Source organism: Aegilops tauschii, chromosome 1 (assembly GCF_002575655.3).
Source record: "Aegilops tauschii subsp. strangulata cultivar AL8/78 chromosome 1, Aet v6.0, whole genome shotgun sequence".
NCBI lineage: Eukaryota > Viridiplantae > Streptophyta > Magnoliopsida > Poales > Poaceae > Aegilops > Aegilops tauschii.
In genome coordinates this window covers 328,707,984-328,780,072 of record NC_053035.3, presented here as the reverse complement: position 1 = coordinate 328,780,072, position 72,089 = coordinate 328,707,984, and the positions used below count along the sequence as shown (strand labels likewise).

Below are 72,089 nucleotides of genomic sequence, written 5' to 3'. Positions count from 1 at the left end.
GACAATGAAAGTATGCCGCTCAAAATATTATTCATCTCTATTTCAAAATCGAGCTCTGGCACCTCTACAAATCCCTGCTTCCCTCTGCGAAGGGCCTATCGGTTTACTTTTATGTTGAGTCATCACCCTCTTATTAAAAAGCACCAGCTGGAGAGCACCGCTGTCATTTGCATCCATTACTATTAATTTATATTGGGTATGACTATGACTGGATCTCTTTTACCATGAATTACAATGTTTAGTCAGTCCTTGATCTTCAGAGGTGCTCTGCATTTATGTTTTGCGGTCTCAGAAAGGGCTAGCGAGATACCATCTTGTTATATCATATTATGATTGTTTTGAGAAAGTGTTGTCATCCAAGATTTATTATTATTGCTCGCTAGTTGATTATGCCATTGATATGAGTAAACATGAGACCTAAATGTTATTGTGAATATGGTTAGTTCATAGTCTCTGCTGAAAACTTGAATGCTGGCTTTACATATTTACAACAACAAGAGCAAACAGAGTTTGTAAAAGTTTTTCTTTATCACTTTCAGTTTGTCAACTGAATTGCTTGAGGACAATCAAAGGTTTAAGCGTGGGGGAGTTGATACATCTCCATCGTATCTACTTTTCCAAATACTTTTGCCCTTGTTTTGGACTCTAACTTGCATGATTTGAATGGAACTAACCCGGACTAACGCTGTTTTCAGCAGAATTGCCATGGTGTTATTTTTTGTGCAGAAATAAAAGTTCTCATAATGACCTGAAACTTCACGGAGAATATTTTTGGAATTAATAAAAAATACTGGCGAAAGAAATCGCAACAAACTAAATGATCATAGTGCTAAGCTAACGGATGGGTCTTGTCCATCACATCATTCTCCAATGATGTGATCCCGTTCATCAAATGACAACACATGTCTATGGCTAGGAAACATAACCATCTTTGATAAACAAGCTAGTAAAGTAGAGGCATACTAGGGACACTATGTTTTTCTATGTATTCACACATGTACTAAGTTTCCGGTTAATACAATTCTAGCATGAATAATAAACTATCATGATATAAGGAAATGTAAATAACAACTTTATTATTGCCCTGGTCCTCTCGGCGCGTGATACGTCTCCATCGTATCTACTTTTCCAAACACCTTTGCCCTTCTTTTGGACTCTAACTTGCATGATTTGAATGGAACTAACCCGGACTGACGATGTTTTCAGCAGAATTGCCATGGTGTTATTTTTTGTGCAGAAATAAAAGTTTTCAGAATGACCTGAAACTTCATGGAGAATATTTTTGGAATTAATAAGAAATACTGGCGAAAGAATCAAGGCCAGGGGGCCCACACCCTGTCCACGAGGGTGGGGGCACGACTACCCCCAGGGCGCACCCCCTGCCTCGTGGGCCCCCTAGTGCTCCACCGACCTCAACTCCAACTCTATATATTCATGTTCGGGGAGAAAAAATCAGAGAGAAGGATTCATCGCGTTTTACGATACAGAGCCGCCGCCAAGCCCTAGTCTCTCTCGGGAGGGCTGATCTGGAGTCCGTTCGGGGCTCCGGAGAGGGGAATCCGTCACCATCGTCATCATCAACCTTCCTCCATCACCAATTTCATGATGCTCACCATCGTGCGTGAGTAATTCCATCGAAGGCTTGCTGGAAGGTGATGGGTTGGATGAGATTTACCATGTAATCGAGTTAGTTTTGTTAGGGTTTGATCCCTAGTATCCATTATGTTCTCAGATTGATGTTGCTATGACTTTGCTATGCTTAATGCTTGTCACTAGGGCCCGAGTGCCATGATTTCAGAGCTGGACCTATTATGTTTTCATGAATATATGTGAGTTCTTGATCCTATCTTGCAAGTCTATAGTCACCTATTATGTGTTATGATCCGTTAACCCCGAAGTGACAATAATCCACTACCGATGATTACCGTAGTTTGAGGAGTTCATGTATTCACTAAGTGTTAATGCTTTGGTCCGGTACTCTATTAAAAGGAGGCCTTAATATCCCTTAGTTTCCAATAGGACCCCGCTGCCACGGGATGGTAGGACAAAAGATGTCATGCAAGTTCTTTTCCATAAGCACGGATGACTATATTCGGAATACATGCCTACATTACATTGATGAACTGGAGCTAGTTCTGTGTCACCCTATGTTATAACTATTGCATGAGGAATCGCATCTGACATAATTCTCCATCACCGATCCAATGCCTACGAGCTTTTCACATATTGCTCTTTGCTTAGTTACTTTTCCGTTGCCACTGTTACAATTACTACAAAACTATCACTGTTACTTTTGCCACCGTTACCGTTACTTCCATACTACTTTGCTACTAAATACTTTGTTGCAGATATTAAGTTATCCAGGTGTGGTTGAATTGACAACTCAACTTCTAATACTTGAGAATATACTTTGGCTCCCCTTGTGTCGAATCAATAAATTTGGGTTGAATACTCTACCCTCGAAAACTGTTGCGATCCCCTATACTTGTGGGTTATCAGCACGGCGTAGTCAACACGGTCAACGAACGACATCCATCGGAAGTGGACTGTACGTGGAGAGGCTGACAGCTGGGTCCATGGCCGCACGCAAGGAAATGCCTCCTTATTACACGCAAAATAATGATTCCTCCACCTGACAGCTGGGACCCACTGGAAGGGCCTCTTTATTGCGCGAAAAAAAAAGTTCCCCCCGCTGACAGGTCGGACCCACCAGCTACATCTTCGCACGCAAGGAAGTGCCTCCTTATTTCCCCCTGCTAGCTGGGACCCAGCATTGTGGGAGGCTGACTTGTGGGCCTACTAAGTTGACGGGGACGGAGGGCTTTGTCAACTTAGTCAATATGAACGATTCTAGCTCAAGTGACCGTACGATGTCCATCCAACGGCCGTCGTGCTTCTTCAACCTCTGGTCTTCTTGCTCCAGCCGCCCAAAGCAGCGCCGGTCGTGTCGCGTGCTCCTGCCTCCCGTGGCCGATTGTGATGCCGCGGAGACCTCACCGCCGAATACTACTCCCACCGCTGGCCAGGCTCTGCGGCGACGGCAGCCTCACACCGCAACTGAACAAGTGAATCCTCATACTCCTCTCCACATGGGCATCCACTGCCGCGTCTTCCCCGGCTCCGTGTCGTCCCCTTCCTAGGCCTCGCCGTCGTCCACCGCCCTGGTGCTCTCGGCGCGGCGTGGTCAACATGGTCAAGGAACGACTTCCATCGAAAGAGTACTGTACGTGGAGAGGCTGACAGCTGGGTCCACGGCCGTAGCAAGGAAGTGCCTCCTTATTACGCGGAAAATAATGATTCCTCCACCTGACAGCAGGGACCCACCGGACGGGCCACCATATTTCACGAAAAAATGTTTCCCCCCTGGCTGTTGGGACCCACCAGCTACATCTTCGCATGCAAGGAAGTGCGTCCATATTACAGGCAAAAAAATGATTCGCCCCCCTGACTGCTGGGACCCACCAGCTACATCTTCGCACGCAAGGAAGTGCGTGACAGTGGGGACCCACCTGGTCGAAGCGTACGTAGCGTTGTCATTCTGGTCGCGAATGTGTACGTACATACGATCGGTCTGTCTGCAGGTTGCAGCGATGAACCGTGGCCATGTAAGGAAGGGCACGTGTCGTAGTAGAGGCGTGCATGTGTCGTAGTAGAGGCGCGCACGTAGCATGTACACGTACGTACAACGGCGAGGGTGCAAGAAAGTAAATACGGCCACGTACGTACATACGGGCGGGGTCTCGAACGCCTACTCGCGCATACGTATGGCCAGGGCTCGTGTGCATGGCTGGGTCGGAATGGAGAAACTGCGTCGTCGTCGTGTTCATGGGGAGGCAACGGAATGCGTCGTGTTCATCGGGAGGCAACGGAATGCGTGCTGTTCATCGGGAGCCAACCGGCTTGGACGGAACAGCCAATGGAAACGAGGCCTGGCGTACCGCGGAACGGAGGAAACGACCTTGTGTTCGACCGGCCACGATCGAAACAGGATCCTGTTCATCGGGAGGGGTCTGGCATACCGCAAAACAAAGGAAACGAACTTCTCTTGGACCTCCTATGGTCGAAACGGGGTCCTGTGGATCGGGAGGGGTGTGGCGTACTGCAAAACGGAGGAAACGGACTTGTGTTGGAGCGCTACGGTCGAAACGGGGGTCCTGTTCATCGGGAGGGGTGTGGCGTACTGCAAAACGGGACTCCACGGGATACTGTTCATCTCCACCATCGACCTCCTCCAGCCTCCACGGGATACTGTTCATCCACCGTCGACCTCCTCCAACCTCCACCTGCGATTGTTCATCCACGGGCTCCTGTTCATCCAACCTCCACCGCGCGCTCCTCCACCGGCTACTGTTCAACCAGCCCTCTCCGCGGGGTCATGTTCAACCACCCCTCCCACGGGCTACTGTTCATCCAGCCCTCCACCGGCTATTGTTCAACCGGCCCTCCACGGGGTCGTCCTGTTCATCCATCCCTCCACGGGATCCTGTTCATCCAGCCCTCCACCGGCTCGATCGATTGGGGTCCTGCTCATCCAGCGGCAACGGCCTCTACTACCACGTGTTCCTGTTTATCCAACCCCCCACCGGGAACTGTTCATCCAAACCCCCTACAACGCTCGCTGTTCATCAAGAGGTAGTCGGTTCGATCGGCTTCAGTTAGCAGCAATAGCGAAGGAATCGCTTGATCGGGTTCAGTTAACAGCCATCGATCGATCGCTTGGGTTCAGTAATGCGTAGCCTGCAGTGCAATCGCTCGGGTTCAGTTAGAGCCCAACGCCTCGCTCGAATTCATTTAGAGCGCAACGCCTCGCACACGTGCGTACGTGTATGAGAGAAACGCACATCGCTCGGCCCCGACCACCCACCGTAACCGGGAACTCCCCGATATTTTCCTCGCCCTTGCTTCTACCATGGTTTTTTCCGTCATGGACGGCACAAAGAATGTCATGCAGCTGCGTCTCCGGCCCGCCCAGGATGAAAAGCCCATTTTTTGTCATGATTTTTTGTCATAGAAGTAGGAGCCCACCACATCTATGATGATACCGGGTTTTGTCACAATTATCGTCATCGAAGTGTCATAAGCATGACAGGAAAAAAATTCGTTCGGCCCAAAATGTCACGGATGTGTCTTTTTTTGTAGTGCGTGCTACCGAAAGATTGCGCAGAAACACCATCCCAAACCTGTTAATGACAGACGGCCGTCTAATTGAAAATCATGAGGAGAAGGCAGTTGCATTCTATGATTGCTTCAAAAGGAGGATGGGAGTCTCCAATCAGCTGGAGTATGATTTTGAGCTCTTTGATCTAAGTCAAAAATGTTAGGTTTTGGAAGAACTTTCGGTTCCTTTCACTAAGGAGGAGATAGATCATGTTATTAAAATTATTCATGCTAATCGTGCACCAGGGCCAGACGGTTTTAATGGACATTTTCTGAAAGTGTGTTGGGAGATCATCAAGGAAGATTTCTATCAGGTATGTCAAGACTTCTGGGAGGGCAACATTAATCTGAACTATTTGAACACTTCTCTTTACCTTGATACCAAAGAATTGACACCAGAAATGGTTAATGATTATAGGCTGATATCTTTGTTAAACTTTGTACTCAAGGTCAATACAAAGATTCTAGCAGAAAGGCTTCAAATATGGATACTTAAAGTGGTACATTGCAATCCATATGGCTTTATTAAAACTCGGTCTATACAAGATTGTCTAGGATGGGATTTCGAATACTTGCATCAATGCAAGCACTCTAGCAGGTAAATAGTCATTGTAAAACTTGACATCGGAAAGGCTTTCGACACTATGGAACACTCGTTCATTTTAAACATGCTCAAGTGCAAGGGGTTTGATGACAGATGGTCCATGTGGATTAAAATGTTGCTTGACTCGGGATCTTCTTCAATACTTCTCAATGGAATACCTGGCACGGAATTTAAATGCAAGCGGGGGTGAGATAAGCGGACCCGATATCACCTTTATTGTTCGTGTTGGCAGCGGATCTTCTACAATCGTTAATTAACAAGGCATGGTCGGAAGGGCTCATTACACTTCCAATCAACCAACCCGCATCGGAAAAGTTACCCAATATGCCAATGATACGTTAATTATCCTTCCAGCCAATCATGGTGGGCTCGAAACAATTAAGGCGATACTGGACTCCTATGCCCTAGCTACTGGTCTGAAAATTAATTACGCCAAATCTCAGCTAATGCCAATTAATGTGGCAGCTCAAAAAGTTGCGGACCTGGCCAGCGTATTAGGCTATCAAGTTGGAGAAATGTCGTTCACGTATCTAGGGCTACCACTCGGGACTACAAGATCCACAATGAAAGATTTGATGCCGCTAGTGGGCATAATCAAACGGAGGTTGACGGGAATTGCTATCTTGTTATCATATGAGGAACGGGTGCAGTTAATCAATTCTGCTCTCTCCTCATTATTCTCCTTTGCCATGTGTGTACTAAAACTCCCTGAAGTTAATAGAGATCTTTGACAGAGCGAGAAGACACTGCTTATGGAGGAAAGAAATTGATGGAGATGCTAAAACTCATTGTCTTGCTGCGTGGAATATGGTTTTCCACCCTAAGAAAAGAGGAGGGCTTGGTGTCCTAAATTTACAAATTCAAAATAAGGCCCTATTGCTCAAATACATACATAAGTTCATGCACAAACATGATACACCATGGGTGATGATAGTCTGGGATGCCTATTATGACGACACTCCTCCCCATGCAAAACCTAGTTGTGGTTCATTCTGGTGGCGAGATGTGTTCTCATTGATGGTTATATATCGTGGGATTACTTCTTGTATTCCAGCAGCGGGTGATACTATACTTCTGTGGAAAGATGTTTGGATTGAAGACCGACCACTGATGAACACGCACGAACATTTGTTCTCCTACACAAACAATGAGGATATTTCATTGGCCCAATTCTACAACAACAGCATGCCTGCGGAGAACTTTATGTTGCCATTATCAATGGAAGCCTGGACCGAACTGGATGATTTGCAGGCTATGATGGCAGGAATCAACTTGGAAACTATGGCCACTGATGAATGGATCTTGTGTTGGGGGGGACACAAAATACAAACCAAAAAAGTTCTATAACTTCATGTTCCAAAATGTGTTAGCACCATAGTTCCTCACCTTGATCTGGAAGACAAAATGCATCATGAGACATAAGGTTTTTGCCTGGCTGATGCTACTTGACAGAATCAATACCAGGGATATGCTTCTGAGAAGACACTTTAACATTGGTGATGATCATGATTGCCCTCTTTGCAACATGGGAGTCCTAGAAACTAATGAGCATCTTTTCTACGATTGTCCCTTTGCCATTAGATGTTGGGAGATAATTGGTATCAACTGGAACAATCAGCTGGAAATGCAACAAAAATATGATCAAGCTAGGGCTAGCTGGCAGAGGCCACTATTCAAAGAAGTGACCATCTTGGCATCCTGGAATATCTGGAAGCAGAGAAATAAAGTGGTGTTTGATGGTGAGATGGCCACCCATTTTGACTGGCTTAGGAAGCTCAAGGAAGACTTTGTGATTTTGGGCTATAGAATCAATTCTCAAAACCTGACCTTTTTAGAAGGATTCGGGAACTCTCTTACAACGTAAACACACACCTCTCTCTAGTAGGCTTTGTAGTTGTTCTGAGAGGGGCTGCCCAAAGGGGCTTGTCTCATTTCCTGTAATATCCATGTAAAACCTCATGTTGATTTGTTAACCTTCGGTTAACATATTTATAAAAGCAACAGTAGGAGTCTCTCCTTCTATTTTCATTGATAAAAAAAGAGAAACAGACACCCGCTAGCCACCTTATGCAAAACAAGTTGCATGTTAGTCGGTGGAACCGGTCTCATGTACGTGGACATGTAAGGTTGGTCCGGGCAGCTTCATCCAACAATACCACCAAATCAAAATAAGACGTTGGTGGTAAGAAGTATGAACATCACCACCCACAACTCCTTTGTGTTCTACTCGTGCATATCATCTACGCATAGACCTGGCTCATGATGCCACGGATGGGAAACGTTGCATAGAAAACAAAAAATTTCTACGCACACGCAAGATCTATCCATGGAGATGCATAGCTACGAGAGGGGAGAATGTGTCTACATACCCTCGTAGACCGTTAAGCGGAAGCATTTATCAACGCGGTTGATGTAGTCGTATACCTTCACGATCCTTCCGATCAAGTACCGAACGCACGGCACCTCTGCGTTCAGCACACGTTCAGCTCAATGACGTCCTCGCCTTCTCGATCCATGTAGAGAGGCGAAGTAGTAGATGAGTTCCGACAGCACAACAACGTGATGACGGTGGTGGTGGAACTATCCGCAGGGCTTCGCCAAGCACAACGGATGTGGACGGAGGAGGAACTAGAACTAGAGGGAGACGGGGCACCGCACACGGCTTGGGGATCGTGGTGTGTGTTGCCCATCTCCCTCCTCTCGTATCTATAGGTGGGGGAGGAGGGGAGGCAGCCTAGGGCGCTCCCAAGGGGGCCGGCAGCCGCCCTGGGCTCCTGCCCTGGCTGCCCTCCTTCCTTATTTGCTCTCCGGGGGAGGAAAGGGGAGGAGAGGGAAGGCAAGGAGAGGCCGACTCCCCTCCTTCCTTTTCTCCTCAAGGCCTGTGGCCAGAGGTGGGGCGCGCCAGCCCCTTGTGGGCTGGTGTGCTCCCCTCGTTTGGCTCATATGGCCCAATAACCTCCCGGGGCCTCCCGGAACCCCTTCCGGTGATCCGATGAATACCCGGTACATTCCAAATCCTTTTCGGTGACCAAATAGCATCGTCCTATATATCAATCTTTACATTCGGACCATTCCGGAGCTCCTCGTCATGTCTGTGATCTCATCCGGGACTCCGAACAACATTCAGTCACTATTTCACATAACTCATATAATACTATATCGTCAACGAACGTTAAGTGTGCGGACCCTACGGGTTCGGGAATGATGTAGACCACACCGAGACACTTCTCTGGTCAATAACCAATAGCGGAACCTGGATGCCCATATTGGTTCCTACATATTCTACGAAGATCTTTATCGGTCGAACCTTTATGACAACATACATATTTCCCTTTGTCCGTCAGTATGTTACTTGTTCGAGATTCGGTCGTAGGTATCTTCATACCTAGTTCAATCTCGTCACCGGCAAGTCTCTTTACTGGTTCCATAATAAATCATCTTACAACTAACTCCTTAGTCACTTTGCGTGCAAGCTTCTTGTGATGTGTATTACCGAGAGGGCCCAGAGATACCTCTCCGTCATACGGAGTGACAAATCCCAATCTCGATTCACGCCAACTCAACAGACACCTTTGGAGATACTGGTAGAGCATCTTTATGATCACCCAGTTACTTTGTGACATTTGATAACACACAAAGTATTCCTCCGGTATCCGGGAGTTGCATGATCTCATGGTCGAAGGAATATGTATTTGACATTAAGAAAGCAGTAGCAATAAACTGAACGATCATATGCTAAGCTAACGGGTGGGTCTGGTCCATCACATCATTCTCCTAATGATGTGATCCCGTCATCAAGTGACAACTCATGTCTATGGTTAGGAAACCTTAGCCATCTTTGATCAATGAGCTAGTCTAGAGGCTCACTACGGACATGGTATTTGTTTATGTATCCACACATGTATATAAGTTTTTGGTTAATACAATTCTAGCATAATAATAAACATTTATCATGAATAAGGAAATATAATAATAAAAACTTTATTATTGCCTCTAGGGCATATTTCCATCACGGGGCGGTGACCTAAGTGCTCGCCGCGAAGCGCCTTGAGCTCCTGACAGTCGTCGGGGTTGTGGGTGCGCACGTTGTGGTAGACGTAGAACAGGCGGCTATTCTTGATAGGCTCATCGCGATCGCGGCTGCGCTTCTGCTCGGGCTCTGCTTCCAGCACACCAGGGCCCTTGTGCTTCACTTCCTTGGTCTTGGCCTTCTTGTCATTTGCCTCAGAGTTAGGGTTGTTGAGGAGGAAGAGGCGTCCCTCCTCCGCCCTGGCACACTTGTCTGCCAAGTTGAACAACTCCAGCGCTAAGCTCAGTTCATCATTGATGGCGAGCTTTTCGCACATCCTGACATCTGTGACGCCATTGATGAACGTCGAGTTGATGGCATCGTCCGAGGCCTTCGGGATCTTGTGGCGCACTTGGGTGAAGCGGTGAATGTACTTGCGGAGGGTCTCGCCCGGGCATTGCTTCACACACCGCAGGTCGTTGATGGTGAGGGCACAGTCGCGATTGCCTAGAAGTTGGCGATGAACTGCTCGCAGAGCTCATCCCACGAAGAGCTATATCCCTTGGGCAGGTTCACGAGCCAAGAGAGCGTGCCATCCTTGAGGGCCATGGGAAACCAGTTTGCCATGACCTTGCAGTCGCTGTTCGCCGCCTCGATGCTCAGCGCGTAGAGCTGGAGGGACTCCCTGGGGTCGGGGATGCCGACATAGCGCGGGGGCAGCTCCAGCTTGAACTTGACCGGTCAAACCACCCGGCGCAGCTCGCGAGTGAAGGCCCGGCAACCGGCGGTGTTCGGGGGCGCGCCTCGCGCTTGGGCGGCGCAGTCTTGGCGTCCTGCTGCGGCGACCTTTTGGGCGACCCGGTCCAGGCGCTGGCGCTGCCGCTCGAGGGACGCACGCGCATAAGGCGGCGCCCGGTGCATGATGTGGTAGCTGGCCTCATCTCGAGCCGGCGCCTGCGCTCCGCGCGATGGGTCACGCGACCGCGCGTCGTGTCGGGGCTCTGCATCGTCACTGCACAGGGGAGGAGGCGGAGGTGCACCATGCGCCACATCGCCAGCGTGAGGCGGCGAAGGACGAAGCGAGTGGGAAGGCGATGGGGCCTCGCCCACGGCATTGACGAGCTCGGTGATGCGGCCAAGCCAGGCGTCATAGCCTTCGTTGGCCTGGCGGTAGCGTAGAAGCTCGCACGCCATGACTAGCACAGCCTGCGCATTCGCCAGAGCGGCGGGCTAGGAGGACGGAATTGTAGCTAGGGTGAGGGAAGGCGTGCCTGTGCGGCCATCGGGTTGCACGGAAGGGTGCATGGAGGAATCCTGCTGCTCATGAGCAACGGGTCAGTAGGAGCGTTGGCCACGAACGAGGTGGAGCATCAGCGGTCGCCACGGCCTGCAGGCTCCGTCTGGGCGACGCGAGCTGCCCGACGCTTGGCACGCACACGGCAAGCATCGGCCATGGGGACAGTGGAGCAAGGACTGGAGCGAAACGGCACAACTCTGGCGCACTCCTACCTAGCGCGCCAAATGTCGGAATCGGGGCTCCGCGGACCTAAGAAAGGTTCAAACACTGGGGTGTGCTCAAAGAACTCCACTAAGCCCCGGCTCATTGCCCACTGCCTCACGGCAATGCTCCAGCATGCTCGAGCTAAAGGAAAGAAGAACGCGGAGACGGTAGTTTACCCAGGTTCGGGCCACCTTGCCATGTAAAACCCTACTCCTACTTTGTGGATGGATTGCCTTGCGAGGGTGGATGAGTATGAGTGTGTACAAGGATGAACTGCCTCGGGAGGCTCGGATGGCTCTAGGGATCCCGGGCTTGGGGGTCGATCTCCCTCTATGGTGGAACCTAACCTATACTTATACTGGCCTTGGTCCTCTTACCCCAAAAACTCTAGGCGGGAAGGGTTGCCACAACGGCCAATTTTGAAGCGGGACAGGAGTACAACTTATTCTGGCTAAAGGTGGTCTTCGCCTACTAAAGCTTCCTGCCATGACGCGTCGGTGGGCTCGGTGACGAGCTCCATCCCGACGAGCCCATCGTCCTGGTCTTCTTCCACCAAAGTGGCAAACTTTGGGGATTGCTTTGGGAACCGACGCGCTGTACTTGCTCCCTTAGCACGAAAGAGGAAAACCTCCTTATCCGTGCCCGCTGGCACCCTTCTGGCTCCGCTCGTTGTGGCTTGCGTCACCCACATGTGGCGTGAGGTGGGGCTTACATATCCGCCCCGTGAGGGGCCTCAGGAGGCAGCTTTAGGAGGTTGCCCTGCGTGAGGCCCTCGGGGAGCTCTTGACGACGCTCGCTGACGCACACCTCGCCAGGCGGGGCCCTCATGAGGATCCTGCTCGTGAAGCCTTGAAGATGGGCCTGCTGGGCCCACGGCACGCGCTACGCACTGGCTGCAGGAAGACGGGCCTGGGTAGGCCCAGACCCTGAGGCCCAACACAACCTTCATGTATCCCTTCTAACATGGTATCAGCCTAACCAATCCAACCCTAGACGCCGCCCGCCGCTTACACTCTGCGCCGCCCACGGGGCTGTCGGCCTCCATGATCGCTGACGGGGCCGCACCGCCCGTACCTAGGGTTCGTCTGCCGGTCGTGTAGACCGGCTGCCCTAGGGATTCTTTTTCCCGGTCTCTTGATCCGGGTTTTTCTCTCTCTCGCTGGTCGCTTTGATCGGTGTTTATTTTTTTGTTTTCCGATCTAAGATCGGTTTGCGTCGCTTGCCGCCGTCGTCAACCCTCGTGCGCCTCTACTCCAACACCGACGCGACCGACCGGCTCCTTCACCGACCCGGCGGCCTCGCACGACAAACGGCCCCTCACGGCCGCCGTCCGCACGTCTGCCAGAAATCCTAAAATCTAAGTTTTGCGTAGAATCCCCGGCAACGGTGCCAGAAATCCTTCTTGCTACCTCTTGAGCATGCGTTGGTTTTCCCTTGAAGAGGAAAGGGTGATGCAGCAAAGTAGCGTAAGTATTTCCCTCAGTTTTGAGAACCAAGGTATCGATCCAGTAGGAAACAATGCACAAGTCACCTAGTACCTGCACAAACAATCAAGAACCTTCCAACCAACGCGATAAAGGGGTTGTCAATCCCTTCACGGTCACTCGCAAAAGTGAGATCTAATAAAGATAGTAAAGTAAATATTTTTGGTATTTTTGTTGTATAGATTGGAAAGTAAAGATTGCAAAATAGTAAACGAGATGCGATGTAAATAAAAGAGATGCAATATAATAAGAAAGAGACCCGGGGGGCATAGGTTTCACTACTGGCTTCTCTCAAGATAGCATGTATTACGGTGGGTGAACAAATTACTACCGAGCAATTGATAGAAAAGCGCATAGTTATGAAGATATCTAAGGCAATGATCATGAATATAGGCATCACGTCCCTGTCAGGTAGATCGAAACGATTCTGCATCTACTACTATTACTCCACACATCGACCGATATCCAGCATGCATCTAGAGTATTAAGTTCATAAGATAGAGTAACGCATTAAGCAAGATGACATGATGATAGGGATAAACTCAAGCAATATGATATAAACCCCATCTTTTTATCCTCGATGGCAACAATACAATACGTGCCTTGCTGCCCCTACTAAACCGATAATTCAAAGAGACTTGCAAAGATATGAAATCATGCATATAAGAATTCAGAGAAGAACCAAATAATATTCATAGATAATCTTGTTCATAAATCCACAATTCATCGGATCTCGGCAAACACACCGCAAAAGAGTATTACATCGAATAGATCTCCAAGAACATCGAGGAGAACTTTGTATTGAGAATCAAAGAGAGAGAAGAAGCCATCTAGCTAATAACTATGGACCCGAAGGTCTGTGGTAAACTACTCACGCTTCATCGGAGAGGCCATGGTGTAGATGTAGAAGCCCTCCGTGATCGATTCCCCCTCCTGCAGATCGCCGGAAAAGGCCCCAAGATGGGATCTCACAGGTACAGAAGGTTGCAGCAGTGGAAAAGTGGTTTCGTGGCTCTCTCTGATCGATCTAGGGTATAAGAGTATATATAGGCAAAAGAAGTACGTCAGTGGAGCTATGAGGGGCCCACGAGGGTGGGGGCGCGCCCTCCTGCCTCGTGGCCGCCTCGTGGAGTTCCAGACTTCGACTCCAAGTCTTCTGGATTGCTTTCGGTCCAAAAAGATCATTGCGAAGGTTTCATTCCGTTTGGACTCCGTTTTGTATTCCTTTTCTGTGAAACTCTAAAATAGGCAAAAAAACAGAAACTGGCACTGGGCCTCCAGTTAATAGGTTAGTCCCAAAAATAATATAAAAGAGCGTATTAAAGCCCATTAAACATCCAAAACAGATAATATAATAGCATGGAACAATAAAAAATTATAGATACGTTGGAGACGTATCAGGGACCTCTCCATCGCCACCCGCCTCCGCCGCATCTGCATTGCGGCCCTGCGGTCTGCCTCGCTGGCCTCGTCCCCGGCTGCGTGATGTCGCTTGAAGCTACGTCGGTATTTCCCCAAAGAGGAAGGGATGATGCAGCACAGCGGCGGTAGGTATTTCCCTCAGATATGAAACCAAGGTTATTGAATCAGTAGGAGAACCAAGCAACACAACATAAACATCCCCTGGACAAAAATAACAACACCTCGCAACCCGACGTGTTAAAGGGGTTGTCAATCCCTTTCGGGTAACGGCGCCAGAAATTGCGCGTTGATGGGAGAAAGTTGTAATAGATTGAATAAATAGATCACAAATAAAATAAAGTGCAGCAAAGTATTTTTGTATTTTTTGTTTAATAGATCTGAATAAAGAGAGCAAATAAAATAGATCGCAAAGGCAAATATATGAGAAAGAAGACCCGGGGCCGTAGGTTTCACTAGTGGATTCTCTCGAGAAAAATAGGAAACAGTGGTTAAACAAATTACTGTTGGGCAATTGATAGAACTTCAAATAATCATGTCGATATCCAGGCAATGATCATTATATAGGCATCATGGTCAAGATTAGTAAACCGACTCCTGCCTGCATCTACTACTATTACTTCACACATCGACCGCTATCCAGCATGCATCTAGTGTATTAAGTTCATGGAAAAATGGAGTAATACAATAAGAACGGTGACGTGATGTAGACAAGATCTATCTATGTAGCGATAGACCCCATCATTTTATCCTTAGTAGCAATGATACATACGTGTCGTTTCCCTTTCTATCACTGGGATCAAGCACCGTAAGATCGAACCCACTACAAAGCACCTCTTCCCATTGCAAGATAAATAGATCAAGTTGGCCAAACAAAACCCAAATATCGGAGAAGAAATACGAGGCTATAAGCAATCATGCATATAAGAGATCAAAGAAACTCAAATAACTTTCATGGATATAAAAAGATATAACTGATCATAAACTCAAAGTTCATCAGATCCCAACAAACACACTGCAAAAAGAGTTACATCATATGGATCTCCAAGAGACCATTGTATTGAGAATTCAGCGAGAGAGAGAAAGCCAATTAGCTACTAACTACGGACCCGTAGGTCTACAAAGAACTACTCACGCATCATCGGAGAGGCACCAATGGAGGTGGTGAACCCCATCCGAGATGGTGTCTAGATTGGATCTGGTGGCTATGGACTCTGCGGCGGCTGGATGAATATTTCGTCGACTCCCCTAGGGTTTCTGGAATATTGGGGTATTTATAGAGCAAAGTAGCGGTTCGGGGGCAACCAAGGTGGGAATAACCCACCAGGGCGCGCTTGGGCCTCCTGGCGCGCCCTGGTGGGTTGTCCCCTCCTCGGGACTCCCCCCTGGCACACCCAGGGCCCAACATGTTCCTTCTGGTCCATAAAAAATCTCCGTAAAGTTTCGTGGCATTTGGACTCCGTCTGATATTGATTTCCTACGATGTAAAAAACATGCAAAAAAACAACAACTGGCACTTGGCACTATGTCAATAAGTTAGTACCAAAAAATTGATATAAAATGATTATAAAACATCCAAGATTGATAGCAAAACAGCATGGAACAACAAAAAATTATAGATACGTTGTAGACATATCAGCATCCCCAAGCTTAACTCCCGCTCGTCCTCGAGTAGGTAAGTGACAAAAACAGAATTTTTGATGTGGCGTGTTGTCTATCATGTCATATCATATTCTTTTCTTTGTAGCATGGACATTTGGACTTTTATGTGATTCAAAAAAATAGTCTAGTATTGACATAATAATTTAGATACTCAAGCATATCAACAAGCAACCATGTCTTTCAAAATATCAACGCTAAAATAAGTTATCCCTAGCCCATCATGCTCAAACATTGATCCATTCATGAAACACACTCGCATATTAGCTACACCCAATACTTAAGTACGATCATATTGCCTCTTAGTTGGTGCTTTTATAAGAGAAGATGGAGACTCAAATTCAAAAATAAAAATTGCATAAAGTAAAAGAAAGGGCCTTCGCAGAGGGAAGTAGGGATTTGTAGAGGTGCCAGAGCTCAAAGCGAAAAAATTAGAGATAAAAACATTTTGGGAGGTGTATCTATCCCACCAACGAAAACGACTTAGAGTTCCCAACACTTTCATGCTAGATATATCATAGGCGGTTCCCAAACAGAAAATAAAGTTTATTCCTTTTTCCACCATACTTTCACTTTCCATGGCTAGCCGTATCCACGGTTGCCCTCCATACCAACACTTTCCAAGGAATTTATTATTTGACAACATAAAGTAAATTCATTTTTGCATTTCGGGACTGGGCATCCCTAAAACCTTTGCCTTACTCTCGTGCAATGACAAGTGAATAAACACTCATCGTAAGAATAACACATCCAGCATGGAAAATATTAGCCACCCCTCACCGCTCCACGAGCGAAACAAACACATAAAAGATAAGTTTATTTTGAAAATTAGAGGCGGCACATACAAATTTGCTTAGAACGGAAAAAGAATACCGCATATAGGTAGATATAGTGGACTCATGTGACAAAACTGGTTTAAAGGATTTTGGATGCACAAGTAGAGATCATACTTGGTGTAAAATGAAGGCTAGCAAAAGATTGAGAAGCGACCAACCAAGAAACGAATAATCTCATAAGCAAGCATTAAGCATAATTAACACCGAATAATGCACCACAAGTAGGATATAATTTCATTGCATGACTATTGACTTTCGTGCATGCATAGGGAATCACAAACCTTAACACCAATATTCTTACTAAAGCATAATTACTCATCAACATAACTCACATATCACATCATCATATCTCACAACTATTACTAAGAATCATGTTTATATTGTCCAATGATCTTCATGATTTTTTTACTTTATCCTTCTTGGATATCTATCACTTTGGGACTAATTTTCATGTGTTGCTTTTCATAAGCTCAAACAAATATAAGTGAAGATCATGAGCATATTTTTTTTTCTTTCTCTCAAAATAACTTAAGTGAAGCAAGAGAGATTTTCTTCAAAATTTTAATAATTCTCAGATAAATCTAAGTGAAGCAAGAGATAATTTATTCAAAAATACTAAAGCACACCATGCTCAAAAAGATATAAGTGAAGCACTAGAGCAAGTCCATAGCTCATAAAAGATTTAAGTGAAGCATAGAGAGCAATTCTAACAAGTCATGATATAATTTTGGCTCTCTCAAATAGGTGTGTCCAGCAAGGATTGATGACTTAAAACATAAAATAAAGCAAGCAAAGACTCATATCATACAAGACGCTCCAAGCAAAACACATATCATGTGACGAATAAAAATATAGCTTCGAGTAAAATACCGATAATCATTGGAAGAAAGCGGGGATGCCACTCGGGGGCATCCCCAAGCTTAGTTGGTTGCTCATTTTTGGATAATAGCTTGGGATGACGGGGCATCCCCAAGCTTAGGCTCTTCTATCCTTCCTTCATTCATCGTAAGATAACCCAAAACTTGAAAACTTCAATCACACAAAACTCAACAAAACCTTTGTGAGATCCGTTAGTATAAGAAAGCAAACCGCTACTATAAGTGTTGTATCAAACCAATTCATATTTTGTTTTTGTATTATATCTACTGCATTCCAACTTTTCTATGGCAGAAACTCATCTAAGAAAACCATAGAGCCATCAAAATAAGCACACAACACAAAGAAAACAGAATCTGTCAAAACAGAACAGTCTGTAGCAATCTGATACTTTCGAATACTTTTGTAACTCCAAAAAATCTGAAAAAATAGGACGACTAAGGTAATTTGTATATTAATCTTCTTCAAAAAGAATTGCCATTTTATCACGTTCTGGTGATTTTTAACAATTGTTTTCATGAGCACCAAACTTTCTGTTTTTCAGCAAGATCAAACAACTATCACCCAAGAAGATCCTAAAGGCTTTACTTGGCACAAACACTAATTAAAACACAAAAAACACAATCATACCGGTAGCATAATTGTGCAAACACACAAGAACAGAAAGCAAAAAGCAAAAATAAATTTTATTCATTGGGTTGCCTCCCAACAAGCGTTATAGTTTTACGCCCTTAGCTAGGCATAATGCAAGGATCTAAGTATTGTCATCGTTGGTTCGCGATCCATAAGATGCCCTCATGATTGATTCATAAGGTGGCCTGATTTTGGTTCTAGGAAAGTGTTCCATACCCTTCCTCAAAGGAAATTGGAACTTAATATTGCCTTCTTTCATATCAATCACGACACCAATAGTGCATAAAAACGGTCTACCGAGAATAATTGGACAAGATGGATTGCAATCAATATCAAGGACAATAAAATCTATGGGCACATAATTCCTATTTGCAAGAATAAGAACATCATTAATTGTTTCCATAGGCTTTTTAATAGTAGAATCCGCCAAGTGCAAATTCAAAGAACATTCTTCAAGATTGGTAAGACCAAGCACATCACATAAAGATTTCGGAATTGTAGAAACACTAGCACCCAAGTCACACAAAGCAAAACACTCATAAAATTTTTAATATTGAGTTTGATAGTAGGTTCCCATTCATCATGCAACTTTCTAGGAATTGATACTTCTAATTCCAATTTTTCTTCCAAAGCTTTCATCATAGCATCAATAATATGTTTAGTAAAAGCTTTGCTTTGTTCATAAGCATGGGGTGAATTTAGCATGGATTGCAACAAAAATACAATCAATCAAAGAGCAACTATCATAATTAAATTCTTTGTAATCCAAAAGAGTGGGTGCATCACTAGCTAAAGTTTTGACCTCTTCAAACCCACTTTTATCAATATTCTCAACAAGATTTTCACCCTCCGAATCATTGGGACACCTTCTACCTAAAGTTGACTCTTCTACAGTCCCTTTTTCATCAATCTTAACTTTACTAAACAAGGAATCAATAGAAGACACACCAATCATTTTAAGATCTTCATCACTTTTATGAGAGTAATCACTAGAAAATGATCTTTCAAGAAATTCTCTTTTAGCTCTAAGCATAGCAGTTCTTTCCTTACTTTCATCCATAGAAACATAAAGAGCTTTTATTGATTCATCAACCTTAGGAACAAAAAATTTCAACTTGAGATTTTCCACATCATGAGCAATTCTATCAACACTTCTAGACAAATCATCAATCTTATTCAACTTTTCTTCTATGGAAGTGTTGAAACTTTTTGCGTATTGATAAATTCTTTAATATTTTTCTCAAGATCAGAGGTGTTCCTATTATTATTATCAGATTGATTTCCATAGGAATTATCATAATTATTATAGGAATTACTAGGAAAAGGCCTAAGATTAAAATTACCTCTATAAGCATTGTTATTGAAATTATTGCGAGAGATAAAATTCACATCTATGGCATCACTATTTTGCTCAATAAAAGTAGACAAAGGCATATAATTAAAATCAATAGGAGCACTTTTACTAACAACCAATTTCATAAGAGCATCAACTTTATCACTCAAAGAAGAAATTTCTTCAACCGAATTAACTTTTTTATTAGTTGGAGCTCTTTCAGTATGCCATTGCGAATAATTTGCCATGATATTATCAAGAAATTTGGTGGATTCACCCAAAGTAATTTCCATAATAGTTCCACCTGCTACGGAACCTAAAAGATTACGAGAAACAAAATTCAACCCCGCATAAAAATTTTGTATGATCATCCAATGATTTAACCCATGAGTTGGGCAATTCCTTAGCATCATTTACATCCTTTCCCAACATTATGCAACATGCTCATGTTCAAGTTGCTTGAAATTCATGATATGGGTTCTAAGGGAAATAATTTTTGCGGGCGGAAAATACTTAGTGATAAGAGCATCTTTGCACTTATTCCAAGAATCGATACTATTGCGAGGCAAAGAAGAGAACCAAATTTTTGCAGAATCACGCAAAGAAAACGGAAATAATTTCATCTTCACCACATCATTGTCCACATCTTTTTTCTTTTGCATATCACATAATTCCACGAAGGTATTAAGATGGGATGTGGCATCCTCATTAGGAGTACCGGAAAATTGATCTTTCGTAACAAGATTCAGCAAAGCAGTATTAATATCACAAGACTCTGCACTAGTGGCGGCAGGAGCAATTGGAGTGCCAATAAAATCATTGTTGTTGGTATTTAAGAAATCACATAACTTGGTGTTCTCTTGAGTCATGATGACCACAGAACAAGATTGCACTCAAAAACAGATCTGGCAAGAAAACGGCGAACGGAAAAAGAGAGGCGACTAAAACGGCAAATTTTTGTGAAGTGGGGGAGAGGGAAACGAGAGGCAAATGGAAAATAATGTAAATTGAGAGAGATAAGGTTTGTGATTAGGAACCTGGTATATGTTGAAGATCCTCCCCGCCAACGGCGCCAGAATTTCCTTTTGATTTCGCTTGAAGCTACGTCGGTATTTCCCCAAAGAGGAAGGGATGATGTAGCACAGCAGCGGTAGGTATTTCCCTCAGATATGAAACCAAGGTTATCAAACTAGTAGGAGAACCAAGCAACACAATGTAAATAGACCCTGCACACAAATAACAACACCTCGCAACCCGACGTGTTAAAGGGGTTGTCAATCCCTTTCGGGTAACGGCGCCAGAAATTGCGTGTTGACGGGAGAAAGTTGTAATAGATTGAATAAATAGATCGAAAATAAAATAAAGTGCAGCAAAGTATTTTTGTATTTTTGGTTTAATAGATCTGAATAAAGAGAGCAAATAAAATAGATCGCAAAGGCAAATATATGAGAAAGAAGACCCGGGGCCGTAGGTTTCACTAGTGGCTTCTCTCGAGAAAAATAGCAAACGGTGGGTAAACAAATTACTGTTGGGAAATTGATAGAACTTCAAATAATCATGACGATATCCAGGCAATGATCATTACATAGGCATCACATCCAAGATTAGTTGACCGACTCCCGCCTGCATCTACTACTATTACTCCACACATCGACCGCTATCCAGCATGCATCTAGTGTATTAAGTTCATGGAAAAACGGAGTAATAAAATAAGAACGATGACATGATGTAGACAAGACCTATCTATGTAGTGATACACCCCATCGTTTTATCCTTAGTAGCAATGATACATACGTGTCGTTTCCCTTTCTGTCACTGGGATCAAGAACCGTAAGATCGAACCCACTACAAAGCACCTCTTCCCACTGCAAGATAAATAGATCAAGTTGGCCAAACAAAACCCAAATATCGGAGAAGAAATACGAGGCTATAAGCAATCATGCATATAAGAGATCAAAGAAACTCAAATACCTTTCATGGATATAAAAAGATATAACTTATCATAAACTCAAAGTTCATCAGATCCCAACAAACACACCGCAAAAAGAGTTACATCATATGGATCTCCAAGAGACCATTGTATTGAGAATTCAGCGAGAGAGAGAAAGCCATCTAGCTACTAACTACGGACCCGTAGGTCTACAAAGAACTACTCACGCATCATCGAAGAGGCACCAATGGAGGTGGTGAACCCCATCCGAGATGGTGTCCAGATTGGAACTGGTGGTTCTGGACTCTGCGGAGGCTGGATGAATATTTCGTCGACTCCCCGAGGGTTTGTGGAATATTGGGGTATTTATAGAGCAAAGAGGCGGTCCGGGGGCACCCGAGGTGGGCACAACCCACCAGGGCGTGCCTGGGCCTCCTGGCGCGCCCTGGTGGGTTGTCCCCTCCTCGGGACTTCCCCTAGGCACAACCAGGGCCCAACATGTTCCTTCTGGTCGATAAAAAATCTCCGTAAAGTTTCGTGGCATTTAGACTCTGTCTGATATTGATTTTCTGCGATGTAAAAAACATGCAAAAACAGCAACTGGCACTTGGCACTTGGCACTATGTCAATAAGTTAGTACCAAAATGATTAAAAATGGCTATAAAATGATTATAAAACATCCAAGATTTATAACAAAACAGCATGGAACAATCAAATATTATAGATATGTTGGTGACGTATCGCTGCATCGGACTCGTCGGCTGCCTTGGTCGCTCGGGCCTCGCTGCTCGGGCGCCAACGCTGGTTTGGCAGCCCGGGTGCCGGTGCTGATGCGCTCATCCACACACCGTCCCATGTCGTCTGTCGTCGCCTACTTCATCTCGGACTCCGCCGCCACCCCGCCACCACCGAGCGGCGTCCCGGACCTTGCGCGCGATTGACTTGATCACCCGCTCGCCGCCGCGATTCGCCCCATCTATGCCACGTGACCGACCTGGCCCGTCGGTTGCCCGCGCCTCCGCAGATCTCGTGAAGATCGTCCCCGAGTTCAGCGCGCCCCTCCAACGGTCGAGCAACGAGTTGCCGCTACGTCGCCCCATGGTTCTCCTCACGGCTGCATCGACTCACGCGTCATCGTTGCGTCGCCCCTTCGAGCCGTAGTGCCGCGATATGCGGTCCCCGTTGCCGCCTCGAGGCTGTACCCGCGGTTGCACCGACCCGCGCTTCGCCGACCCTTCGAGTTGTAGCGCCACGGCCCGCGGTCCCTGCTGCCGCCCCGAGGTCTTCCCGCTATCGCCCTGACCCGCTTGCTGCTGCCACGTCGCCCCTTCAGGCCGTGGCACCGCGGTCTGCGGTCCACCGCCATCCCCGCGCATCGACTTGCGTGGTATGCACCGCGCCGCCTCCCTTGGCGCGGGAACACCACCGTCCGCGACGGTCTTCTTCATGTTGTCGGTTTGCTCGCCTACTTCGAGCACCACCGCCGCACTCCAAACCTAGTTGCCGCTACCCCCGTAACCGTCGTCGTCGCCGCATATCCACCCCCTTCGTCTTCGTCCATCACTAGTCCATCACCAGCGTTGCCGTCATCTTCCCCGACCACTTCGTCTACTTCGACCACCGTTGGTGACATCGGCCCCACGTCGATTGGCGCCGCAACCGTCGTCGAGTCCTTCTCTGTTGGCCTCTCCGACTTTTCCTACATGGGTATAACTCGTGCAGGTCCCAGTCTACGCATGCCCGATGCTGGCAACACCGATGCCTGCCTTCATCCACGACGTGTCCCCGGGCCTGGCAATCCTGGTCAGCGCTTCGTCAACTTCGTCTTCGTCTGTCTATGCATGCCCGATGCTGGCAACACTGACACGTGCCTTCGTCTACGACGCGTCCCCAGGTTTGGCAAACCCGACGTGACGCCTTGTCAACACCGTCCTCTACCCGGCGCACACTACTTCGACACCACTACGCCCATGACTAACTCGGCGCCTCCTTGCGCCCGCGGCTCCAAGGCGACATCCACGACACCGGCTACCCCAACTCGACATTGACCAGGGCGTTCTTCGCACGACTACCTTGACCACGGCTACACAACCTATGCTCTCGACTACTTCGACAAATGGCACAAAGGGCTACCACCTTGGTTGAACAACCTTGTCAGTTTCCACTCCAACCACGACTTTCGTGATGCATCGACCGTTACGACTGTGGAGGGGTGTCCGTCGGCTTGCCTTTGGATTCTTCTCCAGTCTCACTGTCTGCGTCACTATCGTTGTGACTGCGGGGGGATGTTGAGTATATGATTATTAGGAAGTACATGATAGACTAGGATTTGGTCCTGCCTTGTCTTGTACTCCAAGTTGGTCATTGTACTCCTATATATATATATATATATATATATATATATATATATATATATATATATATATATATATATATATATATATATATATATATATATATATATGCCCACGAGGCTCAAGCAGTACATAATCGATTCCACCAATCTTCATGTATCCCTTCTAACAGGAAGTAACTAAAAACAAGAGCATTATTTTGAATTAGAGTCACATTTCTGCATTTGTTATGTGTGAGTATATTTCTTTAATTGTTGATCTCAAATAAAAGCAGTACTTTGGAGGTTGTCAGTCTCATATATTTATTTGTGTCAGGTCCCGCATGTGAGTAGAAGTACATTTATTTATCATTTGGAGGTTGCCAGTCTCACATATGGGTAGGGGTGCATTTGTTTATTGGTGAAGGTTGGTGGTCCCACATGTGAATTCACCACCTACTCCTTTATAACTCAGAAAGATAAATGACTCTTATTTTATGTTGTTGTGCTTTGATCTTGTTACTCGGTTGTACATTACGAGACTAGCCAGGACTAGCCCTTGGCGGCATATTTTTATAGAGGTAAATCTCTAAGCACCCCCTCGGCTGAGTCAGGACTCGAACCATGGTGGGCAGCCTGCGCTCCCGTAGGGTTGTATAGTAACAAAGTAAGAACATGCCTTGTATTGTAATGAGTAGTACCTCCATCTGGTTTATTAGTCCCATCGTACTTTTGGTCAAAATTTGACCACATATTTGACTAGCAAAGTATTAATGCATGTTACTAAAAATTATATTGTTGGATTCGTATTTGAATGTAGTTTTCAATGGTATGTTTTTTGCTACATATAACTTATAATTTATTAGTAAAAATCATGGTCAAAATATGATCCAAAATACAAGGGGGACTATTAACCAGGATGAAGGTAGTATATTGGTGTTGGCCAACAAAGGTTTGGAGATCTTGTGTCCCAACTACTCTATTAGGGTTAGTACATTATATAGCTCTTCAAAATCATTAAGATTGGTCAAGTTTATGTAGATTTAATATTGTGATGTTTATGCATTGAGGTTTGGAGAAAAGTGGCATGAAATATATGAATAAATGGAGCTATAGAAGACAACTTAGAATCACAAAAGTCATCTTCTGCTCCTGATGTCTACTACACAACCTTCTTCTTGTAGACTCGTGTTGGGCCTCCAAGCGCAGAGTTTTGTAGGACAGTAGAAAATTTCTCTCAAGTGGATGACCTAAGGTCTATCAATCCGTGGGAGGCGTAGGATGAAGATGGTATCTCTCAAACAACCCTGCAACCAAATAACAAAGAGTCTCTTGTGTCCCCAACACACCCAATACAATTGTAAATTGTATAGGTGCACTAGTTCGGCGAAGAGATGGTGATACAAGCGTAATATGGATAGTAGATATAGGTTTTTGTAATCTGAAAATATAAAACAGAAAGGTAACTAGTAACAAAAGTGAGCAAAAACGGTGTTTCAATGCTTGAAAACAAGGCCTAGGGTTCATACTTTCACTAGTGCAAGTTCTCTCAACAATGATAACAAAATTAGATCATATAACAATCCCTCAACATGCAACAAATAGTCACTCCAAGGTCACTAATAGCGGAGAACAAACGAAGAGATTATTGTAGGGTATGAAACCACCTCAAAGTTATTCTTTCTGATCGATCTATTGGGCTATTCCTATAAGTGTCACAAACAGCCCAAGAGTTCGTACTAAAATAACACCTTAAGACACACATCAACCAAAACCCTAATGTCACCTAGATACTCCAATGTCACCACAAGTATCCGCGGGTTTGATTATATGATATGCATCACACAATCTCAGATTCATCTATTCAAACCAACACAAAGAACTTCAAAGAGTGACCCAAAGTTTCTACCGGAGAGTCAAGACGAAAATGTGTGCCAACCCCCATGCATAAGTTCACAAGGTCATAAAACCCGCAAGTTGATCACCACAACATACATCAAGTGGATCACGTGGATATCCCATTGTCACCACAGATAAGCACATGCAAGACATACATCAAGTGTTCTCAAATCCTTAAAGACTCAATCCGATAAGATAACTTCAAAGGGAAAACTCAATCCATTACAAGAGGGTAGAGGGGGAGAAACATCATAAGATCCAACTATAATAGTAAAGCTCGCGGTACATCAAGATCGTGCCAAATCATGAACACGAGAGAGAGAGAGAGATCAAACACATAGCTACTGGTACATACCCTCAGCCCCGAGGTGAACTACTCCCTCCTCGTCATGGAGAGCGCCGGGATGATGAAGATGGCCACCGGTGATGATTTCCCCCTCCGGCAGGGTGCCAGAACGGGCTCCCGACTGGTTTTTCGTGGCTACAGAGGCTTGCGGCAGCGGAACTCCCGATCTAGGTTCTGTTCTGGAGGTTTGGGGATATATAAGAGGTGTTGGCGTCGAGAACAAGTCAGGGGCGTCCACGAGGGGCCCACAAGGTCGGGGGCGCGCCCTAGGGGGTGGGCGCGCCCCCCACCCTTGTGGTGGCCTCGGGGCTCCTCTCGTGCATCTTCGGTACTTCGTGGGCTTCTTTTGGTCCAAAAATAATCTCCGTAAATTTTCAGGTCAATTGAACTCCGTTTGATATTCCTGTTCTGCGAAACTCAAAAACAAGGGAAAAATAGAAACTGACACTGGACTCTAGGTTAATAGGTTAGTCCCAAAAATCATATAAAATAGCATATAAATGCATATAAAACATACAAGGTAGATAATATAATAGCATGTAACAATCAAAAATTATAGATACGTTGGAGACGTATCAAGCATCCCCAAGCTTAATTCATGCTCGTCCTCGAGTAGGTTACCTTACATATTTTTGATGTGGAATGCTACCTAACATATTTATCCATGTAAAATCTTTATTGTGGCATGAATGTTCAGATCCGTAAGATTCAAAACAAAAGTTTAATATTGACATAAAAACGATAATACTTGAAGCATACTAACAAGGCAATTATGTCTTCTCAAAATAACATGGCCAAAGAAAGGTTATCCCTAAAAAAGTATATAGTCTGGCTATGCTCCATCTTCATCACACAAAATATTCAAATCATGCACAACCCCGATGACAAGCTAAGCAATTGTTTCATACTTTTGATGTTCTCAAACCTTTTCAACTTTCAGGCAATACATGAGCGTGAGCCATGGACATAGCACTATAGGTGGAATAGAATATGGTGGTTGTGGAGAAGACAAAAAGAAGGAGATAGTCTCACATCAACTAGGCGTATCAACGGGCTATGGAGATGCCCATCAATAGATATCAATGCGAGTGAGTAGGGATTGCCATGCAACGGATGCACTAGAGCTATAAGTTTATGAGAGCTCAAAAAGATACTAAGTGGGTGTGCATCCTACTCGCTTGCTCACAAAGACCTAGGGCAATTTGAGGAAGCCCGTCATTGTAATATACAAGCCAAGTTCTATAATGAAAAATTCCCAATAGTATATAAAGGTGACAACATAGGAGACTCTCTATCACGAAGATCATGGTGCTACTTTCAAGCACAAGTGTGGTAAAAGGATAGTAGCATTGCCCCTTCTCTCATTTTCTCTCATTTTTTTGGCCCTCTCTTTTTTTGGCCTCTTTTTTATATATTTTTTATTTTTATTTCCTCACATGGGACAATGCTCTAATAATGGAGATCATCACACTTTTATTTACTTACAACTCAAAAATTACAACTCGATACTAGAACAAAATATGACTCTATATGGATGCCTCCGGCGGTGTACCGGGATGTGCAATGAATCAAGAGTGACATGTATGAAAGAATTATGAACGGTGGCTTTGCCACAAATACAATGTCAACTACATGATCATGCAGAGCAATATGACAATGATGATGCGTGTCATAATAAACGGAATGATGGAAAGTTGCGTGGCAATATATCTCAGAATGGCTATGGAAATGCCATAATAGGTAGGTATGGTGGCTGTTTTGAGGAAGGTATATGGTGGGTGTATGGTACTGGCAAAAGTTGCGCGGTACTAGAGAGGCTAGCAATGGTGGAAGGGTGAGAGTGCGTATAATCCATGGACTCAATATGAGTCATAAAGAACTCACATAATTATTGCAAAAATCTATTAGTCATCAAAAAAAAGTACCACGCGCATGCTCCTAGGGGGATAGATTGGTAGGAAAAGACCATCGCTCGTCCCCGACCGCCACTCATAAGGAAGGCAATCAAAAAATATCTCGTGCTCCAACTTCGTTACATAACGGTTCACCATACGTGCATGCTACGGCACTCACAAACCTTAACACAAGTATTTCTCAAATTCAAAAGTACTCACTAGCATGACTCTAATATCACCATCTTCATATCTCAAAACAATCATAAGGAATCAAACTTCTCATAGTATTCAATGCACTTTATATGAAAGTTTTTATTATATCCCTCTTGGATGCCCATCATATTAGGACTAATTTTATAACCAAAGCAAATTACCATGCTGTTTTAAGGACTCTCAATATAATATAAGTGAAGTGCGAGAGTTCATCAATTTCTATAAAATAAAACCACCACCGTGCTCTAAAAAGATAAAAGTGAAGCACTAGAGCAAATTTGCCAAGCTCAAAAGATATAAGTGAAGCACATAGAGTATTCTAATAAATCACGATTCATGTGTGTCTCTCCCGAAAGGTGTGTACAGCAAGGATGATTATGGCAAACTAAAAAGCAAAGACTCAAATCATACAAGACGCTCCAAGCAAAACACATATCATGTGGTGAATGAAAATATAGCCTCAAGTAAAGTTATCGATAGACGAAGACGAAAGAGGGGATGCCTTCCCGGGGCATCCCCAAGCTTAGGCTCTTGGTATCCTTGAATATTACCTTGGGGTGCCTTGGGCATCCCCAAGCTTAGGTTCTTGCCACTCCTTATTCCATAGTCCATCGAAACTTCACCCAAAACTTGAAAACTTCACCACACAAAACTAACAGAAAACTCATGAGCTCCGTTAGTATAATAAAACAAATCATTCACTTTGGTACTGTCAAGACAAGATTCATAATTTTTCTCACATGATGCCTACTGTACCCTATCATTTCTACAATTTATATTAAGCAATATAAGCCATATAAACTAGAAAACAAGCAAACTATGCATCGGAAACAGAATCTGTCAAAAATGGAACAGTCTATAAAGATCTGAACAACAACCATACTTCTGTTACTCCAACAATTCTGAAAAAATTAGGATGACCTAAGAAATTTGTTTATTAATCTTATGCAAAAATAATCAATATTTTATCACGCTCCTGCGATTATTAACAATTCTGGGACTGAGCGCAAAAGTTTCTGATTTTCAGCAAGATCAAATCAACTATTACCGTAAGCTATCCCAAAGGTCTTACTTGGCACTTTATTGAAACAAAAGCTATAAAACATGATTACTACAGTAGCTTAATCATGTGAACACTCAAAAACAGTAGGTATAAGTATTGGGTTGTCTCCCAACAAACGCTTTTCTTTAATGCCTTTTAGCTAGGCATGATGATTTCAATGATGCTCACATAAAAGATAAGAATTGAAACACAAAGAGAGCATCATGAAGCATATGACTAGCACATTTAAGTCTAACCCACTTCCTATGCATAGAGATTTTATGAGCAAACAATTTACGGGAGCAAGAATCAACTAGCATAGGAAGGTAAAACAAGCAAAACTTCAAGATTTTCAACACATAGAGAGGAAACTTGATATTATTGCAATTCCTACAAGCATATACTCCTCCCTCATAATAGTTTCAGTAGCATCATGAATGAATTCAAAAATATAACCATCACATAAAGCATTATTCTCATGATGCACAAGTATATAAATTTTACTACTCTCAACATAAGCAAAATTCTTCTCACTCATAGTAATGGGAGGAGCAAACTCAACAAAATAACTATCATGTGAGGCATAATCCAATTGAAAATTAAAATCATGATGACAAGTTTCATGGTTATCATTATTCTTATGCCATACATGTCATCACAATAATCATCATAGATAGCAACTTTATTCTCATAATCAATTGGAACCTCTTCCGAAATAGTGCATTCATCACTAAATAAAGTCATGACCTATCCAAATCCACTTCCATAAATATTATAAGATTCAATACCCTCCAAAATAGTGGGATCGTTACTTCCTGAAGTTGACACTCTTCCAAACCCACTTTCATCAACATAATCATCATAAATAGGAGGCATGCTATCATCATAATAAATTTGCTCATCAAAACTTGGGGCACAAATAATATCATATTCATCAAACATAGCATCCCCAAGCTTGTGGCTTTGCATATCATTAGCATCATGGATATTCAAGGAATCCATACTAACAACATTGCAATCATGCTCATCATACAAAGATTTAGTGCCAAACATTTTATAGACTTCTTCTTCTAGCACTTTGGCACAGTTTTCCTTTCCATCATTTTCACGAAAGATATTAAAAAGATGAAGCATATGAGGCAACCTCAATTCCATTCTTTCTAGTTTTCTTTTATGAACTAAACTAGTGATAAAACAAGAAACTAAAAGATTCGATTGCAAGATCTAAAGATATACCTTCAAGCACTAACCTCCCCGGCTACGGCGCCAGAAAAGAGCTTGATGTCTACTACGCAACCTTCTTCTTGTATACTCGTGTCGGGCCTCCAAGCGCAGAGTTTTGTAGGACAGTAACAAATTTCCCTCAAGTGGGTGACCTAAGGTTTATCAATCTGTGGGAGGCGTAGGATGAAGATGGTCTCTCTCAAACAACCCTGCAACCAAATAACAAAGAGTCTCTTCTGTCCCCAACACACCCAAAACAATGGTAAATTGTATAGGTGCACTAGTTCAGCAAAGAGATGGTGATACAAGCGTAATATAGATAGTAGATATAGGTTTTTGTAATTTGAAAATATAAAAACAGCAAGGTAACTAGTAACAAAAGTGAGCAAGAACGGTGTTTCAATGCTTGAAAACAAGGCCTAGGGTTCATACTTTCACTAGTGCAAGTTCTCTCAACAATGATAACAAAATTAGATCATATAACAATCCCTCAACGTGCAACAAAGAGTCACTCCAAAGTCACTAATAGCTGAGAACAAACGAAGAGATTATTGTAGGGTACGAAACCACCTGAAAGTTATTCTTTCGGATCGATCTATTGGGCTATTCCTATAAGTGTCACAAACAGCCATAGGGTTCGTACTAAAATAACACCTTAAGACACACATCAACCAAAACCCTAATGTCATCTAGATACTCCAATGTCACCACTAGTATCTACGGGTTTGATTATACGATATGGATCACACAATCTCAGATTCATCTATTCAAACCAACACAAAGAACTTCAAAGAGTGCCCCAAAGTTTCTACCGGAGAGTCAAGACGAAAACGTGTGCCAACCCCTATGCATAAGTTCACAAGGTCATAGAACCCGCAAGTTGATCACCAAAACATACATCAAATGGATCACGTGAATATCCCATTGTCACCACAGATAAGCACATGCAAGACATACATCAAGTGTTCTCAAATCCTTAAAGACTCAATCCGATAAGATAACTTCAAAGTGAAAACTCAATCCATTACAAGAAGGTAGAGCGGGAGAAACATCATAAGATCCAACTATAATAGCAAAGCTCGCGGTACATCAATATCGTGCCAAATCAAGAACACGAGAGAGAGAGAGAGATCAAACACATAGCTACTGGTACATACCCTCAGCCCCGAGGGTGAACTACTCCATCCTCATCATGGAGAGCGCCGAGATGATGAAGATGGCCACCGGTGATGATTTCCCCCTCCGGCAGGGTGCCAGAACGGGCTCCCGATTGGTTTACCGTGGCTACAGAGGCTTGCGGTGGTGGAACTCCCGATCTAGGTTCTGTTCTGGAGGTTTGGGGGTATATAAGAGGTGTTGGCGTCGAGAACAAGCCAGGGGAGTCCACGAGGGGCCCACAAGGTCGGGGGCACGCCCTAGGGGGTGGGCGCGCCCCCACCCTTATGGTGGCCTCGGGGCTCCTCTCGTGCATCTTCGGTACTCCGTGGGCTTCTTTTGGTCCAAAAATAATCTCCGTAAATTTTCAGGTCAATTGGACTCCGTTTGATATTCCTTTTCTGTGAAACTCAAAAACAAGAAAAAACATAAACTGACACTGGGCTCTAGGTTAATAGGTTAGTCCCAAAAATCATATAAAATAGCATATAAATACATATAAAACATTCAAGATAGATAATATAATAGCATGGAACAATCAAAAATTATAGATATGTTGGAGACATATCAGTTCCCGAGCTCATTTGAGCTCGGGGTGAACAGTAAAATCAGACAAAAATGATAAAACATTAAAAATCTGATTTCTTTTTGGTGCAAACATTGACAAAAGTTTTACGTGCACACAAAATTTAATCTTGAAAAGATATTCGTGGAAACTGTGGCAAAAAACATAATCAACACTCCGAGATGCTTTCAAAAATGACACTTTTGGAGCATCATTTTTTCTGCCAGGACTTCCAAGAATGTGATTTTAAGATGAAATTTTGTGAGCACACAAAAGTTTTGTCAATGTTTTCAACAACAACAAAATCAGAATATTTTGAAATTGTTTTCAATTTTTTTGATTTTACTGATCACCAAGCTCATTTGAGCTCGAGCTCAAAAACTCCACTTCCTTAGAATGACCCATTCTTAAGTGCAAAGTAACATTTATTATCTCGAAATAGTTACATCATGTATCGACCTTGATGTAACTATAGGTTTTGTCACAAATCTCTGTTATTCGTGCGTGTTTGATTTTCCTCTTTTATTCGCTGAGGTGGCTGGGCGCCAGTGTCGGTGTCAAACCCGGCGGATCTCGGGTAGGGGGTCCCGAACTGTGCGTCTAAGGCGGATGGTAACAGGAGGCGGGGGACACAATGTTTACCCAGGTTCGGGCCCTCTCGATGGAGGTAATACCCTACTTCCTGCTTGATTGATCTTGATGATATGAGTATTACAAGAGTTGATCTACCACGAGATCGTAGAGGCTAAACCCTAGAAGCTAGCCTATGGTATGATTGCTCTTGTCCTACGGACTAAACCCTCCGGTTTATATAGACACCGGAGGGGGCTAGGGTTACACAGAGTCGGTTAGAAGGGAGGAGATCTACATATCTGTATCGCCAAGCTTGCCTTCCACGCCAAGGAGAGTCCCATCCGGACACGGGACGAAGTCCTCAATCTTGTATCTTCATAGTCCAACAGTCCGGCCGAAGGATATAGTCCGGCTGTCCGAGGACCCCCTAATCCAGGACTCCCTCAGTAGCCCCTGAACCAGGCTTCAATGACGATGAGTCCGGCGCGCAGATTGTCTTCGGCATTGCAAGGCGGGTTCCTCCTCCGAAAACTCCGTAGAAGATTTTGAACACAAGGATAGTGTCCGGCTCTGCAAAACAAATTCCACATACCACCGTAGAGAGAATAATATTCCCACAAATCTAATCCGCTGACACATTTTGCAGCATGACATCACACCATGGCCCGGTCATTATTCGAACCATTTTTCACAACCAGCCACTGCACATATCGTGAGGCGGTTTCCTTGGCACGTCTTGTCGAAGCAGAGATCGTGTCCCCTTATCACGGGATTCTCATCAATACGGGTGTGGGTAACCCCACCGCGCCATCAATTACCGCGCTTGGGGAATAAGCGATTTTACCAGGTGAGTGGGGAGGCGCATCGCCTCTTCCGCCCTTATAAAGGGACAAGGATTCACCCTTTTCACCTACGCCTTCTTCCTCCTAGCTCGTCCGTTCTTGCGCACTCGAGCTCCAGCGCCCAAGTTCGCGTTCTTCTCCTCAAACCACTCCAAGCATGTCCGGAGTGGGAGGCAAGTGGATGGTCTCCTCCGTTACGGAGGAGAACATCACAAAGCTGCGGGGAGCCGGATACCTGGCTGCGGATATCGCGCACCGGCTGCCAGATGCGGGGCAAATCATCCCTACTCCAGAACCCCATGAGAGGGTGGTTTTCCTTACCCACTTCGTCCGCGGACTGGGATTTCCCCTCCACCCGTTTGTCCGCGGGCTCATGTTCTACTACGGGCTGGACTTTCATGATCTGGCCCCAAATTTCATCCTCAACATCTCGGCATTTATCGTCGTGTGCGAGGCCTTCCTCCGCATCCAACCACATTTCGGCCTGTGGCTGAAGACCTTCAATGTTAAACCGGAGGTGGTGGTCGGCCAGCAAGCGGAGTGCGGAGGCGCCATGGTGGGCAAAATGCCCAACGTCACCTGGCTCGAAGGCTCCTATGTGGAGACCATAAAGGGGTGGCAATCGGGGTGGTTCTTCATCACCGAGCCGCGCGACACCAATTGGGCGGCGGCCCCCAAATTTCGATCCGGAATCCCCATGCGGCTCACCTCTTGGAAAGAGAAGGGCCTGTCCTGGGGTTCCCCGGTAGAGCTGACCGGACTCCAGACATGCATCAGAAACATGATGAGCAAGAAAATCAAGCTCGTCAACGTGGTCCAAGTCATGCTCTTCCGCCGGATTCTCCCATGTCAAAGACAGGCGTTCACCTTGTGGGAGTTTGACCCGGCTGAGCACCAGACACTGCGAGAGCTCTTCGACACGACGCACAAGGACGTCTGGAAGGTGCTGTTCAAGGGCGCTGAGGTACCACCTCCCCTTACCGAGGACCGCGGACTCAGCGCAAAGCGCCCTGCGAATCCGGTAAGTCTTTTATATCTTATAAGATGTTCATTTTCCCCAGTTTGACCATGCGCGGGATCTAAGCCCCCACGCCATTTTCCAGGACTGGGTCGAGATAGCGGAGCAAATCGATTGTCGAGCCCCCCTGCCCGAAGATCCAGCAGATGCTCTCCTAACGGAGATGCTGGTTCCGGCACCTTATGAGGTGCCGGAGAAGAAGGCCACGGGGACCAGGAAGGGTCTCCGACGCAGGGTGATATCGGACTCATCGTCCGAGAGCACCGAGGCGCACTCCTCCCACAAAAATGAGGAGGAGGAAGAGGAAAGTTCTCCCCCCAGCCGGGGGAGACAAGAAAAGGAAGGTCGCCCCATCCGGGGCAGCCGAAGGGTCCAAGAAGGGAAGGACCCTCCTTCCGGACTGCTCCACGACGGCCGCCTACGGGGACGACGAGTGGTTGCCCAGGGACAAGCCCCTGGCGAAATCGTAAGTATTCGGATACCATAGTAATTCACAGTATGTTTTATTGCACTGCTTCTCATCACGCCGAACATGATTATGCAGTCCGTCCCGAGCCCGTATCGACGTATCTTCGTCGGATGGTTCTTTGGACCCGTCGGATATGAATATCACATCCGACCGCCTCCACCCCTCGCCCTACAGACAACGTCGAGGTGTTGTCTCAAAGGGCACCGAGCCGAGGGGAGGTAGTCCTGGAGGCGCCTCGAGGCGACATTCCGGACCCTGGGCGCAAAGGGAGCAAGACTCCCATGGGCTCCGAATTCGGCCTCCAGCCGAACACTGCGCCGGAACCTCCAGTGGTTCCGGACTCTGTCAGGCGACCCCCCGTTAAGAGGGGCTAGCCGCCTGTGTCGGTGGCCTCTGTCCATCCAGAGGCATCGGACAACTTGCTGGAAGCATTTCGCGGCGCTTCCATTGACGAAGAACACCGCACTATCATGAGTGCGGTGGTCAAGAAGGTTCAGTCTGCCAAGAGCGGACTAACTGAAGCCTGTGCCAGCCTCCTAACAGGCTTTGAGGTAAGTGACCAGATTATAAGAGAATGTTACCTCATAGACACTAGCCCCTGATGCTCTGTTCGGCGTTTGCGAAGAAAGGCCAAATAGAGGATCAAATAATAACCGCAGGAGTCTAATCGAAATATGTCTATGTGCATATGCAGGCTTCACTGCTAGCCGCTGCCGCACGTACTGCGAAGGTCGCCGCACTAAAGCGGGACCTTGAGCGGTCCAAGAAAGAGCTCGGCCTTGCCAAAAGGCAGCTCGAAGAGAACAAAGGTAAGTTATACCCTGTCTGTATGTTGATAAGAAAAAACAAGGGTGGTTTCTTAGATCATAGGATCGTCATGAATTTTGCCAGGGGCCACGACCAAAGTGGCGACCCTGAAGAAGGCGCTGACCGAGGCTGAGGACAAGGCGGCCAAGGAGCGCATTGAGCGGGAAAAACAAGAGGCCCGGGTGGGCGAGATGCAGCAAGAGCTCCAGGCTCTCGTTAAGAAACACGAGTCCTTGGAGCTTGACTCTAAGACGCGAGAGTCCGAGCTTGCGAAGGCCCTCAAAAGCGCACAACACGCCAAGGCCGAAGCCCAAAAGGCCCTCTAGGAAATTGAGGCAGTTAAGAAGATAGCGGCGGGTAAGGCATTCATTATGCAAAGCAAGCATGTGAAAGAAAATTTCCTGTTACTTACCCGAGTTCGGAGCTCTCCAGGAGCGTTCGCAGATTTGCCCCGCAGTGTTTCAGATGCCGCGGAGTTCTACCGGGCCGAGGAGGGGAGCTCGACGGAGAAGTTGTTCTGGTCTCAGTATACTGGGACCGAACACCCCATGCCATTGAGCGACCAGCTGAAGCAACTGGTCGAGCTCCACAAGGCAGCCGAACAGGCCATGAAGGGTCTTATAGTCCGGATGTGGCCTGGCGATCCCCTGCCCGATAGCTACTTCGGCCTGGTGAGGCAGCTTGTGAATGCCTGCCCACGGCTTGAAGTCATAAAGCGGTCCGTCTGCATCGAGGGCGCGCGCAGGGCTTTTGCCCGAGCAAAGGTGCACTGGGCGAAGCTGGACGCCGAGAAGCTGGTGAAGGAGGGGCCGCCAGAAGGCAAGGAGCATCGCCACCCCGAGATGTATTATAACAGTGTCCTGAAGGGTTCTCGCCTTGTGGCGGATGAATGTACTAAGGATGTAATATTCGAATGAATGTACTCATGCGATCCTGTAATATGAAACTAGTTCATTTGTGCTATGCAACGCTTGTGAATTTAAAATATTACCTTCTGTGCGGCCGTTTATAAAATCTGAGAGTTGGCCAGTCGTCGGTTTCTGCCCCCATGTAACTAGTACTGAGGTGTTCGGGATAAACCTGAGCACTCTTTATCCCAATTTTGGGTCCTTCGAGGGAGGTGTTCAGCACAACGAACCAGGCAATCGGACTATAAGGCTTTATCACTCTCACTTAGCCATAGAAGTCTACAATTAAATTTTGGCGAAGCCCCTAGTATTCGGAAGGCCGAATTTGGGGCTCTATATACGCCTAAGTCGGGCAAGGCCGACTCCTCGCCCGAAGCGGAAAAAGTCTTTAAGGACTTGAGACCTCTCGAACAGCGACCAGCTCTCGCCTTATCATGATAGTCAGTTTTCGGCTTTCTCTACTGAGGTGCTCGTCCGGAAGAACCGGGACACAATCGCAGTAGTTCTCCCAGCGCTACCTTAGCCGATATTGCGGAACGTAAGGTACCAAAACATGGGAGCCGGGCAAACCCAACAATTGACCCAAGACATGATTCGGAGCTGATGCATATAATGCTATAAGTTCAGGGTGCCACACTGTCGAAAGTGTTCGGACTTCGTGCGCCGTATTATGGGGTATACTGAAGCCCCTGGCGTATTGGTCGTACCAGAATGTATGGGTGCAAGGTGTCATAAATAAACAGACAAGAAAAAGGAAGGGTAATGCAATAATAGACTAATGCTATGCATTGTTATTTAAATAATACGTAGAAGCGTACTGATACAAGTAGTGCAATAAGCAAAAAATAGGACTATTTGACATATCCTATCCAAGGGCAAGTTGCGTATGTGTATTTAAAACGGGTACTTCGATCGTTATTAGAGACCACCTGGGGATTCCCTTGTACGTCTTAGCTTCTTGCCTCCTTGGTGTTTCCTTCCCGTAATGCGTCCAGCAGTGAGACTACCGGAAAGGGCTTCCAGAGAGTAAGGTCCTGAAAGAGAGAAAATGATAAAGGTATACAACCCCTAGGGCGGTTGAACCGCATAGTGGGACGTGTCCTGGTCGTGCCTCTGCCTATTCCCATGGTATTTTTAGTGCGTAATTATGTACGCGCGGCACAAGTTTCGTCGCTTGACCGGGACTAGGACGGAGGCCGAATTGCTAGGCGAGCTCTGAACGTGCCAGGCGATCCTACTGCAGGTTACTCCGGACTCGCTTGAAGGTGTCCGGGGGCTTTATCGCCGAATTGGCGGTTTGCCTTAAAAGGCTGCTTTGTGCCTCAGCTGCGAGGGCCGCAGTGTGCTCCTCCGTGCGGAGCGAGAGTTCTGTGTTTCCATTGACTATTATAACCCCACGAGGTCCTGGTATTTTGAGCTTGAGGTATGCATAATGCGGTACCGCATTGAATCTTGCAAATGTGGTTCGCCCGAGCAGTGCGTGATAGCCACTGCGGAACGGGATGATATCAAAGATTAACTCCTCGCTTCGGAAGTTGTCCGGAGATCCGAAGACCACTTCCAGTGTGATTGAGCCCGTGCAACGGGCCTCCACACCTGGGATGACACCTTTAAAGGTGGTTTTAGTGGGTTTGATCCTCGAGGGGTCTATACCCATTTTGCGCACTGTATCCTGATAGAGCAGGTTCAGACTGCTGCCGCCGTCCATAAGGACTCGAGTGAGGTGAAATCCGTCGATGATGGGGTCAAGGACCAGTGCGGCAGATCCGCCATGACGGATACTAGTGGGGTGGTCCCTGCGATCGAAGGTGATCGGGCAAGAGGACCATGGGTTGAACTTTGGGGCGACTGGCTCCATCGCATAGACATCCCTTAGTGCACGTTTCCGTTCCCTCTTGGGAATGTGGGTTGCGTATATCATGTTCACCGTTTTCACTTGTGGAGGGAACCTCTTCTGTCCTCCTGTGTTCGGCGGCCGGGGCTCCTCCTCGTCGTCGCTATGCAGCCCCTTGTCCCTGTTTTCGGCATTCAACTTGCCGGCCTGCTTGAACACCCAGCATTCTCTGTTGGTGTGATTGGCTGGCTTATCGGGGGTGCCATGAATTTGACACGAGCGATCGAGTATGCGGTCCAAACTGGACGGGCCCGGATTGCTTCTTTTGAACGGTTTCTTCCGCTAACCGGATTTAGAGCCGCTGAATCCGGCATTGACTGTCGTGTCCTCGACGTTGTCGCCGTTGTTGCGGCGCTTGTGTCTGTTACGACGCGGTCTGCCGTTAGTATCCTTTGTATCTGAAGTGCCATGACTTCTTGATGTGTTGTTGCTGCGAGCCAGCCAGCTGTCTTCGCCCGCGCAAAAGCGGGTCATGAGTGTCGTGAGGGCTGCCATAGACTTCGGCTTCTCCTGGCCGAGGTGCCGGGCGAGCCACTCGTCACGGATGTTATGCTTAAATGCCGCTAAGGCTTCTGCATCCGGACAGTCGACAATTTGGTTTTTCTTGGTTAGGAACCGGGTCCAGAATTGCCTGGCCGATTCCCCTGGCTGCTGAGTTATATGACTCAAGTCATCAGCATCCGGTGGTCGCACATAAGTGCCCTGGAAGTTGTCAAGGAATGCATCTTCCAAATCCTCCCAACTGCCAACGGAGTCTGCTGGCAAGCTATTCAGCCAATGCCGAGCTGGTCCTTTGAGTTTTAGTGGGAGGTACTTGATGGCATGTAAATCATCACCGCGAGCCATGTGGATGTGGAGGAGGAAATCCTCGATCCATACCGCGGGGTCTGTTGTACCATCATATGATTCAATATTTACGGGTTTAAAACCCTCTGGGAACTCGTGATCCATTACTTCCTCAGTGAAGCATAGGGGGTGTGCGGCGCCTCTGTGCCGGGCTATATCACGACGCAGTTCATATGAGTCTTGTCTGCTGTATTCGGCCCGGCCGGATTTGCTTTTAGTGTATCCGGCGTGACGGTCATCATCGCGCGCTGGTGGGCGCCCCCGTGATCCGTAGATCGATCTTGCATGTTTTGCCTTGTTTTCCAATACGTCTCGCAGGTCCCGCGTGTTGCCCCGGGCCTTGGTATTTTTGTTTGATTGGCGGCGGGGTGCGGGCTGGACTTCGGGCTGAAATGCCTCTCTGTCTCAGCCACGAGGTGGCCGATCAGCCGCATCATACGCTGGTGATGTAGGTTTCAATGCTTCCTCCTCGAGTTGATGTAGCAACCTGCGCTTTGGATAACTCTTGGTTGGGCGCTCGAGTTTGTATTCCTCGGCTGCCAGGACTTCGGTCCATCTATCCGCTAGCAGATCTTGATCAGCTCGAAGCTGTTGTTGCTTTTTCTTCAGGCTGTTTGCTGTGGCTATAAGCCGGCGCTTGAAGCGCTCCTGCTCAACGGGATCCTCAGGCACGACAAATTCTTCGTCGCCGAGGCTCACTTCGTCTTCGGAGAGAGGCATGCAATTATCATCCTCTGATTCTCCGTTTGCTGCCTGTTCCGGAGGGCTAGCTTGCTCATCCTCCCGCTCGAGGTCTGGCTGGAGGGGATTATTGTCGTCTTTGGCACTATCCGGAGCGTTATTGTCTCTTGTGCCGGTATCGCTGCTTTAGCTATGGCGAGACTTAGAGCGGCGCCGCTGACGTCGGTGCTTGGGTTGCTTCTTGGAGGGATTATCCTCCGTTGTCTTGTCGCCATCCCCTTCTTTGAGGGTGTCCACCATGTATATGTCATACGATGAGGTGGCCGTCCAGCGCCCTATGGGCGATGGTTCTTGTTCGTCTCCTGCATCGTCGTCCATACCGTCGATGTCTTCGGAGCCGAAGTCGAGCATGTCGGTTAAATCGTCGACAGTGGCTACTAAGTGGGTGGTGGGTGGGTCGCGAATTTCTTTGTCGTCTGCATCCCATTCTGGCCGGACATAGTTCGGCCAAGGGTCTCCTGACAGGGAGAGAGACCTTAATGAATTTAGCACATCGCCAAAAGGCCAGTGCTGAAAGATATCCGCGGAGATAAACTCCATGATCGGCGCCCAATCAGATTTGATGGGCACGGACACAAGCGGCTCGGAGTCCGTGGCCAAGGACGAATCCAACGGTTCGGCAACACGGATCTCGTAGGAGGTAAGGTCAGTATTCAGCGCTATCGCCGCTGAGTGTGCGACCTCCGTGGTGGGGTCCATCCACCCGTCCACAAATGGCGCAGTTTGTTCCGAATTGAGGGCCAGAGTAGTTGCAGGTGTGATCTCCCGAACACAGTCCGACGGCTGAGCTAAATCATGCTCGTCGTGATTGTGCGGCGCACCTGACATGGGCTTGAATCCGTCGAAGATCAAGTCTCCGCGGATGTCGGCAGTATAGTTCAAGTTTCCAAACCTGACCTGATGGCCAGGGGCGTAGCTATCGATCTGCTCCAGATGGCCAAGCGAGTTAGCCCGCAGTACGAAGCCGCCGAATACGAAGATCTGTCCGGGGAGGAAAACCTCACCCTGGATCGCATCGTTGCCATCGAGTTGTCCGATGATCGAAGGAGCCATCAAGCCTTATGGTGACGGCACAGTGGAACTCTCAATGAAAGCACCAATGTCGGTGTCAAAACCGGCGGATCTCGGGTAGGGGGTCCCGAACTGTGCGTCTAAGGCGGATGGTAACAGGAGGCAGGGGACACAATGTTTACCCAGGTTCGGGCCCTCTCGGTGGAGGTAATACCCTACTTCCTGCTTGATTGATCTTGATGATATGAGTATTACAAGAGTTGATCTACCACAAGATCGTAGAGGCTAAACCCTAGAAGCTAGCCTATGGTATGATTGCTCTTGTCCTACGGACTAAACCCTCCGGTTTATATAGACACCGGAGGGGGCTAGGGTTACACAGAGTCGGTTACAAGGGAGGAGATCTACATATCCGTATCGCCAAGCTTGCCTTCCACGCCAAGGAGAGTCCCATCCGGACACGGGACGAAGTCCTCAATCTTGTATCTTCATAGTCCAACAGTCCGGCCGAAGGATATAGTCCGGCTGTCCGAGGACCCCCTAATCCAGGACTCCCTCAGCCAGTCCCGGCTGGTGTTGGCCGGCCGACGGCGAGGTGGAAGGCCCCGGTGTGGTGGTGGCTCCGCCACAGCGTCGGGGTGTACGGGCTAGTGGGTTGGCGGATCAGCTGTGTGGCTGGTTGCGTGGGGATGTGGAGGCGGGTTGTACCGGGCGATGGCCTACATGGCTCTGGCCAACGCCGACGACGCGGCGCCTGTGGGGTCGTTCTTCCTTCCTGGAGGGTCGTCGTGGTACTCTCCGGCCTTGTGCGTCTTCGGGTGAAAGCCTTTGGCGCTGCTGCTGGAGAGTCGGGCGATGGTGTCGTTCCCACGTCGCTTCCCCCTTGGGGGCATCGTCTTGAAGACTAGTTCCCCTCCGCGCTTTCCCTGGGTTGGACGTGCACGACATCAAGGTTGGCTGGTGTCCAACCGGTGATGCGAGTGGTTGACATTGCGACTCGTGTGGCGACGAAAATGGTGGTGTGCAGAGTTGGGTCGCGGCTAGTCCTCCTGATGCAGACGGTCCGATACGCCAATGGGTGCGCCTATGTCTGTTTCTCGCTGTGACACAGAAGTCGGAGCTGCGTAATGGGGCCCCCTATGACAAAGATGACTCCATGATGGTGGTTTCAGCGGACGATGCTCTCCGGAGATTGCGATGAACTTGGTCGGTGCGAGGCTTGCAACTTTCGGGCCACTGCGGCAAAGATGACTCCATGAGGGCGGTTTCAACGGAGGATGCTCTCCGAAGATTGCGATGGATTAGGACGGTGCGCGGCTTGCAACTTTTGGGACCCTGCGGCAAAGATGACTCCATGAGGGTGGTTTCAACGGATGATGCTCTCCGAAGATGGCGATGGACTAGGTCGATGCGAGGCTTGCAACTTTCGGGGCCCTGGAGCAAAGATGACTCCATGAGGGTGGTTTCAGTGGACGATGCTCTCCGAAGATTGCGATGGACAAGGTTAGTGCGAGGCTTGCAACTTTCTCCTATGATGCACATAAAAAAATTGGGTTGCCGGTCCTCGACGTCTCAGTTGATTGTTTGGCTTTGCCTGGCAAGGTCCTCGGGTGTCGTTCGCTTGGAGGGGTCTTGACAGGTCGTCAGCGACGAAGTCGGAGTCGCCTGCTCCTGGAGAGGTGATGACAATGACATTATGGGCAACCATGACGATGTCCTCTCCGGCGGTGTGTGTGGTCTTGCGGGTGCCAGGTCGGCCGGTGTGCCCTTTTCTGTGGGCGTGTTGTATCGGTTTTCGCCTGGGTTTCCGTTAATTAACGGGGCAACCCTCTTCTTCTTAATCAATGAAAACAACAAATATTTTGCCTCGTTTAGAAAAAAGAGTAACATAGGTAGATATCTTATGTTACTTTGTGTCCTGCATGACAATAAATAAGATCATATGTATGATACTACTCTATAATACACTATGAAGATAGTATCACACACTATGAGTAGCCTAATGTGAGGCTCACATGTCTAGGTCAGTGTCAACATATTTTCAATTATGGATTCATCAATCAGACAAACGCTGGAGTTTATGTTAATATGAGATACTGATCACCCGCAAAAAAAAAATGAGATACTGATACCAGAAACTGTCGTATTGCATGATCGAGGAGGGCGGCGTTGAAGAGGAATTCCTGACCCCTTCCCGTTCGCCATGTGAACAGGACCGGTTCTTTCTTTCTTTGCAAGAAAGACGAGATCGAGCTGGATAACAGCAGGAGCAACAAGTTGGTAATGAGAAGAAAATCGCTGGCATCCATCCAGGGAAAAAGAGTACATGGCGACACGTCTGGTGGTTTGAGGCACAACTTGTGCTCGCCGTAGCTGGATATGGCGGTGTTCTGCCTGTGGCTCCTTGCTCTCAAAACAGTTGGACGGCCCTCCTTCACTCCTTCCATGATCCGGGCACAACAGACTCCGGTGGCTCCTTGCTCTCAAAAACAGTTGGACGCCCTCCTTCACTCCTTCCATGATCCGGGCACAACAGACTCCGGGCAAAGACGGAACTTCGGCAAGAAAGCTAACTTTTGACATATAAAAGACCTACGCTACACAGAGGAAGCAAGACAGGCACATGATTTATGGTTGGGCGGCACCATCGACCCCAAAACGTGCGGTTGGGCAAGCAAAACGGAATAGCTCATAGTGAAACAATGCCGTCCATCCACCGGGAGATTTCACGATGCTGGCACGACGTGACGAGTCGCACTCCAGACCTGGACAGCAGAATCATAGCAGTATTCAAGTGCTCATTCTCTCGACGGAACAGCTGGAAGCCAGAATTATTCGACTCCACTCATTTCTTCAGACGTGCACAGCTGTAAGTTTATATTGGAATCCAATAACATGGAAGACAAGCAGTTGGATGAGCAGAAATTATATACTCCTACTATATCGCTGGGAAGATGGTAGGTTGATTGGATCAACATAGCAGAGTGGACCGTGCTCTACAGCTGACACAAGTTCCGGTTCAGCATCAACAACTACTTGTCTGCTGGACGCCGCAAAATGAAGTTTGTAATTGAACACAAGACGACCTGCAACACAGCATATGCTTGAGCACGACTGGTAACAATCAACATCAACACAACATGGACGATCCCGTGTCAATCACCGAGATTCGGAAAGGAGCATGGCATGAAGGCAAAAAACGGGAAAAGGCCATGCACATCACTTTCTCATACAGTATTTACTTGTTGGGTCAATAACACGTAGCAGCGGCGGTAATTACACGTGCTAATAAGCATCGAGTCATCACAACGCTGAAGAAGAAAAAAACAAGGCAAGGCAGAAATGTCTAATAGTACAGTATGAAACAATTCTCTGACCCCCAGTCCATAACTTGCGAGATAACAAGAGCACAAATTCATGAAAAATACACTGAACGAATAAATTAGGCACGAAAGCCGACAGGCAGACCCGGATTTTTACCTCACCGCCCCTTGGGGTTCATGATCTGCGAGAACACGGCGCTCGGCGTCAGCCCGTCCGAGTCGATGCTCGCGACGCTTTGGTCGCCCATGCTTAGGGAAGTTGTCGTGGTCGTGGTGGTGCTTGAATCGATCGACGGGTCATTGGGATCCTTCTTTCCAGCCATCACGAGGGGAGTGCCCTCCTCATCCGAGATCCCACAGCCGAAGCTTCCGCTCTCCTCCGCGCTTTCCTGCATCTGAAGAGCAAACTCCAGGTTCCAAAGCACATCTCCCATCGAAGGGCGCTCGATGCCATTGTCGGCAACACACTTCTCAGCTGTCTCGGCAAACTTCTTGAAGCACTGAGGAACAATCTTTCCCTTTAGGTAGGGATCAACAATCTGATCCAGAATTCCCTTCTTCTGGCAGTGCAATGCCCATTCTGCCAGGCTGACTTCTTCCTTTGCAAGAGTGGGGTTCAAGGCAGGCCGAGCACAGAGGACCTCGAACAGCACCACACCAAATGAATAGACATCAGATTTCTCGGTGAGCTGCTGCCTGCGGAAGTATTCAGGATCTAGGTATCCAAAACTGCCCTTGACAACTGTGCTCACATGTGTGTGATCCATCGACGGCCCAGTCTTGGACAGACCAAAATCTGAAACCTTGGCGACCCATTTCTCATCCAGGAGTATGTTTGTCGTCTTCACATCACGGTGGATGATGGTGTGCTTTGCACCGGTGTGAAGGTAGTGCAGCCCACGAGCTGCACCAATGCAGATCTCCAAGCGCTGCCTCCAGCTAAGCGGTGCATTCTGGGTCTTGTATAGGTGCTCACGCAGAGTTCCATGGGCCATGTGGTCATAGACCAGGATCATCTCATTCTTGTCCTCGCAGTAACCAATCAGCGACACAAGATGGCGGTGGCGGAGCTTTGACAGCATCTCAATTTCAGTCTGGAACTCATGTATACCCTGCTCAGACAAGGGATTGCCACGCTTGATAGCCACCTTAGTTGTGCCCCCATCGATCTCTCCCTGGTAAACTTTGCCGAACCCACCAACACCAAGGATCCGTGACTCGTCAAAGTTTTTCGTTGCAGCCTTGATCTCTGCAAACGAGAAATGGCGACACAGGTTGGATGGCAAAGATGAAGCAATACTCCCTGTAGCATGCGACTTGGCTGAGCTTGAAGTGTGTGAATTGCCATACAGCGACAACGGCAGCCAACCAGAATGGCCATCACTCATGCCGGCATCCTTCGCCACTTTCCTCCGCCTCTTGCAAATGAAGCAGCAATATCCAAGTGCAAGCACTACCAAACCTCCAATTACTCCACCGGCAATAGGCCCGACTAGTGAATTCTTCTTCTCTTGCCCGGTATGCGCCGGTGGATCAGCACTGGGGACAGGGTTTGGCCCCGCGAGGCTCCCATTACTAAGCTGCAGCTTGAACACCTCCATCCCATTGAGAATAGCATCATAGTACTGTGGCTTGCTCCCTGTATTCGGATGTAGAGCCACCCAGAAATCCATAATCCCTGAACCCACAGTGCTGACCACATAATCCTTATACAATGGGGTGCCAGTACTAAGCGGATCCACCCACTGGATCACATCAGCACCTTCCACGGCAGTCTGGTTGTTGAGGTAAATGTTGAACACCCGCTGATTCGGCTTAGTAATTGGGGATTGTATCTCACAGAAATGGAGCCTCACAAGGTATGTGAACCCAGCATCCACCTGCACTATCCAGGTGAGATTGTAGGCCAAGTTCACATTCTTGTCTATCCCCATTGATCGCGCCGTGGCATAGACATCCGAAGGCGCCACATATCCCGGCACATTGTCAGGGTAGGTGATTGTGACATTGGGATCGTTCGGGTACGTTACCCCAGCCCCTGCACCATAAATGTAAGGCGTGTCGTCGTCCCATGACCGAGCCCCGCCGGAGTCCTTGGAAGGGGAGATCGCCTGGCCTCCGACGTTGAGCCGATACATGGTCTGCAGAGCAGCACCAGGATCCATCGGGAATGGCTGGTTGTTGCCGTCACCGGTGACGAAGAGCGGTGTGGCGAGGTCAAAGAGATCTGGGGAGGAGACGACCTCGATGCCATTGATGAAGGCGTAGGCGTTGGGGCGTCCCTTCTCCGGGGTGAAGGTGAGGTCGAGGGTCGGGCCGGTGACGTTGACGGAGAACTCGCGCACGAGGTAGGCGAAGTTGAGCGCCGTGGCGGTCTGGTAGGCGCTGAAGTTGGAGAGGAGCGTGACCTTGGCGGCCGGGACGGAGACGGAGAAGAAGGCGTCGGCGGCGTCGCGGTTGGAGTAGTTGGCCGGGTAGAAGTGCAGCCGGAGGAACTTGCGGCCGGGGCCGAGCGGGAAGGAGTAGGTGAAGGCCGCCGCGGAGACCCGCGCGGTGAGGTAGGGCACCTGAGGCACCGAGGGGTCCTGCGCCCCCGCGTCGGCCGAGGCGAGGTTCGGCGGCGCGTACTTGGAGCCGGCGTCGCCGCGCCACTCCCGGCCGTCTGTGTCGTTCCCCTTCCCCGTGGCGCCGCAGTCGAGCAGGATGTCGTCCCGCGGCACGAAGGGAGCCCCCGAGGGCGCCGGCGCTGTCGGGGCCTGCGCCCACGCCGCCGGGACAAGCGCCGCGCAGGCGGCGGCCGCGGCGAGCAGCAGGAGCGCGCATCTCGGGCCTCCTCCCATGGCGCGACTGCGAGCTGTATGTAGCTCGCTCTGCATTTCGTCGCGGCTCACAGATCGCCCATCAAACGGCCCTCCCGCCGCCGATCTGGGGCGGATTTGCGCGCGGGTGGGAGCTGCGCGCGGCGGCTGAGGTGGGGTTTGAGGGGGAAGCGGCGGCCGCGGTGGGGGTGGTGGCGGTGGGGAGGAGAGAAGGGGAGGGTGGCGTCGAGGAGGAAGGGGGGTGAGGTTTCGGGGACTACGGGCGCGGCATTAAGCTGGGGGTCAGTGGTAGAGGGACGCGGTGCGGTGGCCAGCCGAGCTGAGGCTGCTGCTGTTGCCCAAATGCAAGCTGTGGGCCAGCCGAGCCAGGGAACCCGGAACGGGGCAACGTAACGGGGTGAGGGACCCACCAGCGACGGGGTCGGCGCAATCAGTGCCGTCTCAGAGAAAGCGAGAGGGCGACGAGGCGGGAGGAGGAAGGCGGGCGTAGGCCCCGCTAACATGGGTTCGGGGTCGTGATGTGCCCCGTCTCGTCCTCCATTCTCGAGTACCCGCCGTCCTTTGTACTTTAAAATAATGACATGATGTTTGAAAATAAGCTTAGTGGCATTTGACCGAACACATGTCGGGCGTGGTGATTGCCATGGACGTCATCGACAGGGGGCGGAGGTACCTGGCTGTCGATGGATCCTAGGTGGACGGCGTTATAGTACAAGGCGAGCGGGCGCGTGGGTGGTGGTTGCGGACGTCCGGCAATGCTTGGGTGGCGGTCGGCAAGGTATAGCGGCGGCATTGGAAGAGGACGGTGTCGGTCCTAAAACCGGCGGATCTCGGCTATGGGGTCCCGAGTTGTGTATCTGGAACGATGGGCAACACGAGAGAAGGGACACAATGTTTTACCTAGGTCGGGCCCAGAGGTAAAACCCTACGTCCTGCTTTGATTATAATGATTGAGTACTGAGTACAAGATGATCTACCTCAAGATCGTATGTTGTGTTCTAAACCCTAAGGCTGGTAATTGTGATTTTGTCCCTACGGACGAAACCCCACGGTTTATATAGACACCGGGGTATCTAGGGTTACGTATGGCTGGTTTTCAACTAGGAATAAACATGCCGACAGCCGGGTAGTCCTTGAAGTACACGCCAAGTCTTCAGCAGTGTCTGTCCTGATCACGCCTGGGTTCGAAGTTTCCGGAGTCCTTCCTTGTGAGATCGGCGCGCCGTAAGGTCGGCCCATGGACTGTGGGCCAACTAGGTTGGTACCCCTAGTCCAGGACACCGTCAGTGGCCCCTGAACTTGTCTTCGTAGCCGAGGACGTCAGATACATCCTCGGACCAACGTTTCTAGTTTTAAAGTCTTCAACTTGGCACGCAAGTTCTTCTCTCTAGATGGCTTTCATGTAAACCCGAGATCTTCTTTACTTAAAGCAATTATCGAGCTTCCACTTAACGGGATTTCCCACCGACCACATGTTTTAAGGGCCGCTCTTCGGCACCCGAAGTCCTGAGTTAGCTTAGCCTCAAAGGCTTGCCGCATAGGTGTGAACAATGCTCTCGCCTCACAGCTTTTACTGAACCATCACCCCCTACGGCGTTTAAGCGAGCCAGTTATTGTAGCTCGAATCGCGGCCCAAGGCAACTTTCTCATTGGCACATCCCATCAATGCAGAGATCGTGCTTCATTTTTTATGGGATATCATCAAGAATTGTTTCACCCCATGCACGCATAACGGCATAAAAGGCTAGAACGTGGTCATTTATCCGACACCGCGAGGGGACTCTTGGTCTTTTGTTGGCCTATGAAAACAAGGGGCGGTAATCTTACTTTCCCATACGCTTCCATCTCTTGCGCCATTGCTCGAAGCCTCGAGAGCTCCAGCGCCCCAGATCCATTGCCAAACTTCCAAGCCCCTTTCCAGCGCCTGCATCCCCCATCAGCGATGGCTGATGTCGATTTGAAGGGCAAGTGGGTGGCCTCAACATCACGGAGGGCACCATCAAGGAGCTCCGGACACTGGAGCCCTACTCCCAAGCAAGGGGAGAGGATGGTCTTTGTCTCCCACCTCATCCGAGGCCTGGGGTTCCCCTTGCACCCCTTTGTGAGGGGGATCCTCTTCTTCTACGAGCTAGATTTTCAGCATCTAGCCCCGAACTCCATCGTGCTCCTTGCGGCGTTTATCATCGTTCGCGAGGCATTCCTTCGCGTTGAGCCACACTTCGGTGGGGCCTTGATCAGTAAGCTCTAGAAGATGACCTGGCTGGAAGGCATCTTTTTGGAGAAAACTAAGGTGTGGCAGCAGGAGTGGTTTTACATCACCGAGCTGCCTGCCGAAGGCCAGACAGAGATCCCGGTCTTCTCGGTCGGGCCCTCGAAGAGGTTCATCTCCTAGACGAAGAAAGGCCTAGATTGGGGCCATCCGAAGGAAGTGACGATGTTCCAGAAGACGATCAAGTCCATGATGGATAAGAAAATCAAGCTGGTGGACATGATTCAAGTTATGCTCCAATGTCGCATCCTTCCTTTCCAAGTATGGGCCAGTCCGATGTGGCTTTACAAGCCCGAGGATGCGGCGACAGTGCGAAACTTCTTCCGTACTAATCTGGACGGAATGTGGAAACGCTCTTTAAGCCGTCCAAGAACGAATTCCCCGCGGAAGGGGAAGAACATGGCCTCGACACCGAGAATGGCCCAACCGAGGTAATGGCAGTCTTATTCATGTTTGTTAACTTCTACCATCCTTCAGTTTTGTTTATTCAGAGTCATCATACTTGCCCTTCTATTTCCAGAAATGGCTCGCCATGGGCAGAGAAGATAAGGTGCTTGACGCCATTGCCCAAGGAGGACCGGACTCCTCACCTTGAGGCTCTTTTGGCCAAGGCACATCTATGGTCCGTTAGTCCCGGTCAGGGATGTAACGCCCGGATAATCATGCTACAGTAATCCCACGCTAATGGTGCCACGTCACCACGGTTACTTTGCTAATCTACCGTTAGGTCAAACCGTTTAAAAATTCAAATTCAAGTTAATGTCAACGATAAAAGTTTTTCAAAATTTAAAACAAAAATCTTCGGGAGGTGCCATATTTTGCATAAGTAAATATGGTGTAATAAACACATTTTATAAAATTCCTAGATAAATTAAAATGATTTAAAACAGAAAAGAAAATAAATAAAAGAAAAGAAATTACAAAACAAAAAACAAAAAAAAGAGAAAACCCCCCGGGCCGTGGCCCAACTGGGCCAACCCATAAGGCCCAGCCGGCCACCCACATCCCCCCCTTATCCACTCACCATCCCCCACCCGAACCGCCACCGACACCCCACTCCTCCCCCGAAAATATCTCCCCCCTCTCCCCCGACTGGATCAGGATCGAGAGGAGGAGACCACCGACGCCGCCGCCCGGATCGCCCGACCCCGCCTCGCCCTCGCCGGCCTGCCTCCTCCTCCTCCCCACCGGTCTGCCTCCCCCGTCGCCGGTCGTCCCCGTCCTCCTCCTCGCCCCCCCGTTGCCCTGGACCCTACGGCCACCGTGAGCACGCGCCACTCCTCTCTCTCCCCTATCTCCCACGCGCTCGCCGCGCCCAGTGCGCGCCCGCGCACGCATCGCCCCGGCGACCGCCGCTTGCGCTCGCGCGCCCCTGGCCTTCGCTCGCCCCCGACGCCAGCACCGCACTCGCGCCCCTGCCCCGCAGGCCCTCGCGCGTGCACGCCGCCCACCTCACCTTGCGCGCCTCCTCCGTGCCCGCTCTCCGTCGGCCCCGTGCTCGCGCGGCCCCACGACCCACGCGCGCGCACCGCCTTGCTCTGCCTGCTGCCCCGCCGTGCTCCCCGCAGCCTTGCCGAGCCCGCTGATCTGCCTCCGTCGCCACGGCCCTGCTCCGCCTGCTCGCGCCGCCCGGTTCCCCGCCACCGTGCTGGCCATCCTTCGCCCACCCCGCTCTCCGGCGTCTGGCCGCGTCGGCTGCGCCCACCGCGGCCTCGCCCTCCTGGCCTCGCGCGGCCCCGCTCCCGCGCCGTTGCGCCCTGCTGGTCCCGCCCCGCTCTCCCTCGCCGACTCCCTGCGCCTGCCCCGCCCAGCGGCCGTGGGCGGCCGGTGCGCCGCGCCGCCGAGCGCGCCCCCAACCCCGGCACCCCGTGCCTGTTCGCCGGTGCCCCGGCCCTCCTCACCCCGGCGATCTGGGCGAACGCCCAGTCGGGCGCCGCAACGCCCGACCCGCCCCGTTAGTGCCCAGCGCCCGATAGGCCCCCTGGGCCACTGACCAAATGGCCCCACGGCCCAGAGAACGTTTTAATAATAAAAAATGATTTAAAAAAATTAAATTAATAAAAATAAATAAATAAATAAATAACTTAATTAATCATGTTAATATTAACTAATTAAGATTAATTAACCTAATTAACTACTGTTAATTAGCTAACAGCCCCTGACAGGTGGGACCCACCTGTCAGGTTGACCAGGTCAACGGTCAAAGTTGACTGCTGACGTCATGTTGATGCATTAATTAAATTTCGAATTAAATTAATTTATTAAATTCTAAAAATGATTTAAATCTTTAAAATTTAATATAAAATAAACCGTAGCTCGGATGGAAAAACTTTGTACATGAAAGTTGCTCAGACCGACGAGACGAATCCGAATACGTAGTCCGTTTGTCAGCCACACGTTCCTAGCATAGCGAACATGGAACTTTCTCCCTCCGGTCCGTCTGTCCGGAAACGCGAAACATCGGGAATACTTTCCCGGATGTTTCCCCCCTTCGCCGGTACCACCTACTGCTGCGTTAGGGCACACCTAGCACCGCTCATTGTCATGTCACGCATCGTCATGCTTATGTTTGCATTGTATTTACTGTTTCTTCCCCCTCTTCTCTCCGGTAGACTACGAGACTGACGCTGCTGCTGCCCCGACCGACTACGCTGTTGACGACCCCTCCTTCTTGCCAGAGCAATCAGGCAAGCCCCCCCCCCTTGATCACTAGATATTGCCTATTCTTCTCTATACTGCTTGCATTAGAGTAGTGTAGCATGTTACTGCTTTCCGTTAATCCTATCCTGATGCATAGCCTGTCCTTGCTACTACCTTTACCTGCAATCCTACATGCTTAGTATAAGATGCTAGTTTTCCATCAGTGGCCCTATATTCTTGTCCGTCTGCTGTGCTATACTATCGGGCCGTGATCACTTGGGCGGTGATCACGGGTATATACTTATATACTATATACATGACACCTGGTGACTAAAGTCGGGTCAGCTCGTAGGAGTACCCGCAAGTGGATCTTTGTGGCGGAGCGACAGGGCAGGTTGAGACCACCTAGGCGAGAGGTGGGCCTGGCCCTGGACGGCATCCGCGGTTACTTCAACATAACACGCTTAACGAGTTCTTGGTATTTGATCTGAGTCTGGCCATTTGGTCTATACGCACTAACCAGCTACGCAGGAACAGTTATGGGCACTCGACGTCGTGGTATCAGCCGAAGCTCTTCTTGACGTCAGCGACGGAGCGGCGCGCGCCGGATTGGACTGGAACGCCTGCTAGGCTAGGTCTGCTTCCGACCGCCCTCGCAACATGCAGGTGTGCAATGGGCGATGGGCCCAGACCCCTGCGCGCATAGGATTTAGACCGGCGTGCTGACCTCTCGGTTGAGCCTAGGTGGAGCTGCGACGTGTTGATCTTCCGAGGCCGGGCATGACCCAGAAAAGTGTGTCCGGCCAAATGGGATCGAGCGTGTTGGGTTATGTGGTGCACCCCTGCAAGGAAGTTTATCTATTCGAATAGCCGTGTCCCTCGGTAAAAGGACGACCCGGAGTTGTACCTTGACCTTATGACAACTAGAACCGGATACTTAATAAAATACACCCTTCCAAGTGCCAGATACAACCCGGTGATCGCTCTCTAACAGGGCGACGAGGAGGGGATCGCCGGGCAGGATTATGCTATGCGATGCTACTTGGAGGACTTCAAAACTACTCTCTTCTACATGCTGCAAGATGGAGGCTGCCAGAAGCGTAGTCTTCGACAGGATTAGCTATCCCCCTCTGATTCTGGCATTCTGCAGTTCAGTCCACTGATATGGCCCTTTACACATGTACCCATGCATATGTAGTGTAGCTCCTTGCTTGCGAGTACTTTGGATGAGTACTCACGGTTGCTTCTCTCCCTCTTTTCCCCCTTTCCTTTCTTCCTGATTGTCGCAACCAGATGCTGGAGTCCAGGAGCCAGACGCCACCGTCGACGACGACTCCTACGACACTGGAGGTGCCTACTACTACGTGCAGTCCGCTGACGACGACCAGGAGTAGTTAGGAGGATCCCAGGCAGGAGGCCTGCGCCTCCTTCGATCTGTATCCCAGTTTGTGCTAGCCTTCTTAAGGCAAACTTGTTTAATTTATGTCTGTACTCAGATATTGTTGCTTCCGCTGACTCGTCTATGATCGAGCACTTGTATTCGAGCCCTCGAGGCCCCTGGCTTGTATTATGATGCTTGTATGACTTATTTATGTTTTAGAGTTGTGTTGTGATATCTTCCCGTGAGTCCCTGATCTTGATCGTACACATTTGCGTGCATGATTAGTGTACGGTCAAATCGGGGGCGTCACAAGTTGGTATCAGAGCCGACTGCCTGTAGGAATCCCCCTTTCCACACTCCTTGGCCGAAGTCGAGTCTAGACATTACAAAACTTCTACTAACATGGCGGTGTGTCTTATGGGCCCACGTCGCCATTGGGTGGTACTAGGATCTTTTATTCCTCGACCTTTACTCTGGGACTCTGAACTCTCTTCTACTCGGGTTAAACGAATTTACTAACTCTAACACTAGGATCCCGTGACCGCATTCACCCCAAAGTTGGATAAGCCATAGTTGTTTCTTAGAATAGTATTTTGAACAATTCACACACTGTCATTTGACTCCTGTGAAATGTCTTTTCTTTCAGATGGAACCCACGAGGCAGGTCGTGCGCACACGACGGCCATTGGTGCCTCGGGATCACCTGCTGTGCTAGCTGAGATGATGACCTATCTGGGTTATCGCTGGCACCCTGAGTACACCGTCTACGAGGAGTACCAGGACTTTAACCAGGAGCAGTACCGTGCCATCGTCCACCTCTACTCGCGGGAGTATGACTCCACTACTGTGCTGCACACCGCTCATGGTGTTGGAGTGACCATCGATATGGCTGTCCACGATGCTGCTTATGCTGCTCTGACACGTCTTCGTGGAGAGTATCGGGAGTTGGACACCTCCCCTTTCAGGCACATTGCTATCGCATCTGATGTTGGTGCGGAGGGATACTATACTGCTGCCTACTCCACTGTCACCTGAGAGCCCTTCTACCATCAGAACCTGGTTCTGCATGCTGATGGGCTGGATCGAGCTAACCGAGCTCTTCGCCACGAGTTGTACACCACCCGTCAGCACCTTTACCGTGCTCTGACGCTGCTGCACCCCTTTGTCCGATCTAGGGAGCTGCCCCGTTCTGCGATCTACCCAGCCAGGACTGTGATGCCCCAGGGTGTCGGCTGGCCAGATGTGGGAGGCCACTCTCCCGCACTTGGACCTCTTCTGCCACCTGAGCGTCAGGTTCTGCACCAGAGTATTCGCGGACCCCAGGTTGCTGACGTGGAGTTCCCGATGCGACACTACCAGCTTTCAGGCTACACCTACCTCCACAATACCTCTTGGGACTGATGTAGGCTTGCTTGTTGGTGTTAGATGCATTCGCCGCGAGCCTGTGTGCCGCCTATGTTGTTTTAGTCTATGTACTGAACTCTGTGTACTGAACTCTATGCATGACCCCTTTTGTAAGTTATGCCGACTACTATGTAGTAGCTATCGTGCTCTTTTCATTATGCATGTTTCATCATGGATGATTCTTGTCTTTGCAAATTTCTCAATGCTGAACTACCCCTGTTATATATTAGCAGGATGGTTAGACCAAGTGGTCGTGGTAGTGGTGGCAATGCCCCACCACCACCTGAGTACATGGCTGGTATGATCCAACAGTTCGAACTGAACCGCCAATTCATGGAAAATATGATGGCTCAGTTTCCTCGCCCCAATATGGACCAGCAACCAACCCCAGTAACTCTGCAGGATTTCATGCGCCTCAATCCAACTGTGTACCGCAGCTCAACTCAGCCTCTGGATGCTGATGACTGGCTCCGTGACATCACCTATGAGCTGGAGTCTGCCGATGTAGCCCCTGCCAGCTATGTCACCTTTGCTTCCTTCTTCCTGAAGGGACCCGCAGCTCAATGGTGGGACAGCCACAGGCGTACTCTGCCAGCTGGAACAATCATCACCTGGCCAGACTTCCAAGCTGCTTTCCGTGCCCGCTTCATTCCTCAAGGAGTCATGGACCGGAAGAAGCGTGAGTTCCGCAACCTCATCCAAGGCAACAAAACTGTTGAAGCTTATCAGCGGGAGTTTCTGGACTTGTCTCGCTATGCTGAAGAGGACATTGCAACTGATGCATGCAGACAGGAGAAGTTCCGTGATGGCCTTCAAGCTGACATCAAGCTCGCACTTCTAGTGCATGACTTTGCTGATTTCGCCACCTTGGTGAACAAGGCCATCAATGTTGAAACTGGTCTGCAGGAATACCAGAGCTCTCACAGGCGCAACCGTGACACGGGCTCATCTTTGGGCCCGCCCTCACAGAAGCGTAAGATATGGATCCCGAACAGCATGTACCGTCCAAATGCATCTGCCCCAAGGCAGACCTATGCTGCACCTCGTCTGCCTCCACCACCATCCAGGCAGTCAAGACTTCCAGCTCCACCACCCCAAGCTCCTGTTCCCACTCCCAATAATGGTTTGTGCTTCAGGTGTGGTCAACCAGGACACCGTGCTAGAGAATGCAACCAGAATCAGAATCAACTGGCCCTTCCAGCAATTGGCCATGGAAGCAACCAGCCCCGCAGCAACAAGGCCAAGTCTTATGGTCGTGCTCATGCCAACCACGTTGATCTGAACGAAGCTCAAGACCAGCCTGCTACTGTGATGGGTACACTCCTCGTAAATTCAGTACCAACATCCGTTTTATTTGATACAGGTGCATCACATTCATTCATGTCAGAAGATTTTGCATTCATGCATGGCATTAAAAGCGAAGACATGAATGCTTCACTATTAGTACACACCCCTGCGGGCCAATGTCGAACCTCCATGATTTGCAACGACGTCCCCGTTGAAATCGAAGGACTGGAATTTCTTGTCTCACCCATCGTACTGAAGTCCTGTAGCATTGATCTCATTCTGGGAATGAATTGGTTAAAAGCGCATACTGCTTCAATCGTTTGCACCACTAAGACCGTCCATCTGCTACACCCTTCAGATGAAATAGTTACTTACCAAGCTCATCTGGTGCAAAATGCCGAGGCAAGGCTCTATGCATTGAATGCATTGAACGCTGCACCACTCGAGGGCATTGAAAACATTCCCGTCGTGCGTGAATTCCTCGACGTCTTCCCTGAAGAACTTCCAGGGATTCCCCCTGCTAGAGCTGTTGAATTCATCATCGACTTGAAACCAGGCACCACTCCTATAGCCAAGCGACCCAACAAGATGCCGCCGCATGAACTCCTTGAGCTTAAGGAGGAAATCGACAAATCTCTTCGCAAAGGATTCATTCGCCCAAGTTGCTCTCCTTCGGGAGCACCTTCTCTCTTTGTCAAGAAGAAGGATGGGACAAACCGATTAGTTCAAGACTACCGTCCTATAAACCAAGCTACCATTCAGAATAAATACCCTCTTCCTCGGATCAATGATCTGTATGATCAACTGGCGGGTTCATCAGTGTTCTCTAAGCTCGACTTGAGGTTGGGTTACCACCAGATCCGTGTTCGCGAAGAGGATATCCCAAAGACCGCCTTCGTGACTCGATATGGTTCATACGAGTACACCGTCATGTCTTTCAGTTTAACAAATGCTCCAGCCACCTTCTCTCGTCTGATGAACTATATATTCATGGATTACCTCGACAAGTTCGTCGTGGTTTATCTGGATGATATCCTGGTATTTTCCAAGAACGAAGAAGAACATGCTGAACATCTTCGACTTGTGCTGGAAAAGCTACGAGAGCATCAACTATATGCCAAGTTCTCCAAATGTGAATTCTGGCTACCGGAAGTAAGCTATCTTGGGCATGTCATCTCTAAGGATGGTATTGCCGTCAACCCTGAACGAGTCCAGGCTATCCTTGATTGGACTCCTCCCAAGAACGTTAAGCAAGTCAGAAGTTTTCTCGGTCTCGCTAGCTATTGCCGTCGATTCGTCGAGAACTTCTCCAAGATCGCCAGGCCTCTGACTAACCTGTTGCATAAGGGCGTCAGGTTCCAATGGACAGACAAATGTCAGGAAAGTTTCCAGGCACTCAAAGACAAGTTGACTTCTGCCCCAGTTCTAGCTCCACCTGATACTAAGAAGGACTTCGTCATTTACTGCGACGCTTCCCGTCAAGGATTAGGCTGTGTCCTAATGCAAGACCGCAAAGTGATTGCTTATGCCTCTCGGCAATTGCGCCCTCACGAAGAGAACTACCCAGTTCACGACCTCGAACTTGCTGCTGTCATTCATGCGCTGAAGCAGTGGCGACATTACCTTCTCGGTAATCGTTGCGAGATCTTCACTGACCACCAAAGTCTGAAGTATCTGTTTACTCAGCCAGACCTGAACCTCCGTCAGCAGAGATGGATGGAGCTTGTTGCAGACTTTGACTTGGGTATTTCCTATACGCCAGGGAAGGCTAATGTAATGGCTGATGCCTTGAGCCGCAAGTCTTACTGCAACCACCTCCATGTTCACAAAGTTCAGCCCTCGCTTGTTGAAGAATTCCGGAAGCTGAACCTCCATATTGTTCCTCCGGGTGCACTCGTTCCCCCTCCTAAGGAGTTTCGCAAGATGAACCTCCGTGTTGTTTCCCAGGGTTCCCTCAATACCCTGGCCGTCGAACCAGATCTCTTGGACTCCATCAAGAGAATACAGGGATATGACTCTAAAGCCCACAAGATTAAGCGCTACCTTGCAGAAGGAAAGCCCTCATTCTTCACTATTGCTGAAGATGGCACTTTGTACTTCAAGGGCCGCCTAGTGGTGCCATGTGCAGAGAAAAACCTGGATATGACTCAGGAAGTTATGAAAGAAGCTCATGATACGCCTCTATGTATCCATCCTGGTAGTACAAAGATGTACCAAGACATCCGTCAGAGATTCTGGTGGTCTAATATGAAGCAAGACATTGCTCGTTATGTTGCTGAGTGTGACGTTTGCCGTCGTATCAAAGCAGAACATCAAAGGCCTTCTGGAACTCTGCAACCTATCTCTATTCCTGAATGGAAATGGGACCATGTTGAGATGGACTTCGTCACTGGATTTCCCAAATCACAGAAAGGTAATGATGCTATTCTTGTCGTCATTGACCGGCTTTCCAAAGTTGCACATTTCTTGGCGGTCAAAGAAACGATCACTGCTAGTCAGCTGGCAACGCTCTATATGTCCAGGATTGTTTCACTCCACGGTATTCCATTGGTTATCAGCTCAGACCGTGGCAGCTTATTCACTTCAAGATTCTGGGCAAGTTTCCAAGAAGCTATGGGAACTCATCTGTCATTCAGTACTGCGTTTCATCCTCAGTCGCAAGGGCAAGTTGAACGCGTCAACCAAGTTCTCGAAGACATGCTTCGAGCTTGTGTTATTTCCTTCGGCAAGAAATGGGAGGAATCTCTCCCGTATGCTGAGTTCTCTTATAATAATAGCTATCAAGCTAGTCTGAAGATGGCCCCCTTCGAAGTGTTATATGGACGAAAGTGCCGAACCCCTCTGAACTGGTCAGAAACTGGGGAACATCCACTCTTCGGTCCGGATATTATCCAACATGCCGAAGAACAAGTCCGCATTATTCGTGAGAATCTCAAGACTGCTCAGTCACGTCAGAAAAGTCAGTATGACCGTCATCATAAAGACATGGTCTATCAACCTGGCGAAAAGGCTTATCTTCGAGTCACACCAATGAAGGGTGCTCACCGCTTCGGAATCAAGGGCAAACTAGCTCCTCGATATATTGGCCCATTCACTATTCTCGAAAGGCGTGGAAAAGTGGCATACCAACTGGAGCTTCCGCCGAACCTTTCTCAGGTTCACGATGTGTTCCATGTGTCACAGCTCCGCCGTTGCTTCAAGGACCCAATCCGAGCAGTGGATCATGAAGTGCTCGAATTGCAGTAGGACCTCTCCTATAAGGAGCATCCGGTCCGCATTCTCGACCAAGCTGAACGCCGCACACGTCAGAAGGCGATCAAGTTCCTCAAAGTCCAGTGGTCGCACCATTCTGAAGATGAAGCCACCTGGGAACGCGAGGATCGCCTGCGTGATGAATACCCCGCCCTTTTTCCTTCTACCTCCTAAATCTCGGGACGAGATTTCTTGTAGTGGAGGAGTTTTGTAACGACGGGATAATCATGCTACAGTAATCCCACGCTAATGGTGCCACGTCACCACGGTTACTTTGCTAATCTACCGTTCGGTCAAACCGTTTAAAAATTCAAATTCAAGTTAATGTCAACGATAAAAGTTTTCAAAATTTAAAACAAAAATGTTCGGGAGGTGCCATATTTTGCATAAGTAAATATGGTGTAATAAACACATTTTATAAAATTCCTAGATAAATTAAAATGATTTAAAACAGAAAAGAAAATAAATAAAAGAAAAGAAATTACAAAACAAAAAACAGAAAAAAAGAGAACCCCGTCGCCACGGCCCTGCTCCGCCTGCTCGCGCCGCCCGGCTCCCCGCCGCCGTGCTGGCCATCCTTCGCCCGCCCCGCTCTCCGGCGTCTGGCCGCGTCGGCTGCGCCCACCGCGGCCTCGCCCTCCTGGCCTCGCGCGGCCCCGCTCCCGCACCGTTGCGCCCTGCTGGTCCTGCCCCGCTCTCCCTCGTCGACTCCCTGCGCCTGCCTCGCCCAGTGGCCGTGGCCGGCCGGTGCGCCGCGCCGCCGAGCGCGCCCCCAACCCCGGCACCCCGCCGGCCGTCGCCCCGCGCCTGTTCGCCGGTGCCCCGGCCCTCCTCACCCCGGTGATCTGGGCGAACGCCCAGTCGGGCGCCGCAACGCCCGACCCGCCCCGTTAGTGCCCAGCGCCCGATAAGCCCCTGGGCCACTGACCAAATGGCCCCACGGCCCAGAGAACGTTTTAATAAAAAAATGATTTAAAAAAATTAAATTAATAAAAATAAATAATAAAGATAATTAATTAACTTAATTAATCCTATTAATATTAACTAATTAAGATTAATTAACCTAATAACTAATTACCCTAATTAACTACTGTTAATTAGCTAACAACCCCTGACAGGTGGGACCCACCTGTCAGGTTGACCAGGTCAACGGTCAAAGTGGACTGCTGACGTCATGTTGATGCATTAATTAAATTTCGAATTAAATTAATTTATTAAATTCTAAAAATGATTTAAATCTTTAAAATTTAATATAAAATAAACCGTAGCTCGGATGGAAAAACTTTGTACATGAAAGTTGCTCAGAACGACGAGACGAATCCGAATACGTAGTCCGTTTGTCAGCCACACGTTCCTAGCATAGCGAACATGGAACTTTCCCCCTCCGGTCCGTTTGTCCGAAAACGCGAAACATCGGGAATACTTTCCCGGATGTTTCCCTCCTTCGCCGGTACCACCTACTGCTGCGTTAGGGCACACCTAGCACCGCTCATTGTCATGTCACGCATCGTCATGCTTATGTTTGCATTGTATTTACTGTTTCTTCCCCCTCTTCTCTCCGGTAGACTACGAGACTGACGCTGCTGCTGCCCCGACCGACTACGCTATTGACGACCCCTCCTTCTTGCCAGAGCAATCAGGCAAGCCCCCCCTTGATCACCAGATATCGCCTATTCTTCTCTATACTGCTTGCATTAGAGTAGTGTAGCATGTTACTGCTTTCCGTTAATCCTATCCTGATGCATAGCCTGTCCTTGCTACTACCTTTACCTGCAATCCTACATGCTTAGTATAAGATGCTAGTTTTCCATCAGTGGCCCTATATTCTTGTCCGTCTGCTGTGGTATACTATCGGGCCGTGATCACTTGGGCGGTGATCACGGGTATATACTTATATACTATATACATGACACCTGGTGACTAAAGTCGGGTCAGCTCGTAGGAGTACCCGCAAGTGGATCTTTGTGGCGGAGCGACAGGGCAGGTTGAGACCACCTAGGCGAGAGGTGGGCCTGGCCCTGGACGGCGTCCGCGGTTACTTCAACATAACACGCTTAACAAGTTCTTGGTATTTGATCTGAGTCTGGCCATTTGGTCTATACGCACTAACCAGCTACGCGGGAACAGTTATGGGCACTCGACGTCGTGGTATCAGCCGAAGCTCTTCTTGACGTCAGCGACGGAGCGGCGCGCGCCGGATTGGACTGGAACGCCTGCTAGGCTAGGTCTGCTTCCGACCGCCCTCGCAACGTGCAGGTGTGCAATGGGCGATGGGCCCAGACCCCTGCGCGCATAGGATTTAGACCGGCGTGCTGACCTCTCGGTTGAGCCTAGGTGGAGCTGCGACGTGTTGATCTTCCGAGGCCGGGCATGACCCAGAAAAGTGTGTCCGGCCAAATGGGATCGAGCGTGTTGGGTTATGTGGTGCACCCCTGCAGGGAAGTTTATCTATTCGAATAGCCGTGTCCCTCGGTAAAAGGACGACCCGGAGTTGTACCTTGACCTTATGACAACTAGAACCGGATACTTAATAAATACACCCTTCCAAGTGCCAGATACAACCCGGTGATCGCTCTCTAACAGGGCGACGAGGAGGGGATCGCCGGGCAGGATTATGCTATGCGATGCTACTTGGAGGACTTCAAAACTACTCTCTTCTACATGCTGCAAGATGGAGGCTGCCAGAAGCGTAGTCTTCGACAGGATTAGCTATCCCCCTCTAATTCTGGCATTCTGCAGTTCAGTCCACTGATATGGCCCTTTACACATGTACCCATGCATATGTAGTGTAGCTCCTTGCTTGCGAGTACTTTGGATGAGTACTCACGGTTGCTTCTCTCCCTCTTTTCCCCCTTTCCTTTCTTCCTGGTTGTCGCAACCAGATGCTGGAGTCCAGGAGCCAGACGCCACCGTCGACGACGACTCCTACGACACTGGAGGTGCCTACTACTACGTGCAGTCCGCTGACGACGACCAGGAGTAGTTAGGAGGATCCCAGGCAGGAGGCCTGCGCCTCCTTCGATCTGTATCCCAGTTTGTGCTAGCCTTCTTAAGGCAAACTTGTTTAACTTATGTCTGTACTCAGATATTGTTGCTTCCGCTGACTCGTCTATGATCGAGCACTTGTATTCGAGCCCTCGAGGCCCCTGGCTTGTATTATGATGCTTGTATGACTTATTTATGTTTTAGAGTTGTGTTGTGATATCTTCCCGTGAGTCCCTGATCTTGATCGTACACATTTGTGTGCATGATTAGTGTACGGTCAAATCGGGGGCGTCACAAGGGAGAAGAAAGAGCCAAAGAGGAGGGAAGGTCTACGCATCCGCGGTCCCTTGGATGCCAGATCCGAAGACACTCATGCCTCCTCCATCCGCGAGGACGAATGGAAGGAGGACAAGGGGGGATGAGTATCTTCCCCAAAGAGAAAAAGGGCGGCGTCCAGAAGCAGAGGAGGATGGTCCTCCTCGGGCCCGTAGAAGGCGTCGAAAAGCCTTTGCGGACCAGCTCGGCCAGTCGTGTGTCCCCACCAAGGTCGTACTATGCGATTCTTCGCCCCCTCTAGACTCCACCTTCTCGATCTTTCAATATGCTACCACCACATTGTCCATGATAAGCCTTCTTGGAACAAATGCACTTTGTGTTGGTGAACTAACCTCATGAAGAATCCTTTTTAGCCTATTAGCTAACACTTTTGAAATGTTTGTACACCACACAGCATAAGCTAATACGCCTATATTGGGTGATTACCTTTGAGCTCTCCACCCTACGAATCAAGACAATATTTATGGCATCTCACCCCTCGGGTATATTTTTTGTATTTATTGCATCAAAAACTTAATGGTCAACTCGTCACCCCATGATATTAGGTTCGGAACTTGGAGATTTTAAATCAAAATAAAATGGTAGGTAACTTAAATCGAGAAAGGTTCTTGAGCAGATGAAACATATATGGCTTGTGACGTTGAGAAGTGCGCGTGTTGCACTGAGATGGCAGTTGTATTATCGATTATGTTATATTGAGAAATATAGGTGTGAGCTATGCAGTTGCTATGGTAAGATACTCATTGACTCATTGTTTTGGCCAGATCCAGCCGAAGTGCCGCCTTCCACGAACGTGGAGTCGAAGTGTTCACCTGCTAGTAGAGTTTCCGAGCTAGTTCCTGATGTTTGCTTGAACTACGTCGGTATTTCCCCAACGAAGAAGGGATGATGCAGCACAGCAACGGTAGGTATTTCCCTCAGTGATGAGACCAAGGTTATCGAACCAGTAGGAGAACCACGCAACACTACGTGAATGGCACCTGCACACAAATAACAAATACTCGCAACCCTACGTATTAAAGGGGTTGTCAATCCCTTTCGGGCAACGACGCCAGAAATTGGCAAGTAGATGGGATAAAAATATGATAGATTGGATAAATAGATCTCGCGGAAACGCGAGATAAAATAAATAAGAATAAATTGCAGCAAGGTATTTTTTGTATTTTTGGTTTAATAGATCTGAAAATAAAAGCAAATAAAAATAGATCGCAAAGGCAAATATAATAAAGAAGAGACACGGGGGCTGTAGATTTCGCTAGTGGCTTCTCTCGAGAAAAATAGCAAACGGTGGGTAAACGAATTACTGTTGGGCAATTGATAAAACTTCAAATAATCATGACGATATCCAGGCAATGGTCATTATATAGGCATCACGTCCAAGATTAGTAGACCGACTCCTGCCTGCATCTACTACTATTACTCCACACATCGACCGCTATCCAGCATGCATCTAGTGTATTAAGTTCATGGAGAAATGGAGTAATGCAATAAGAACGATGACATGATGTAGACAAGATCTATTTATGTAGAAATAGACCCCATCTTGTTATCCTTAATAGCAACAATACATACGTGTCGGTTCCCCTTCTGTCACTAGGATCAAGCACCGTAAGATCGAACCCATCACAAAGCACCTCTTCTCATTGCAAGATAAATAGATCAAGTTGGCCAAACAAAACCCAAATATCGGAGAAGAAATACGAGGCTATAAGCAATCATGCATATAAGAGATTAAAGAAGACTCAAATAACTTTCATGGATAAAAAGATAAATCTGATCATAAACTCAAAGTTCATCGGATCCCAACAAACACACAACAAAAAGAGTTACATCATATGGATCTCCAAGAGACCATTGTATTGAGAATCAAAAGAGAGAGAGGAAGCCATCTAGCTACTAAGTACGGACCCGTAGGTCTACAATGAACTACTCACGCATCATCAGAGAGGCACCAATGGACATGATGAACCCCTCCGTGATGGTGTCTAGATTGGATCTGGTGGTTCTGGAACTTGCGGCGGCTGGAATTGATTTTCGTCGACTCCCCTAGGGTTTCTGGAATATTGGGGTATTTATAGAGCAAAGAGGCGGTGCGGGAGGCCACCGAGGTGGGGCACAACCCACCAAGGCGTGCCTGGGCCTCCAAGCGCGCCCTGGTGTCCTGTGTTCACCTCAGGCTCCCTCTTTGGTACTTCTTTGGCCCACTGGATGTCTTCTGGTCCAAAAAAATCCACAAAAAGTCTCGCTGCGTTTGGACTCCGTTTGGTATTGATTTCCTGCGATGTAAAAAACATGCAGAAAACAGTAACTGACACTGGGCACTGTGTCAATAGGTTAGTACCAAAAAATGATATAAAGTGACAACAAAATGATTGTAAAACATCCAAGAATGATAATATAACAGCATGGAACAATAAAAAATTATAGATACGTTGGAGACGTATCAGTTCCCTATGGATTAGTGTCCATACTTTAGCCATTGGCACCTTAGTCTTCCGTTGCAAACTCTATTTATCAAGCCTTTACTGTGCACATTATTTAGTCACTTTATTAAGGTCTTATGAACCCTGATATATATTCAAATCTGTGTGTATGATAACAAGTATATCAAGTCTCGTGCAAGTGTGACTCCTGGGCTGGAGCGGGAAACACATCAATTGTGTGAATTGGTGTGTGACAACTTCGTTGGCAAGACTCATTCACCGTCCATCCGAGATCTAATAACTCATCAATCAACTTACCACTTCATGAGTGCTTCGTCGTCTAGATATTGTTGATCAACAATCAGACAAACGCTTCAAGTCTCATTCATTATTCACTATGCAACAACCGAAAGTGCATAGGAGCACTCGGCGACTCAGCCCACCGAAATCTAACTCATTCATTAGTCTCGGGATTCGCATCTGCTATATTAGCCAGTCTGTATTACGAACTTGTGCCATGTGTATCTCCCATAAACTTTCATGTATCTATGTTGATATTCAATGTTGACATTGTCAGATAGTCTTGTTGGCCGCTGGTTGTTGAGATCGACCGAGTGTCCCAATAATCTAATTAATGCATCTGCGCCTCCCACCCACCCCTCTTCCCTCCACCACTAACCTTCCCCAGGACACCCGTTCTTCCTCATCCATCCTTCCCGCGAGTCCTCTTGTACAACTCCTACCCCTTCTTCCCCACTTATTCTTGCTACGTGGAACAAAGCCCAGAGGAATTAGGACGGCCGTGTCCGCCCTGGCCGTCGTCCGAGCTTGCCGGGTCCCCCGCAGCCACTGCCGGCGACACCATGTTTGCCCTGGCCACCAACAACAACTCATGCGTTCTAGGGGCCAGCCACAGCGTGTGAGAAGAAAACCATGAGGAAAATATGCCATCCATGACGAGCAAATCAAGGTAGCTCTCGTCTGTGATTGCCACGTTCTGCGCACCGCGTCTGCACACTGCGTCTACCTTGGGTGCTGGTTGCATGTTCTGCGTGACCACGTCAGCGACAATGTCGTCGCCGGCATCGCTTCCTAGGATGACATGAGCTGGCCGCATGTACATCGTTTCATCCTGGTCGTCCCGTCGTCGTCAAGCTCAGCATGGCCATCGTTCACGTCCTGGTCATCCTCGTCGCCATCAAGCTCAGGATGGTCGTGCTTTTCCTCAGAACAGTGTTAGTGTACGTCGTGCTAGCCATGTTTGAGGTTGCGTGCGTCATGCCCGCGGCCGGCGCCGTTGACCTGCGCTTGCGTCATGCCCGTGGCCGGCGTCCCCACATAACGTCTATGAACTCTCCAATGAACTTGCTCCACTCCGCTTCAGCCGAGCAAGCTCACAGATCAGCTGCAATATGGAAGCGCTCCGGCGTCTCCTCGCACTGTTCTATACCATAATGTCTGACGTGTAGATATAATAAATATCACAGCACAGGTACGCACTATTACTGCGTACGCGTGGGTCGTGTATTTCCTAATCCGCTTCCATGCAACAACACACTACTTTGTTTCCTTTCTACCTTTGCATTTCATTCGGATCGTAGTGGCTATAAAGCCTTGGATTCCCAATGGAAACACTATATATCTTGTAACTGGGTGAAAATCCTAGCCGCCATTTTCCGTTGGCTTAGGGTGTGTTCGGTTTCAGAACCAAGTGGAATGTCATGGAACCATTCCATTCCTAAGGAATGGAACGATTCCATATTGGTGTTTTGCTAGAAGAGAATGAGGTAGCTAGGATGAAATGGTTCCTAGGGGCAGAACGCCAAAGTTTCCTCTATGTCCTTTTTTCACCGAACAAGCATTACCATCCCTTGAACTTGCTACTGCCTCAGTGAATCTAAACTTGCCGCAATGAATCTGATGTCTGAACTAGCAATCATAGTTAATCTAAACTTGCCACTGCCTAAAACGCCAACACCATCCCTGAACAAGCATTGACCACCAAAGCACGGATGCACAGTGACCATGCTAGCTGAAGAGGAGGACGTCGTGGGGCTGGAGCTCGCCTCGGGCTTCCTCCCAACCCATCCATCCTATCCCTCACGCTGACGCTTGGCAGATCCAGCGTCCTTGCACACCGCCACGCGTGCCTGGCTGGATGCGATGCCCCCCGCAGCGAGCGGTTCCCGACGCCACACGGCCGTGGCTCCCAGCGGCGCGTGATCAAGCACGGCGGCCGACTGGATGTGACACTCCTGACGTTGCACGACCGCGGCTCCCAGTGGCGTGTGCTCAAGCGCGACGGCCGGCTGGATGCGACGCCCCAGACAGCGTGTGTTGGATGCCTAGTGGTGGTGGCGGCTTCTGAACGAAATATGCCCTAGAGGCAATAACAAAGTTGTTATTTTATATTTGCTTATTTATGATAAATGTTTATTATTCATGCTAGAATTGTATTGATCGGAAACCTAAATACATGTGTGAATACATAGACAAACAATGTGTCCCTAGTGAGCGTCTGCTTGACTAGCTCGTTGTTCAAAGATGGTTAAGGTTTCCTAACCATGGACATGAGTTGTCATTTGATAACGAGATCACATCATTAGGAGAATCATGTGATGGACAAGACTCATCCGTTAGCTTAGCATATTGATCGTTCAGTTTTATTGCTATTGCTTTCTTCATGTCAAATACATATTCCTTCGACTATGAGATTATGCAATTCCCGCATACCGGAGGAATGCCTTATGTGCTAGATATCAAACGTCACAACGTAATTGTGTGATTATAAAGATGCTCTACAGGTATCTCCGAAGGTGTTTGTTGAGTTGGCATAGATCGAGATTAGGATTTGTCACTCCGAGTATCGGAGAGGTATCTCTGGGCCCTCTCGGTAATACACATCATAAGAAGCCTTGCAAGCAAAGTGACTAATAAGTTAGTTGCAAGATGATGTATTACGAAACGAGTAAAGAGACTTGCCGGTAACGAGATTGAACTAGGTATGTAGATACCGACGATCGAATCTCGGGCAAGTAACATACCGATGGACAAAGGGAATTACGTATGTTGTCATAACGGTTCGACCGATAAAGATCTTCGTAGAATATGTAGGATCCAATATGAGCATCCAGTTTCGCTATTGGTTATTGACTCAACAGGTGTCTCGGTCATGTCTACATAGTTCTCGAACCCGTAGGGTCCGCACGCTTAACGTTCGATGACGATAATGTATTATATAAGTTATGTGATTTGGTGACCGAATGTTGTTCGGAGTCCCGGATGAGATCACGGACATGATGAGGAGTCTCGAAATGGTCGAGAGGTAAAGATTGATATATAGGACAATAGTATTCGGACACCGAAAGTGTTCCGGAGTGTATCGGGTATTTATCAGAATACCGGAGGGGTTACCGGAACCCCCGGGGGGAACATATGGGCCACATGGGCCATGGGAGGGGATCAACCATCCCACAAGGGGTGCCCCCCTTATGGCAGGAGGCCGAATTGGAGAAGGACAAGAGGGGGTTCGGCCCCCTTCCTTCTCTTCTTCCCTCTTCCCTTTTTCCTTCCGGCAATTATGGAAGGGGGGGGGGAGGCCGAATTGGGGAAGACCCCAAGTAGGATTCGACCTACTTGGGGCGCACCCCTTGGCTGCTCCTCCGTCCCTCGACCTATATATATATGTGGGGGGCGCCCCTAGCACACCCAAGACAATTGCCTAGCCGTGTGCGGCGGCCCCCTCCACCATTTACTCCCACGGTCATATGTTTGTAGTGCTTAGGCGAAGTCCTGCGCGGATCACTTCACCATCACCGTCACCACACCGTCATGCTGACGGAACTCATCTACTACCTAGACAACTTGCTGGATCAAGAAGGCGAGGGACGTCACCGAGCTGAAGTGTGTAGAACTCGGAGGTGTCGTACGTTCGGTACTTGATCGGTCGGAGCTAGAAGAAGTTCGACTACATCAACCGCGTTGTCAAACGCTTCCGCTTTCGGTCTACGAGGGTACGTAGACACACTCTCCCCCTCGTTGCTATGCATCTCCATGGATAGATCATTGCGTGTGCGTAGAATTTTTTTTGCTTTCCATGCTATGTTTCCCAACAGTGGCATCATGAGCCAGGTCTATGCGTAGATGATATGCACGAGTAGAACACAAAGAGTTGTGGGCGGTGATAGTCATACTGCTTACCAGCAACGTCTTATTTTGATTCGGCGGTATTGTAAGATGAAGCGGCCTGGACCAACCTTACATGTCCACGTACATGAGACCGGTTCCACCGACAGACATGCAACTAGTTTTGGATAAAGGTGGCTGGCGGTGGCTGTTTCTCCTACTTTAGTTGAATCGAATTTGACTACAGCCTGTCCTTGAAGAAGGTTAAAACAACAAACTTGACGAAACACCGTTGTGGTTTTGATGCGTAGGTAAGAACGGTTCTTGCTAGAAGCCTGTTGCAGCCACGTAAAACTTGCAACAACAAAGTAGAGGACGTTTAACTTGTTTTTGCAGGGCATGTTGTGATGTGATATGGTCAAGACATGATGTGATATACGTTATTGTATGAGATGATCATGTTTTGTAAAAGTTATCGGCAACCGGCAGGAGCCTTATGGTTGTCTCTTTATTGTATGAAATGCAAACGACATGTAATTGCTCTACTTTACCACTATGCGTTAGCGATAGTTGTAGAAGCAATAGTTGGCGAGACGACCACGATGCAACGATGGAGATCAAGGTGTCGAGCTGGTGACGATGGAGATCATGATGATGCTTTGGAGATGGAGATCAAAAGCACAAGATAATGATGGCCATATCATGTATTTTGATTGCATGTGATGTTTATCTTTTATGCATCTTATTTTGCTTAGTACGGCGGTAGCATTATAAGATGATCCCTTAACTAAAATTTCAAGGTATAAGTGTTCTCCCTGAGTATGCACCGTTGCGACAGTTCGTCGTGTTGAGACACCACGTGATGATCGGGTGTGATAGACTCTACGTTCACATACAACGGGTGCTAGACAGTTTTGCACATGCGGAATACTCGGGTTAAACTTGACGAGCCTAGAATGTACAGACATGGCCTCGGAACACTGGAGACCAAAAGGTCGAATGTGAATCATATAGTAGATATGATCAACATAGAGATGTTCACCATTGATGACTACTCCATCTCACGTGATGATCAGACATGGTTTAGTTGATTTGGATCACGTATCATTTAGATGACATGAGGGATGTCTATCTAAGTGGGAGTTCTTAAGTAATTTGATTAATTGAACTTAATTTATCATGAACTTAGTACTAATAGTATTTGCATATCTATGTGTAGATCAATGGCCCGTGCTACCATTCCCTTGAATTTTAATGCGTTCCTAGAGAAAGCTAAGTTGAAAGATGATGGTAGCAACTACACGGAATGGATCCATAACTTGAGGATTATCCTCATTGCTGCACAGAAGATTTATGTCCTTGATGCACCGCTAGGTGAAAGGCCTGCTCCAGGAGCATATGTTGATGTTTTGAATGTCCGGCAAGCTTGATCTGATGACTACTCAATAGTTCAGTGTGCCATGCTTTATGGCTTAGAACCAGGACTTCAAAGACGTTTTGAACGTCATGCACCATATGAGATGTTCCAGGAGTTGAAGTTAATATTTCAAGCAAATGCCCGAGTTGAGAGATATGAAGTCTCCAACAAGTTCTATAGCTGCAAGATGGAGGAGAACAGTTCTGTTAGTGAACACATACTCAAAATGTATGGGTATCATAATCACTTGATTCAGCTGGGAGTTAATCTTCCAGATGATATTGTTATTGACAGAGTTCTTCAAGCACTACCACCAAGCTACAAAGGCTTTGTGATGAACTATAATATGCAAAGGATGGAGAAATCAATTCCCGAACTCTTCGCAATGCTCAAAGCTGAGGAGGTAGAAATCAAGAAGGAGCATCGAGTGTTGGTGGTTAACAATACCACTAGTTTCAAGAAAAAGGGCAAAGGAAAGAAGGGGAACTTCAAGAAGAATGGCAAGCAAGTTTCCACTCCCTGGAAGAAGCCCAAAGCTGGACCCAAGCCTGAAACTGAGTGCTTCTACTGCAAAGGGACTAGTCAATGGAAGCGGAACTGCCCCAAGTATTTGGCGGATAAGAAGGATGGCAAAGTGAACAAAGGTATATTTGATATACATGTTATTGATGTGTACCTTACTAATGCTCGTAGTAGCGCCTGGGTATTTGATACTGGTTCGATTGCTCATATTTGTAACTCGAAACAGGAGCTACAGATTAAATGAAGATTGGCTAAGGACGAGGTGACGACGCGCATCGGGAATGGTTCCAATGTCGATGTGATCGCCGTCGACACGCTACCTCTACATCTACCTTCGGAGTTAGTTTTAGACCTGAATAATTGTTATTTGGTGCCAGTGTTGAGCATGAACATTATATCTAGATCTTGTTTAGTGCGAGACGGTTGTTCATTTAAATCAGAGAATAATGGTTGTTCTATTTATATGAGTAATATCTTTTATGGTCATGCACCCTTGAAGAGTGGTCTATTTTTGTTGAATCTCGATTGTGGTGATACACATATTCATAATATTGATGCCAAAAGATGCAAAGTTGATAATGATAGTACAACATATTTGTGGCACGACCATTTAGGTCATATTGGTGTAATTGATACTTGCGAACCATGCCTCATGGGCAACATGACTAAAACTTTGTTCTCCGGA

At 48.0% G+C, this 72,089-nt stretch overlaps 1 protein-coding gene across 1 annotated transcript; it reads right to left on the bottom strand.

Annotated features, from left to right (window-relative positions):
- Positions 1-44,022: 44,022 nt before the first annotated feature.
- On the bottom strand, positions 44,023-47,721 carry LOC109735875 (receptor-like protein kinase FERONIA). Its single transcript, XM_020295075.4, has 2 exons — positions 44,702-47,721; positions 44,023-44,307 (listed from the first exon to the last, which is right to left on the bottom strand). Exon 1 carries the CDS (start codon positions 47,418-47,420, stop codon positions 44,703-44,705), a length of 2,718 nt encoding a protein of 905 aa, XP_020150664.1. The 5' UTR covers positions 47,421-47,721; the 3' UTR covers positions 44,023-44,307; position 44,702.
- Between the last annotated feature and the right edge of the window lie 24,368 nt (positions 47,722-72,089).

Excerpts from the sequence above, each read along its gene's own strand:
- LOC109735875 (XM_020295075.4), bottom strand. The coding sequence starts at position 47,420 with ATGCAGAGCGAGCTACATACAGCTCGCAGTCGCGCCATGGGAGGAGGC.